The sequence below is a fragment of the Seriola dumerili genome, unplaced genomic scaffold, assembly GCF_002260705.1.
Source record: "Seriola dumerili isolate Sdu_G_001 unplaced genomic scaffold, Sdu_1.0 BDQW01000367.1, whole genome shotgun sequence".
Classification (NCBI taxonomy): Eukaryota; Metazoa; Chordata; class Actinopteri; order Carangiformes; family Carangidae; genus Seriola; species Seriola dumerili.
In genome coordinates, this window is record NW_019174622.1 from 1,556,349 (window position 1) to 1,628,437 (window position 72,089).

The 72,089-nt window shown below is 40.5% G+C and overlaps 3 protein-coding genes across 3 annotated transcripts in view; 1 reads left to right on the forward strand and 2 right to left on the reverse strand.

Annotated features, from left to right (window-relative positions):
- Positions 1 to 10,908: 10,908 nt before the first annotated feature.
- On the reverse strand, positions 10,909 to 57,528 carry grk6 (G protein-coupled receptor kinase 6). Its single transcript, XM_022760823.1, has 16 exons — positions 57,477 to 57,528; positions 48,017 to 48,112; positions 32,979 to 33,091; positions 29,974 to 30,051; positions 28,845 to 28,945; positions 25,033 to 25,125; positions 20,321 to 20,384; positions 18,070 to 18,210; positions 16,430 to 16,620; positions 16,301 to 16,338; positions 14,815 to 14,904; positions 14,208 to 14,416; positions 13,875 to 14,012; positions 13,580 to 13,717; positions 13,069 to 13,203; positions 10,909 to 12,176 (listed from the first exon to the last, which is right to left on the reverse strand). Exons 1-16 carry the CDS (start codon positions 57,526 to 57,528, stop codon positions 12,126 to 12,128), a joined length of 1,728 nt encoding a protein of 575 aa, XP_022616544.1. The 3' UTR covers positions 10,909 to 12,125.
- Positions 57,529 to 60,411: 2,883 nt separating this feature from the next.
- Positions 60,412 to 68,715, forward strand: nop16 (NOP16 nucleolar protein). Its single transcript, XM_022760866.1, has 5 exons — positions 60,412 to 60,602; positions 62,014 to 62,122; positions 63,542 to 63,608; positions 65,382 to 65,488; positions 68,030 to 68,715. Exons 1-5 carry the CDS (start codon positions 60,496 to 60,498, stop codon positions 68,171 to 68,173), a joined length of 534 nt encoding a protein of 177 aa, XP_022616587.1. The 5' UTR covers positions 60,412 to 60,495; the 3' UTR covers positions 68,174 to 68,715.
- Positions 68,716 to 72,029: 3,314 nt separating this feature from the next.
- arl10 (ADP ribosylation factor like GTPase 10) overlaps positions 72,030 to 72,089 on the reverse strand; it is an 18,930-nt gene continuing 18,870 nt past the window's right edge. Inside the window, exon 4 of the mRNA XM_022760867.1 lies at positions 72,030 to 72,089. This exon is cut by the window's right edge and continues 1,249 nt beyond it. The gene's annotated coding sequence lies outside the window, so the exon portion shown is untranslated.

The following is a 72,089-nucleotide window of genomic DNA, read 5'->3' on the forward strand; positions in this document are numbered from 1 at the left end:
GCTTTGTGGGTATGTGTTGAATAAAAAAAGATGATACCTCTGGTTCTGTGTCACTGATTTTGATGCTTTTTAAAAAGAAAAAAACTGTCACTCAAGACCATTTAAACACAGCTGAGGCTAGGATGGAGCGCTAGATTGACAGGAGGACCGGTGTAGCGTCGGCAGCAAAGCAGACGTTGAACCGCGGACCGTTGTGGTGAAGAGGGAGCTGAGCCGGAAGACAAAGCTCTCAATGTACCAGTCGATCTTCGTTTCGACCCTGAGCAGTGACCGAAAGAATAAGATTGCAGATACAGGCGGCTAACCTTTCCGGTCTGAGCTCGGACATCCAGAGGGAGTTCGGTGTAGAGACGCTGCTACTTCACGCCCAAAGAAGCCGGTTGAGGTGTTTTGGGGTATCTTGTTAGGACGCCTTCCTTTGGAGGTTCTCCCGGCATGTTTAACTTGTAAGAGTCCTCGGGGTAGACCCAGAAAACACTGGAGAGACTATATATTTCATCTGGCCTGTGGGAACGCCTCCGGCTCCCCCAGGAGGAGCTGGAAAATGTTGCTGGGGAGACGGACGTCTGGACTACTTTAATTGACCTGCTGCCACTGTGACACGACCTCGGATAAGCAGAAGAAAATGGACATGAACACGTTACTGTGACTGAAGAGATAAAATACTGGACAGAAACAACAATATAACTCGCAAACTTTAATTTTGGTTCATGTTATATTAAATTGGGCTGATAGTCATTTCTGACCACATTTGTTTGGATCACGACGAGGTGATGTAGGAAAAATCACAGCTCTCTCATGGGGCGGAAACACGTGGCTCCAGAGTTTTATTGCTGCTGGTAAGGTTTTAAAATGAGAAGAGAGCTGAACCTAATTAACTTGTCAGCATGAAAGTAAAGCAGAGGCTGATTATTAAAGTTATGACTTGTTGTTTAATAACTTTATCACTAGCAAAAGGCTCATTTCACGATGGTACACTCACACGTTTATGAAATATTTGGTATGGACCGTCAGTTAGCACCAGTTTCCTCACAGCGTACGGTGATGAAAAGTCTTGTTTTAAGAATCCCCTGGAGACATTAGTATTACCGCAGCCCGTCGAAATAATGAGTCACGTTTTTCTCCTGGGTGATCACGACCAAACTGGCTTTTCCGTGTTCCCATGAGGCTTTGCTGTTGCCGCTGGGGGAAGGGTGGAGGCGGTGGATCACGACGTGCCGGTACCAGGGGGAGCGTATGCGTCAAACAAATATCTCTTAAAAACACACACACACATACGCATCACAAGCATATTTATATTTAATGGATTTTTTAAAATTGTCTTTCAGATCTATTCACCAAAGGGACAACAACACTGAGGCACTGACATTAACGCAGCATGAAAACCAACCTCTGCTCCTGAACCTTCGTAACTTCATTTGTGGAATAAATTGAAGCACGTTCGACTGTTTGGTCATTGCAGTGGCGCTGGTGAAATAAACTGCAGCCACGGTGTTGTTGTTTCTTTTCATTAGATTTTAAAAACAATTAGTAAAGTGTCCGTTTTCTATTCCTTTTCTATTCTACGGCCGACCAGCTCAGGTGTTTGGGCTCTGAGTGATGGTTTCCCTCCGACCGAGATGAGAAAACGACGTAGTAACAGTTCGTCTCTGGACTGATGGAGGATCTAAAAATGGAGTCGTTATACCGAGCTGATTGTGGCTCCCAGCAGGTGGAAGGATGGGAACTCCTCTGAAGTGGTTTTCAGCTGACGTGTCCACCCACGCCGAGTGTGAAAGAGTGCGAGTAGTGGATTATTATGTGACGACATGAGATTGTAGAAACTTTGCTGCCTGACTGGAGTTGTTTTTGTTGTGGCGCCTGGCTCAGTCGACTGGTCCGCCACTTTGGTCCAGACTGAAATATCTTTTTATTATATTATCATTATATTATTCTATCAACAGATTTTATCATGTTTTTTTAATGAGATTTATTATTACTATTCCTTTTTTTTATATCATATAAATTATTATTTATTATTATTACTATTATTATTAAATATTTTGGTTGTATTATTTTCATTACATTCTCCCTATGATTATATTTATATATTACTCTATTTACATATATTTAACAATATCATATTAGCATATTTTTGTTGTGAGATTTATTATTACTTTTGCTTTTTAATATCATTTAAATTATTATTATTGTTATATAGTTTTTTATTTTATTATTTTCATTATATTCTCCCTACGATTATATTTATTACATCATTAATGTGTACTACACTTTCCTTTTCACCCTCTCTCAAGACAGATACATACAACTACATCACATATAAACGTGAAAAACACACACACATCATAGTCTTTTCATTTCTATATCTCTAAGTGTTTATTGTCTTTGTTGTCATGTACATGTCCACTATGTGTACCATTCGTGTTACACTTTCATTTATAAAATAATTAATAATTAATAATAATTAATAAAATTTTACATCAATTCATTTGTTGCTGTATTTCAGTCTGGACCAATGTGGTGGACCGACAGACCAACAGTCACGGCTAAAAAAAAAGAAAAGGGCATTGGGGATTTAAGGAGAACACAACAGTGCTTTATATCGTAGCAGTTTAACTCCAACGCCTGAACTGGCCCGGACCCGAGCGGGTGGAGTCGTCCGGTCAAGAGAGAGTGACCCGGCAGAAACATGAAGAAAATAATCAAACAATAGGACGAGGATCAGCCAGAGTGGAAACTGAGCGTGGGATCCGACCCAGAGAGAGAGAGAGAGAGGGAGAAGACAATGAAGTGAAAAGAGAAACTACGTCACTGCTCCGAGTCAGAGAGTGTGTGTTCACTCTGACATCAAGTGACACCCAATGGTGACGAATTTGTGTGTGTCTGTGGGTGAAGCAAAGTGTGACTGCGTGACGTCTGATCAAGAGGTGACACACACACACACACACACACACACACACACACACACACACACACACACACACACACACACACACACACATATACTGTACAAACAGTGGAGGTCTTTGTGCTGGGACATCCCCTCAAAACACCCAGCAGCAAGTCTTGAAATTTCCAAGTCTTTTTTTTCTCTGTGCTGTGTTGGCACAAATACAATTAAAGTACAGTATCACAAAATGTTGTGCAATGTTGTTTCAATGAAAATGTAATAATTCATTAAGTTAAAAAAAAACAAGACACACTTTTGAAACCATACAACAACTAAACGTTTTTTTTTAAAGCCCATGTTTGTTTACATTTTGGAAAAGAATTGGAGGCCTGAATGTGTTCACTTACAATACATTTCATTTCATTTAAATCCTTCTTGAGTTTGCGTTGCCGTGGTAACACAGGGACAATGGTGAACGGGCGCTGTTTGTTTCTGCACTGATTAACATTTTTATGTCAGTCGGCCTGTTAAGTTCTGGATTACTACAAGAGTTTAGAGGAGAGGATTCGTTTAGCCTTCCCATAATAAAAACACACGAACAAAAGCTTGAGGAATGGTTTAAACTCAACTGAGATCTAGTGACTGTGAATACTGTCATGGCGGCACGTGTACATGCAGCGGCACCCCGGCACTCTCAGAGCTACTAAGCATCATAATGGATTGCTGCCAAACTGAATTCCGGCTGTCAGCCAACAGCCAGAGTCTGGCCAGATGTGGGAGTACATGGGCCAAACCCGGGCCGAGGACTCAGGCATATGTTTGGCCAGAAGTTTCATTTTGCTATTATGGTACTTTACTACTTAGAGTAGCAACCTGGCGTCAGCTCCGAAGCCATCAGTTAGCATATTATTAGCGAACTACAGGTTATGCTAGAAAAAGCCCCGGCTAACGTTAGCAGCTATGTCCTCCATGCTAACCAAACATCTTCACTCTCAAAGCCTTTTCTCAAGAAAAAAGTCAGACATGTTGTTAAAAAGTCCAAACAATAAAGCTTAAATCTAACCTCTGTGTTGTTTGTCCAAGTATTTTTTTTTCTAGTAAATGTCTAACCACAGTTATTTTACATGTTTGCGTTAGCATACAGTACTATAGCTAACGGCTAACAAGCTCTGCTCTGCAAAACAAGAACAACGCTGCTCCTTAATTTGCATTTCTTCAACATGGATCATCAACTGGTGAGGATGCTGACATTTTGTGACCTGGTACCTTTGCCTCGATATTATTTACTGTCATTTCGGCAAACTCGACATTCAAGCTGAGACACTGTTTTTGTCTACCTCTTTCTGAAATGTGCTAAAAATGAGGTAAATCTGCGATCACTGTAAACTGCATTATGTGCTGTGCTAGGGGCTCAGCAAAGGGTCACTTACACTGTACCTTATAATCAGCAGCAGGTGGGTGAATTAATGTGACAATACTGACCTTCTTGATGCATGAAAACACGTCCTCTTCTCCTACACGGCGAGCCAAGAGGACCAGGGTCAGAGAAACTGAACTTATAATGAGGTTAAAGCAGAAGTAGTATTGTTTAGGGCTAAAATCACAAAGCGAAGCACTGCACCGTGGCAGTGTTAAAAGCCTCTAATTATTTTGGCTCTAAAATTACACAGCTTTTCAGCGTTGGCGGAGGCTGCCGCACTGACATTAACCGTGACATTTTTGTTGTTTGAAAAGGATGGAAAAAAAAAAAAAGGTGTGAAGAAGAAAAAGAGCGATGAGTCGATCGGAGAGAGAAAACAGCAGACTCTGTTCGATGGGTACATCAGGGAGAGTCTACAGGAGGTCCAGAGAAAATAAATAAGCTAATAACAGATGAGGGAGAAGAACAAAGATAGGGATTAAATAGAAATAAAGGCCTGAAAGCAGCAGCCTCCTTCTACAGCAACAAAAGCTCAGATGAGCTCTTCAGTCACACCGATATCACTAAAAATAAAATGACTCCTTCCCAAGTCACACGTCTACAGAGGCTCACAGTTAATGCAGAGGGTTCTCCATCCATCCCATCAGCTAATACACTTAATTTCATTCACCTGGTGTTGAAACTCTCCCTGATTAGACGGTGAAATGAAACCCGGCACGACTCCTCGTCCCGACCTGAAATCCAGCTCAGCAGCTCGGCTAAAAGGATCCGCAGTCATTATTTCCGGAGGACAAGGTGTTCATGTTTGAACTGGCTGTGCTGTTTGGCAGAGATCAGTGTGTTTTGTAGTTCACATGCGACGTCAAAGAGGCTAAATCGCATCTATAAATCATGAGTTTACAATGATGCTGTCAATCGTCTGACACCTGGGCTGGTATTTATCCATCACCTCAGAGTGAAGAATTCAGCTCTACTTTGAAGAGGAAGAGTGAAAGAATTTAATCAACTTTTCTTACTTAGGAAATGACTTCTATAGCTACGGATATCATCCAGGGAAAAGAACTGCATCCTATCAATTTTATTTCTAAAGGTCTCCTGCAGAAAGTGCCCAGTCACATTTAAAACGACTGATCCCAGGTGTGTTTGCCTTTAATTACCTCTCAGGTAAGTAATGAAGCTTCTGCCACTGTGCACCTGATAAAAAGGGTGTTTGATGCTAATTTGATGCAGATGTTAGCATGCTAAAATGCTAAACGAAGATGGTATACATGGGGAACATTACACCTGCTAAAAATCAACATTTTAGCATAACTGTGGACTCTTGCGCCTCGTTTCCACGCAGCTGTGCGTGTTACGTATTCAAATCAACCGTAAGATTGACAGATTTTGGACAGGTCGTATAAACTGTGTGTCACAGGAAGTTAGCATAAAAACGAGTTAGCTAACGGTTCAGCAGCATATTTAGCTAACATTGGTAGCATGCTAGCTGTGCAACATAAATATGGTTCATACGTCTTTTAACAAATTATTTAACTAAATTGGCTTCACGCCGACTGGTCCTGTTTTTGTGTCGCTAATGCTCCATGCATACTCCACAAGACTGGTCAGCAACATACACAAAAAAATTAGCTTAATGGCTGCGGAGGTGTTTCAAAACAAAACAAACCTGTGTTGATGTGAATGTATTTTTTTTAATTACTACTTTTCTGTAGGAAGATCTCAGAGTGATTACAGAGCATCAGGGTGGATGTTTCCCTGAGAAATGCTTTCTTAAATGTGAGAAAGACGAAAATAAAATCTGTGAACACTGTGAAAATGACAGGAGTAATTCACACTTTGAATTAACTTGGACTTCAAATGAACGTTGGCAGTCTGTTTATTAATAGAGGCCGTTTCCTCAGTGCAAGGCTCTTATGATTAATGAACGGTCTATTAACAAGAGAGGGTGAAAACAAAGCTGTTCTAATGCGGTTAAACAACACTGGCAAGAGAAACACACACACACACACACACACACACACACACACACACACACTCAACAGATCAGGTGACACCGAAGCAGACGCACAAGAAAAGATTTGAATGAACGTGGAAAATAAATTTCTTTCCATCAAATATGAAGATTCAAGATCAACCAAACAACCTGCCAGTTTTTTTTTTACACACATATAAAATCAAGACTTCAGTCCTAAAGGACAAATACACCTGGTTTCTATTTACATTTCTACCAGTTTTCACCTTTAAGGATAATTCTGGTTTGTTACTGTTTGGGTCTTTTATTTTTGTAGGTCTGTCTATCCCATATAACAACGTTGTATTTATACAATGATGGAAGTTAAGAAACACAAGCAGCACTTATATAAAAATATTTCAGGCCTATTTCACATTTGTTCACCAAGCACTCACCTGGAAATGGCCCCAGCCTCCCTGGTCCTGATTAAAAGAAACATTATTTCTCATAATCCTTACTATAATAAACAAGCAGAAATATATAATTAATTACCATAATTACCATAATTACATAAATGAAATAAAGCTCTTTTAAATCTAATACGCTGGATGACGAGAGGAAACTATTAAGCTACTCCTTTATGTATTGATTAAAAATATTATATTAAAAGGGAAATGACTTGAATCTGATTTGGAGTTGTGTCAGTTGAAGAAAGATGTCTGTCTTCTAGTCAGCTTACAACAATTCATACAGCTGTATTGATGTAATTTAACCTAATCTCTGCTGCAGCTGACCATAACATAACTGATTGGTGCGCAGAAGTACAACATCACCTCTAATCCTCGAGGCTGATGAGACCCAATCAGGGAGCGACCATGACGTCATTGTTTTTAAAAAGGTCAGTCCAGACGACAACACAACCAAAACAGGGTCTGCAGCGTTTCCAAAGGTCTCTGTTTTCGGGGCTTGAAAACTCTGGAGTCGTGTGAACGTAGTGTGGATGTAGCCTTAGAAATGAACTTTGTGAACACATTGCTCATAACGTTCACAGGAATGATTGACAAAACTACAAAAATAAGACCCAAGTTGCAATAAACTGGAATGATCCTTTAAGGCTGATGTGAGTACTGGTGAATCCTTAACACACCCTTAAGGAAACAAAGGACTGAGGTTTTCTGACAGAGAGACACAACTCAGCAGTTGAGTCCTGATCCAAACGTCCACGGTGAAGTTCAGCTAGTTCTTCCGACTCCACAGACTCGCCTTCGACCTCTCAGTCTTTATAAAATCACTGCAGAGTCCAGAGGTTCGAGGATGAGAGGGTCGACTACAGTCTTCAGGTGTGGGGATTCTTTCAATCTCATCGTCCTCCTTTTCACAGAGACAATCCACGAACACGCGGAGGTTACCACAGACGGGAAGTGAAGTGAAGCCGATGCAGCGGCAGGCTTCGCGTGAGCACATGTGCGGACGAACACAGCGAGTATAAAAAGAGGCGACTGCCGGCCGGCGGCGTTCCTTCAAACACCAGAAGGCAGCGTGTACGGGAAGGGATTTGTCTTCACCTTTGATCCTGTTTGGAAAAGTGGTTCGGTTTAAATGAAGTGCTCTGATAAAAACCCAGTCGAGAGTTTTGTTACAGACCGAAAGACTTTATACAAAGAAACCTGAACAATGAATCCATCTCTGCACATGCTCATCAAAAGGCCCCTTTTCACAACAGAGCTGATTTTAAAAAAACAACAACAAACAAACAAAAAACAGACAGTTGGTTGATTACTTTTGAAGTGAATGTCTTAAAGGGTAAGTTCTGTTTTTCAACACAGGCTGTGTTAGAGCTGCAACAATGTGTTGATAAATCAATTTATCAACAATTATTTTGATAATCGATTAATCATTTTAGTAAAAATAATTCATTTGCTGGTTCCAGGTTCTCAGATGTGACAACTTGATGTTTGTCTTTATCGTACATAATAACTGAATGTCTTTGGGTTTTGGATCTGTCAGCTGAGGCGTTGACATTTGGTCGTTTTAGCTTCTCAAAGGTGAGAATTTAATTTAATAAATTCAATATTTTTTGCTTTTGGACTGTTGATCGGACAAAATTAGGCATTTTATTTTCTAACCTGGTGCTCGCTATTTTACAATCAAAACAATTAATCGATTAATTGAGAAAATGATCAGTAATGAAAATGATCATTAGTTGCAGCCCTAGACTGTATTAAAAGGTCAGATCACTCAAATTACACAAAAAACAAACAACTTTAGCAGTGTCTAGCCACTTCAGGTTTAAACATTTGGGTTAGCTGCAGCAAAAAGAGCCAGGCTAGCTGTTTTTCAGCTGTTTCCAGTCTTTGTGCTAAGCTAAGCTAACCAGCTGGACATTTGAGAGTGGTATCCATCTTCTCATCGAACTCTCTCTGACATTCAGTGACTTTACCTTCAGACAAACCCATTTGTCAGCGAGACACATTAGATTTGATTAGATACATTAGCACCACTGGTAAATTACCAAATGCTCAGCCTCCATTATCTTCACCTACATTTCCAAAAACTATGGAGTAAATTATCAAGAGGAAAATCTAAATTACAGAAGCAGAGAAAGGCCATACTTGTGATTTTTTTTTTAAAAATCCTGTTATCTCCAGATAACAGAGCTTTGTTTTTTGTTTTGCGAGTATGGCCTTTCTCGGCTTCCATACTAAACGGTGAATTTCTCTCCTTAAACTAAATTTGGCCACTCCCCCATTGCCTATGGCTGATACAAAATGCATGCTGGGATACTTGGCTATCCCAAACCCATATATCTTATGGGGCTGTAATTGTCTAAATGTAGACTTTGAATGGGAGCAGTACTTTTGCTGTGACTAATAATGTTTCACAAGACGACACAGACCGAGAAAGTGTTAACTATGAGCAAATAAAACAAATCTGCATGGGTAGAAACTAGTGTGAAATGTGAAAACATGTTTTCTCTTTGTAAACATGATGAACTGACCCTTTAAAAGTTTGTTTCCCCATCATTTCTCATACGCAGCTTTAATAAACGTCTCTGAAACTTGAGTATTTGGTTAATTTTGGGCGACCAGACGCACAGATATCAGCATTTATTCACTGTGGGACAGTTAAAGGACAATTCCACACTTTCATGAGCTCATGGTTGTTACGTTCAAGATGAATGAGTGTTAAAAATAATAATGAACAAGCAGGAACAAATAGATTTTTACAGCTTCGATGAGACTTTGGTGTCTGGTTTTCTGTTCCCTAAGATCAGTCTACACAAATCACATGACAGCCACTTGTACATTCAGAGGTATTTCATTTTAATAGCTTCAGATATATCAGAGGCCATGTTCTAAGAGGAAGCCATAGACTGCAACAGTACCAGCTGAGGCATTTTTACTGAAGTGATGAACAGAACAGCTTCAGTCTTTGTGTGACGCAGGATTTGACCCAGAGGCTTCAGTTACTCTTGTTGTTTCAGTGACTTCAGATCAGATCTGGATGCACAAAAACTTTAGACTTTTTTGTCTTAAATTGTTGCCACCAAACATTAGAGGTGATCAATCGACAGGACAGATGTAAACCTGCCCTGTCTGTGAATTGTTCAATCAACATCTGGAGGAGGAAGAGGAGCGAATAAAATCGTGAAGAGGAATAAACACTGTCTGTCATAAGTTAAAATTTGAAGTCTTGTTTACTTATTTTCTAATCAGATATTGATTGATTTGAAGTTTGGTCATTTTATTAGGGAAACTTCTTGTACTGATACACCTTCAGGTGGTTGTAGCTCAGTTTATATTAAGGGTTGGGTTAGAAAGTCACTTTTTGTCTGTAAAATATGTTTTTTTTGCTGATGATACCATGTTTTATCTATAAAAAATAACGTTGGCAAAGTAAGGTGAGAAAAGGTTATTGTTTTCTCCTTTAGCAACATTTTTTTTTTCATCTGTTCTTAAAGCCAAAACAGATAATTTTCATCATCAAAAGACAGACAGCTGGTCTTTGAACTGGGCCAGTTGAGTGCCATTACGCAGTGGTCTCATTTATCAATGAATTTAATGTATCTACTCATGATGTAGTTATTCTTATGATGGACAACATACCACATATGAGAACACAACATGATTTCAGGCAGAGCATTGAAGCTGATTCATTCATTGGCTGACTAGCAACATCCAATAGGACGATTGTAATGTGACTCTCTGTTGTTACTATTGATTTAACCAGGATTTAATGTTCATGTGTTTGTTGGAGGAGGATGATTTCTCCTTGTTGCTGCTTAGATCCACTGAATGTAACTGATATGTTTTATTTAAAGCGTCTTAGCCTGAAATAATTTTGATGCTTGGACACTGGTTTTTAAGTCAGTGCACAGCACGTCAGATGAAAATGTAAAGATTCAAATCATATTATTTAATATATATGAGAAAAAAAAAGTTTCCAACAATAAAGAAACCATTAACAGATATTTACTTGGGGTTAAATAGAGCAGTTATTTCAGTACAAGTCATCATGTAAACTTTACACAACTAAAACCAAAACTGTACTGTTTGCAGAAAAGATTTAATTATAAAATGTTTTTACATAATAAATGTTTTTATGAAAACATTAAAAGTGTAGTGACATGATCTTTAAAAACATTAAAGTGTTTAAAACCTCCTTTCATTGTTTTTTTTTTCTCATATTCTATCTGTGATAAGCCAATGATAGGAACTTGTTGAATCGACAAGTGATCTCTGCACATTCAACAAAAAAGAAAACTGAGCTTCTTCTGCTTTCAGTTCAATGTTTGATCGTTATAATTAAAATAAAAAGTGCTCTGAGAAAAGTGGGCCATGATTTGGAAAAAGAGCATTGTGTGTCTTCTCGATAATACGTGCCAAATTACTTTTTTTCCTAAAAAAAAAAAAAGTAAATAAAATAATAATAATAATAATAATAATAAAGTGTTAATATAATTTCAAATACTGCCTTTTTTAAAAAAAAATTTTATTTGAGTTAAACCTCTGCTGTTAGCATCTTTTGTGAAAATGGGGGCAGCTCCAAAATATAACTTTAGGGAAAAAAGTGAAGGTGTAATTTAACTTCACAACATCTGTCACATCTTGAATTGACAAGAGCAACTGAAGCCACTGACACAGCAAGTCGATTGTCTCCATCACGGAAAAGAAAAATACAAATAATATTGTTATAAAAATATCTGCAGATGTAGACGTCACGGCTCTGACATCAAGCGAACGAAAACCTGGAGTTAAATAGAAGAGAAACGCAGCAGTGAGGTCGGTCTCAGCAGAATGGAGGGCAGAGGAAGTAAAGTGGTCATAGTTCAGTAGCTGAATGTCACTAAGTCGATTCCCTGGACAAAGTGGGGCAATGTAACGAGATCGAGGAATGCTCAGTCCTCCCTTGGTAACCACTGTGTCACGGTGCCCTCGAGCAAGGCACTTACAGCAGGCGATAGTTCCAGCGGAGCAGCGGCAGCAGCAGCAGCAGCAGCGGCTCCCAGTTCTTTAAGATTAAGATTTACATGGAAATGTAGAAGTGGACGAGTGTGAAAGCAAAGAGCTTTCCCAGTACACAAAATAAAGAAACTAAAAACAACAACAAAAACAAAAAGTTCATCTTCTGTCTTCGTCCCCGTCTCCTGGTTCGTCCACAACCGATATTCACACCTTTTTAAATAACATTAAACTTTATGGCTATGCTGAAAATATACATTCTGACATTTAGAGAGAGAGTACTGTCTCAAAAATACAAATGTGCAAAAGTTGTAAACAAATGAGATCCTGTGTGTGTGTGTGTGTGTGTGTGTGTGTGTGTGTGTGTGTGTGTGTGTGTGTGTGTGTGTGTGTGTGTGTGTGTCACAGCCTGGTGGGCTCCTCGTCACTGTCACTGCAGTTTCCACAGCAGTCCTGCACACGGAGACAGAAGAGCACAGACTTTCAGCTTCTGTGTTTCATGATTTAAATCATCCGGTTCTCTCTTTCTCTACGTAAAAACCAACTCACTACAACTATAACTGTGAGTTATAAGAATCATATTTAAGTATTATCAGTAACATCTTCTGGTTCTGCAGTAAAATATTCTATAAAACATTATTAGTTACTGAGTGATCGATGCTCCAGCGGCATTTCACTGTTGTAGCTGCTTTTAACTTCTTTATATACAGTTAGATAGTTTAGGCCTGTGGTTCCCAACCTAGGGGTCGGGCCCCTCAAAAGGGTCACCAGATAAGTCTGAGAAGTTTTGAGTAATGGGTAAAAAGTGTATTGTGAGGTCACCGTGACCTTTGACCTTTAGCCACTAAAATCTAAATCAGTTCATCCTTGAGTGCAGGTGGATGTTTGCACCAAATTTGAAGGGATTCCCTTTAAAGGCGTTACGGAGATATCGTAATAAAACACATAAAGTTTGTATTAATTTTAATAAAGTAACAAAAGAAACTTAGTAGGTTTAACGATGATATAATAGATACGTTTGTTAAACTAAATAAAAGTGTTTGTGATGCTGTTTTAAACAATTATAAGAAGCATTAACAGTCTTCAGCATGATATGAGCTGATGAATGTCTAATAATATAATGCTGTTATTAACACTTATGTCGCCTCATTAGATACCATTTATAAACTCCTTATTACCTATTAACTGACGATTATCACAAGGACCTGAAAATAAAGTGTTACCGATTTTTCTTAAATAGATTCTTACATTACATCTGCTAAAATTCAGACTCTTGATATGATGCTGGATTGTAAAAAGGATGATGATGATGATGATGATGATGATGATGAGAGAGTGCACCCACCTGTCGGCCAAACAGCCGCTGCAGGAGTCCCTGTTTGGGGGGAGGGGACGGCTGTCCTCTCCAGTCCAGGTCTGGAGGAACCGTCCCGTCCTGGTAGAAAACATTCAGCTCTGTGAAACACTCGGTCTCGATCATCTGCGGGAGAGAAGACGAATTCGTTAAATCTGTGACCACACTGGAGCTCCTTTAATCACGTCCTGTCGTCGCTCTTCTTCTGCAGTGATTTAACGTAACTCTAGTGATCGGAAACTCAATTTTCTGGTCATTTGTGCGCACTGACGTGATTATACAAACAAAGACTCGTTCTCCCGGCTTGTAAATACTTTGTAGGCTGTTATCAGATCAAGTTTTTTTTTTATGGTGCAAGGAAAAAAAAAATTCCCATAAATGGCATGATTGTTGTTTATTAACTTGGTCATGGTGGAACAAGTAGAATAAATAGAACTTACAGTGTGTGTGTGTGTGTGTGTGTGTGTGTGTGTGTGTGTGTGTGTGTGACCACGTCTCTCACCTCATTTTGCCAGGGAATAGAAACGCTGCCCGTGGACACTTTGCTGTAGAACGACTCGTCTTTTGGCTCCAGCTCGACGCCCTTCACCGTGGAGAACTGCTCGATGTCCAGCACGTCTTTACAGTAGATGGCCTGCGGCTGCAGAACACAATCATTTAGGTGTTACTTACAGTTTCACCTGTGCTATTATTAAAGCTTCTAGTTCTACCTGTGATACACCTGGAGCACCGGTGACGTCATCAGCTACACCTGAGCTCGGTCACGTATTTACTGAGATTACGTTCTGCAGACTTACGTCGGGGGTGAAGGGCACCTGCAGCATGCCGGCCTCCAGCCGTTTGAAGTTGATGGAGCGGAAGATGGGATGGCCTTTGACCTCAGAGGCTCCGCCCCCCTGGCAGCCCAGCCTCTCCGTGGGATCTTTGGCCAGCAGCTGGCAGGTTCAGAGAAGAAGAAGAAGAAGAAGAAGAAGAAGAAAAACAACATCGTTAAAACACCAGAGTAGAGTGAAAGCTTGAGGAGGAGGAGCTTCTGCTGTGGGTCATAGATATTAGTCTATGAAATGAATTTCCAAGATGGAGAAGAATCTGATGAGGAGCTGAGAAACGCCGCTCGTGCATCCACCCACCATTTTGCAGAGGGACGTGGCGTCCTCGGAGAACTTGCTGGAATACTCCTCCTCCACCTCCCTCACCAGCCGCTCCACCTCCTCCCTCTTGATCTTCTTCTTCCTCTGCTGGAAGGGCGACTGGCCTTCGATCATCTCGTACAGCAGGCAGCCCAGCGCCCACCAGTCGGGGCTGAAGGTGTAGCGTTCGTTCTTCACCACCTCCGGAGCTGGGAAGGAGACGGAGGCGAGGGTTTTTGTTTGAACAGAAGATGATTGTAAAAAACGTTTAAAACCACAGCGACAGAGTGCGACTGACTGTGTCCCAATTCAGTGGCCGTAAACCTTCGAAGGCGGCGCGACTAGATTGTCCCGTTTCCCCTATCCCAAGATTCATTGCGCTCCAGTAATGAAAATAACATGGCAGGTAACAGTGCAGGTGGTGACGCAAAGCAGGAAAATCCCACGTAGAACCAGACCGTCTTCTTTCGGTCCGGCCTTCGCGGTCTACGAACTGCCACACCTCACGCAGACCGCCTCCTCCGAAAGATGCAACCCCCTGAATTGGGACACAGCTACTGTTTTTCAGTTCTTACTGGTCGGTCAGTAAAGGTCAGAGGTCACTTACCCATGTATCCTACTGTTCCCACCCGTCCCTTGATGCTCTGCCCCTCAGGCACATGAACCGCCAGACCCAGATCCGATATCCTGATGTGGCCTAAACACTCAAACACATTATGAGAGGAAATCTCATAAGATGAAATGAAATCCAAGAAATATCTGAGATTCTTTCATGAGATTCAGGCTGCAGTAAAAAGTCATTTTAAAGTTTTAAATGAGAAGATATTTTCTGATACTGAAGAAAAAATATAAACGTTCTTCATTTTCACTTGAATAAATATCGTAAAAGTTCATTTTCTTTTGTGTTTTTGAACCTGTTTTGAGTGATGACTGTAGTTTATATGATATTAACAATAGTAAACACTGATGTTCTTATATATAAAGCATTTCAAAAACAAACAGGTCTGAGTAGAGGTGAACAACAAATCATTAGCTGTTGATTCTTCTGATAATTTGCTCATTAAAATTAAGAAAAATTACTTTATTTTGAAAGTCATGAGTTTTCTTTTCCTGTGTTTTATCTGCTCTTAAAGCACTTTGTCACCTTATTTTGAAAAGTTCTATATTGATTAAAGGTGTTTGTAGTTATTTTGGGTTATTAGCAAACAAATCACAAAAGAAAGTCGTCTTTATTTTCTACTTTTTGTTGGATTAAAAGCAACAAACAACGCACCATCACCAGGTTCCTTTATATTTCACTTAAAGTTAAAAACCGTCATATAAACTGCAGCGAACGCGGTGGATGGTGAATGTGATGTGATCACAGACGTGTCTAAACTCCTGCAGAAGCCTCCAGGTTAAAGTTAAAACCACTTCCATCAAGTTTTCTGTGTTTTTCTTTTGATCCGATCGAACCAGGAGATGAGTTTAAAACACAGACACGTTACTGGATCTGGATCTTTACTATGATTAGTCGCAGTCTGAATATTTGTACTTTAAGAGCTCTTCACATTGTTTAACCACCAACAATCTTTTTGGGATTGTGCTTGTTTTATTAATGAGGTGTGTTTGCTGTGTGTGATTAAACTCGGATCAGACTGTTCTGCTGCAGTCAGAGTCAGAGCGCCCTCTGGTGACAGAAGGAAACCATCATCACCAGATTTCCAGCCTGAAGCAGTGACATCCAGTTCTACAGGATGAATAACAGTTTTCTAATCTTTAATAAATGTTGATCTTGTGCCCGCAGTGTTTTTCAGACAGACGCCGGATGACATATCCTCTGAAGGTACAGTGAGTCATCTGAGCCACAGAAATAATCACAGACTTTTCACTGACTAATTATTAACGCAGAGCTACATTTAATTATGTATTCATCAATTCATTAAATTTGTTACAAAATAATATAATATTATGTTTGATAATTGTATCATTTCAGGAATATTTTTGAAATTTGAATTTTAAGTGCAGAATTACTTTAAACGCTGAGTCTATTTTTGATGTGAGAAACAGCAGGAACACTGCACCTGTCTTTCCAGAGCATTAATGCGACTCACCGTGGTCGTCCAGCAGGATGTTCTCTGGTTTGAGGTCCCTGCGTGACGGAGGAGGAGAGGGAGAGTGAGAAAACAGAGCGAAGAGGACAGGAAGAAGAACATGTCCGTCTTTGAGGTTTACACGCTGACCTGTAGACGATACGTTCCCGGTGCAGGTCCTCCAGCCCACAGCAGATCTCCGCCGAGTAGAAGACGGCCCTCCTCTCGTCGAAACCCGCCTCGCCCATGTGGTAGATGTGAAACTTCAGGTCTCCTCCGTTCATGAGGGTGAGCACCAGGCACAGGGCGTCCTTCGTCTCGTAGGCGTACGCTAAACTCACCTGCAGACAGAGGAGGAGTCTGTGCTTCAGGTGTGGACAACTTCCTCTGGAAACAACATCTGACGTGTGAAGATGTCGCCTCACGCTCGGGAAGACGCGACGGACATTTTTATCATTTTAATAATTATTAAAAAACAGAAGGTGAGAGGGCGGATTTTTCCTTTAATCTGAGATGATTTCAGTAAGTTGAAGACAGCACGTCCCCGCAGCTAAAAAAAAAAAAATCTCTGCCTGCTGCCAAAACCTCTTTAAAATGACTTTCTGTTAATAAAGTCGTCCAGTTGTGTATTTTCACAATCGAAGCAGCGCTGAACCCTCCGGGACTCCTCAGGCCTGGGAGCCCCGGACAAACCGACTCACTGCCGTCCAAATCAAACAAGCTGAGCGCAGGTCATCTGGCACAGAATCAAACCAAACCAGAGACAGAACAAACCACAGTGTTGTCTTTTAATTACTGCAGTTGTCAATGTTGCAGACATCATGTCCGACTGACGCACACAGAGAACAAACCCGGGAGGAAATACGTGAAGTGCTTCGTGATTTAAATGTTTACTTTTGGAAGAAAGAAAAAGGAACTGTTTTTTTTTACCATAATCCTCTGAGTGCTTTTAAAAAAATGAAACTATTTATTTGTGAGCTGTTGTTTTAGAGATTCACATTTTCAGGAGGAACCAATGAGCTGAGAGTCGCAGACAGAGTGGGGGAAGTGTTAGAGTGATGGACATCGTTGGTTTTTGGTCTTTTCACGGTTTGTTTGTTGAGGAGGAAATAAACAGAATGAAGTCGGATCTATAATCTTCCTCTCTGACGTGAACTTTCTCATCAGCTGAAGTTTGAATAAATTCTTTCAGACGAGATAGAAAAAGAAGATGTAACTGCTCACACCTGAGGCAGGTGAGTCTCAAAGATGAAAGATGAGGCAGAAAAAGACCAGTGTTCTCTGTATCTGTAGTAAAGATGCAAATACTAGTATATGACTGGGGCCACGTATTTGCATTCTGCTCTTTATCTGTTTGCTTCCCTCCTTCTCTGTGCTCACATATACAGTATTTTAACACAACTGAATTCACAACAAAGCTCTTCTCATTTACATGTTTTCACGTTTCTGTTGTCACGACAATGGGACAAGTCAAATAAAGAGAGTGAAACGTGGCCCATTAAGACGACATCTTAACTTCCAAGTCGCTTCCAAGCTGCTGCTATAATCCTGATAAAGTTAAAGACGAAGACTGAGCTGTGATTTACTTATAAAATGATCATGAACATATATAACTTGTAAATTTAGGAAATAGGTTTCCCTTTGCATTAGCTTATTGATAATGAACCTCTGACTCCACATCGCCCCCGTCCTCGCGAGTGTTTCGTGGTTGTTTTATAACAGTCGGCAGCCGGAAGTAAAAGCAAACAAAACATTTCTAATTGTTAAAAATCGTCAGTGGACAGACTTACTACAAATCTACTGTTGACTTTCTCCAGGATCTGTTTCTCATTGAGCGCCATGGACTCTCCTTTCCTCTTCTTTATCCTCTTCTTCTCCAGCTTCTTACAGGCGTACATCTTCCCTGTGGCCCGTACCTGACACGCACACACCTGCAGGGTAGAAGAAGAGGAGGAGGAGGAAGAGGAGGAAGAGGAAGAGAAAACCAAGATGCAGGAGGAGAGAGAGAGAAATTAGTTCATGAAAAGGGAATTTTATTTCCTTTTATAAATGTAAGAAACGGCACTAATAAAAGATACAATACGCTCTCTTAACGAAACAGAGAGCGTTTCATCGCGGTTACACATGTGACTTCACAGCATCAGGAAGACAAACAAAACCATGATTGTAAATGATTTAATGATAAGGCGACAGACTGCAGACATAAAAATAAAAAAATCCCCTCATTATTTTATACTGTTGTATAATCAGACTGTTGAAAATGAGCCGTTCCGCTCTGTGAACTGAAGCTCGCAAGATGTAAAGGGAGGGAGGGTGATGACGATGAAGAATGTGAGAGAAACACGTGAGTCCGACTCAGACGGCGACTTTAAACTACAGTCCAGCTGAACTCACCTGACGCTCCATCACTGGTTTAAAGAAATATTCTGGGACTGATCCTGGACTAATCCTAAAACTGATCCTGGACTGATCCTGGACTGATCCTAAAACTGATCCTGGACTAATCTTTTGACTAATCCTGGACTAATCCTGACTTTATAATCTTTATCTTACATCTAATTACATCATCCACTATTCGTTTGCATTACAGTGATCAGTTATTACGTCATTTAATAAAATCAATTGCTTAAATTAAGTTTCTAATAACCAGTTTTTAGTTACACATGAGCCTATTTTTCGTCACCTTAACTTTGCATGTATGTGGCTCTTGTAAATCCTGAATCACACACAGTGATCGGCCTCTGTCAACACGTCTCCACCTGACTGAAATACAATCACCTCACGTCAGAACGAAGCCACAGCGTTAACGCTTCAACATACAAGTGTACACACAAGCATGAGTCAGCCAACGTGATCCATACGATCAAAGAGACAGGAACCTCATGTCGTCCATTATCTCGTGACCCGATTGCTCGTCCATTAGGTCAGTTATCACCATGAGATCAGGACAGAATCAAGACTCTTCCCATCAGACGGACATGTAACACAGAGACACCATTCAGTGGCGTGTAATGGGATTTAGACACCACGGATGATGGAGCCAAGGACGAGATTCAGTTAGAGCTCTTTGCATAACACTGTTGTTTTTTTTTGTCTTTCTTTGAACCAGAATAAAACAGAAGCAATTTTAAAAAATAAAATAAAATGTAAATGTGTCATTTCTCTGCCAGGCGTGATGCGCTATACATCCAGCTGTACTTATACTCTCTCCTTCTATTTAAAGGTCAGGATTCGAAGGACTTAAAAGGACTTAATGAATCTAATTTGAACAAAATGGAGGAACGATGCAACTGGTTACTGACTGGTGCGGCGGGCGCCTGCGGCATTAACTGAGGATGAAAGGTTCATTTATTTTCTTTCAAAAGTGTAACGTAAAAAACTGACAACAGGAGGTCGAAATGAAGTGTTTCAAGACTCTTCTTCTTCTGTTTGATTGTAAAGATTCATCCGACTCATGCTGGACGGGTTTCATCCCCACATCATAACCTTTCGGTCCCCTCGTTCGACAGCTCGCGTTTTCCCCTTTGACTGTTCACTTCAAAACATTTACTACAGGTAAGGATCCCATTAAATATGACACCATAAATAAAACTGTCTGCACGTGTGATCTGAAAAGTTCAGGGGCAGAGAAATGAAATCTAATAACAAACCAGAGGAATAACATGAAAAATGTGATTTAGCCTCTTTGACCAAAGTTATTCAACCGTAAACAAAGACAGCTGCTGTTTATCGTCTGTGGTTAAACTGTCAATAAGATCTATTAGTATTAGTTAGTGTTAACCTTAACCCTCTGCACACATTAAATTAAGTGTTACGAATCTTAAATCAATCATAATGCTAAAAAACAACCGGCCTGTGGTTGAAGCTAACCGCTGACCTCTGTCCTACAGTTTTGACTAAATGTTCAACAAGAAATGAAGCTGATCTGGATTTAGACATAACGTGATCATTTAATTTATCTGTTAAGTAACGAGTTCTAATTTAGAAGAAAGAAACTGTTTACTGAAATGAAAATAAAGTAATAAAATTAAATGTACTCACCTCTCCGAAGCCTCCTTTCCCTAAAACTCTGTACTGTCGGAATGTGTTTTTCGTCACCGGTTGCCTGTTGGACGAAACCATTAACTATTAATAAACCTGGTCAATAAGACGGGTTCATGTGTGCAACAGCAACAACTCTTTGTGTGACTGTTGCCATGAGAACCTTGCGTTTCAACAGAGACACTGACGAGGACCACAGACTGAGCTGGTAACCAACACCAGCACCAGTGAACCGGTCCCTCCTGGTGTCAGCACTCATCTCCCTTCGGACGGTTTTGGTCAATCGGGCGTGTGAACTGAACGGACCCTGGGGCACGGACTCATTAAACCAGACTGTGTCATTTGCTGCTTAATAAGCCCAGTGATGGTGCTGCTCCTGCTTGTTTTTATAACACAGTGTTTTCCCATGAATTAGTATTAGCTTGTGTTTGGCTGCGTTGAGCCCTGTAATCACCAAGAGGGCTGACATCCTCAGAGGTCAACAAATACTGTGATGTTGGAAGGCCGAACGCTCTTGAAGCGAATAAGAAAACTGAGAAAACATGGTTTTATTATTCCAATACTTGGTTCTATTGATGCATTTTGATGGTTAAAAGTACCGAGGTTCAATTCCCAGCTGTTCACTTGCTTTCTTTTTTTTTTTTTTTAGCTAAGTTGTGTTTACTCATCTCTAATCTAACCCTGGAGTCGCAGTGAGCACTGAGATTGTACTGAATAGACCATCCATTTCACAGATGTATGACGTTGAAGAAAGTTAATGTGAAACTGTGTTTGGCACAGTAACGATAGCCATCAAGAAACAGACCGTTGTTTCTCCATGGAAAATGAAACTATTGGCCCAACATTCGCCACGGTGCTCGGCCCAAGTCTGGCCCATATACTTCCACATTTGCGCAGATCCTGGCTGTTAATTGGCTGGGAGCCAGATGACTTTCTGTGTGTGCGCCAGAACTGGTCCAGATGTGGAGGTCGCATCTGATAATACTGCTGTATATGGACCAGATTCGGGTCGTACACTGGGCCAGAACAAAGACGCACGCAGCCCAAGTATGGGCCGGATTTATTTTGCCATCTGAAACCATGAAGTTAGAAGGATAAGACAGTGAAAATGTCTTGTTTGACTGCTGTCACATCCATGGATGAGTCTCTAGGTCCCGTCCTCTGGATGTTCCCCTGTATGTTCAGCCTTGTTCCCTGAGTCATTCGTCTGTGGGTAGTCGCAGTCTCTGAGTAATGTAGCTGTTTTCAGTTCCTCTCTGCAAGAAGCTTTCAGTAAAGACCTGACTAGTACTAACTATCCCTGCATCTTGTTTTCATTCTCTTCTCACATCATCACGAGTTTTCTAATGAAGGTTTATTCATGTTTTCGTAAATGATAAAAAAAAAAAAGGAACCACATCCTTCCGGCTCCAGCACTAAGCAGCATTAACAATCTCCTCTAGTCAGGGCGATTTATCCAATAATGTTAACAGAGCAACACGACCATAACATAGTTGTACTTGGTGACTCTGAGGTACCATTTGACAGTCAAGTGACTAAAGTTGGACAATCCGTCTTTGTCCAACTGAGATATTTCACCAAGATTATGTTACTCCGTCCTCTGAAGACGTAAAAAAGGTCATCCAAGCTTTTAACGCCTCCAGACTGGACTGCTTCAACTGCGACGCCCTTTATTCTGGTTTCAGCAGGCGAAACATCCAAAGACTACGGAGGAGAAGTGACCACGTCCCTCCGACCCTCACTGCCCTTCAGTGGTTACCTGTGAGTTCTGAATTGATTAATTGATTGATTTTTAATGCTCGTTTTCTTTTTTTTTTTTTTGTAAAGCGGTGTGGTTTGACTCCTGCTTATACAGCATCTGAGATCTGCTAACTCCCTACGAACCTGAGGTCCTCCAACAGGGCGCTACTAACCGGTCCAAAGTCTCCACTTCTTACTAAAGTGACCGGCCCCTTTGCTTTTTCCGATCAAATGATCAAATGCAGTATCTCCTTTTAAATCTATTTTATCGTTTTGTAATTTGTTTTTACTTCCACCAAGGAGGTTTTATGTTTTCACCTAGATATTGGTTTGTCAGCAGGATTACACAGAAACTGCTGAACCAATTTGCACCAAACATGGTGGAGGGATCGGGAATGGCTTATTGACGAATCCATTCTATTTTGGTGCCGATCTGAATTTTCTATGACTTTCCTTGGCATTGCAAGAACTTTTTTTTTTTTTTTTACATTTTCATCAATTTCTTGGGAAAATAATCCTGATGTTAAAAAAACAAAACAAAAACAACATCAAGCTTCTTTTCTAGAGAATGACTGGAGTCAAAATAATGACCTGGTATTTTGAGGAATACTGGCATCGGGAGCCTAAACAGACACACACCCATTAATTAGAATCTACTCCCTCTCTGTGAAAAGGCAGTTGGCCTCAGACCAGAGGCAGGATGGGACATGTTTGTTTCATGTTTTATGATGTTCTGCTCAGACCAAACGGCAGGGAGACACTGGCCCAGATTTACACTTTAAGCTATTTTAAAGTGTTGCATGTCAGGATAATTTATTAGACTTATAACTGTGTCAGTCAACAAGTTTGATTCACTGAGGTTGAGGTTTCTCAGCTACGAGAAAATCAGGGTTGTTTTTACTCCAGGGGGAGGTGCTAACACACCTGAAGTTGTTTGGTAACTGCCATAAAATGCAAAAAGAAGAAGAATGAAAAAGAGAACTTATGTATAAAGGTCTGTGTCCATGTGTAGTGTGATTATAGATCAGGTATTTGTTCTATATTAATACTGTGAAAGTATCAAAGCCTCAGTCCACAGAGAAATGCACACAGCCTGTATTCAGAAACTGAGCCTTAAAACCAGCCGTCAGGACTTCTGGAACTTTGTGATGTCACAACAAAGCAGACACGGCTCACTCACTAGAGCTCCAGAGAGAAGCCCGAGAGAGGAGATGTAAAACTACATTAAGATTAAGAAGTTTTTGGTTTTTAAAACCACAAATATATCTTCTTATGGATCGACACTTCAAAATAAAACTAAGAGTAATAGAAAGTGCTCATTATGCAGAATGCCCCCTGACAGAATCAAATAAATGATACCGTTGGAGTCAAGCTATGAATGAATTGCTGGATTCTGCTTAATTCATAATTATAAATCAGAATTAATCAGTTTATTATATTCTGTATTGATCATTTGAATCAGCAAAGTAGCTAGAGACTGTAGCTGTCAGATAAATGTAGTGGAGCAAGTATAAAGTGGCAGAGAGGAGCTGTTGTTTCTGTTGTTGTTCTTGTTTGTTTGTTTGTTTCTGATTCCTCTGTGACCACATGTCTTGTCTTCTTCTTTGTTCCTCCCTCCCAGCAGCTGGAGGGTAACACAGGTTCCTAAGCCTTCTCTCTCTCTCTCTCTCTCTCACTGCTGCAAGAAAACCTTTTAACTCCGGTTACGGTGGTTGGTGGTAGTTTTCACCGCACTTGAATAATTGTCCTCTGTTGGTGAAAACGTTTTTAAACCCGACTGGATGAACTGCGAAACTGCGCGGTTCCTTGGAAGCTGACTCACTGGCTTCTTCCTTCTGCCGTCACTCCGTCTCATGTTCCTCTGTCATCACATCCTGGATTCATGGAGTCGACTTGTGTATTTGCGTCACTACAGAGGGATTCCTCGGGGCTTGATTGTCTCAGCTGATCCTTGAAGTTTAACCATAAAGCCTGAACAAGCCACTCCACGATGTAGACTTTGCTTACAGCATCACTGAGGTGGAGTCTGGGAAACCATCAGAGTCGTCCAGACAAACTTCATCTGTCTGTAAACAAAACCTGATGAAGCTCATTAAGACGATGTTAACACTTCAAACCTGCTGCCTCCTGGGAATTTTCACCAGAATCTGCTCCTCACTTCTAAGGAACCTACTTTCCGGAACTCCGGGACATTTTTTACAACAACAATCTCCCGTCTTTCCGTGTGTCAACGTTTTGGCAGAAGCCGTTACTTTTCTGATGCCAAATTTTTCAGTCCAACTTCCACAAAATGTTTTTGGAATGTGGATTCGACAGAAATGTAATGCGACTGTGCCTTTAGCTGGAATTTTGATTCATAGTTATCACAGATTCGTAGTTCATTCACAGCATCAGATTTCACCCACTGATATCACCACGGCAACACTAGATGCATGTATTACACACGGCTGAGCGTAGAGTTTATATTAGCCAGGTTTTAGCCAGTGTCACTTGAAATGTCCGGTGGAGAATATGGCAAATAAATAAATAGATTAATCCATTAATTTTTTTTATTTTTTTGAGTGAGGCTTTAAAGGTTAAAATGAATAAATGAAATTGTGTGTCACTGAAGAGGAAACATTTCGGTCAGGGATCATCCGTAACACACTTTAACGTCTAACCTCCAGCCTCACAGCGCCAGCCTGTTAGGAAAGTGCGGTTGTGCAATTTCATGCCCCAATCTTGAAATACGCAACGGTGACATCAGAATCAAGCGACTGCGTTGTTCCCTGTAACCCCCCAGGACGTGAGGACAGCGGGAAGAGGAAGGAGTGAGGCAACTCTCGCCGAGCGCGTTGTTACTGGTGTGTAAGGCGAGTGCAGCCTCTGGATGAGCCTCAGTGAGCTTTTAAGTGGTGTGTGTGTGTGCGTGTGTGTGTGTGTGTAAAGAGATTACACATTGTACTGACGTGCATAATAGAAAAGAACTTTACCTCTCTAGCCACTTCCACTGGAGGAACCTGTTGTAGTACATGCTGTCGAGGTAGTCTGCGAAGGGCGCCACGCTCAGGTAGTCGTGGATCAATCTGGGAACGACACGGTGAAGAGAAGCTGCAGGTCAAACACAGTCCACAACGCTGCTGCAAACACCAACCTACAGCTTTTGCTACACAGTGGAAATTACAGCATTAAAGGTCCCTTATTTTACATTATTTTCTTTCACATTTTTATATATTTTTTTGTTTTATTTTGAAGTGTTGCTCCATAAGAAGATATAAAAACCGTCTCAGTGTAGTTTTACATCTCCTCTCTCAGGCTTCTCTCTGGAGCTGTAGTCAGAACAGGTCGGTGATTAATCATTACAGCTTCTCCTGTCTGAGGATTTGCTGCTTTTCTCTTGTTTTATTTATTGTACAGTGAATATCTTTTGGTCCTGGGCTGTTGTCATGTCTGACATTTGACTGACTTCACAACAAACTTTCTTCTTTTTGAGCTGCACTTTAAATTTCACTGATCAGCTCTGAGTTAGGATCTTTGGTAGAAAAAGAAATTGATATGTAAATGTTTCTACATGATGAAAACAGATAACACATAACCGAGCGGACAGAGGTCTGTGGTCAGTCAGGTGTGCAGCAGCCGTTTCTAGAAAGATTCATTTCACCAAATGAAATCAAGCATGTGGATTAAACCCAAATGTAATAATCATCTGAGAGAGGAGCTCCACTGCCTTTAGGAATCAACTCACTGCAGTGAACGAACACAGGAAGGATTTACTCATGTTTTTTAGACCACGCACGAATAAAAACATCTTGATCAAGAGTTGAACTTGATTTCATGGGAATTGTAGATAAAAAGAAATCTGCAGAAGGCCACCGGACGTATCTTTCAGCCTTTTATCAGACAGATAAAGACAGAGTTCAGGGTTTGTGGTGTTAATACTTGACACTAGTAAATTACTCACGTCTTGTACTTGATGCGGCTTGAAAAACAAACTGGCCTCTGTGCTGCCTCACGCCTACGCAACAAGCACCAACAGAGCCATTAGAGGATGTTACTCAATGAGTGTTTTTTTTTTTTAATGGGATGGACACACACACTCTTCCTCATCAGAAACAAATGAACAATATTTTTATTAGAATATTTTCCATCCTGCGTTTGTTTATCTCCCTTTTGTCTTTATTTCCTTTTTTTTTTTTTTTTCCGTACTCATATCAATCCTGACAGTTATTCAAATATCCTCCTGACTGTTAGAGGACCAGTGTTTTGTTCTGAATCACCATTTTATTTTCTGACCCCGATAAAACAACAGATACGGTCAGAAACTGCAGCGCGCTCTCTGCTGTGATGAACCGAACTTCCTCATTTGCTACCTCATTGCGAACAACTGGAGAATATTTTCAGATACAAACCCAAAGACCTGAAGCTACAGACCTGAAGCTGCAGACCTGAAGCTACAGAGCTTCTCTGCTGGTTTCTGTGCGTTTTGTGCAAATGTAAATACAAGCGTGCACAAAGGCAGTGAGTGAAACACATTACAGAGGAATTTAATCCACTTTTTGAGTCGGTCCTTTATAGCTACAGTCATTTTATTGTGTTGTGATCACACTTCATCACTGAAACAGCAGCTGTTTTTACTTTACGTAGCTAAAAGTACAAACACAACAATGTTAAAATCTTCTATTAAAAGTAAAAGTGAAGTACTATCAGTAAAATATACGCTCTCTCTACTCTTTCTCTTTTTGTTATGAAATATTTGATCATTTGACCTCGTCGCGCCTCAAACAATAAACGGCATGAAAAACTTTCTTTGGAAACCGTTGGTCTAATCTTTTAACAATGCAGTGCATTTTATGAACTTACCACATGTTCAAATGTAAAACAGTGATACGAAGAGGAACTGAATCCATCAGATAAATGTGGTGAAGTAAAAATTTCAGTCTTTTATTTAGTGGAGTAGAAGTATGAAGTGGCAGAAAAAGAAAACAGGATCTGAAAAGTGAACAGAACTAGTTACTGATATAACTACAGTTCTATGAAATTCAGGATGCTTAGCTTGATGGATTAGCTTAGCATTAACACGTCTGGTATAGAAGACAGAGGGAATGTCAAACAATACATTTTGAATTGTGTTTGTGTTTATTGATTATGTGTGAGGGCATGTTAGGACACGATTCCCATGATCCCGTAGCTCGTGCTAATACGTAGCTTAATCTGTACATAATTAATTTCCACAGAGTAAAACAATTAATAGAGCGATTAAGTGTGTAATCAATGAAATGATATGGTCTATCTTATTTATCTCATTATCCATCTAATCAAGAATAAACATGTGTTTGGTTTGAAGAGATAACAACTCCTGGTGGTTGCAGTTAATTACTGTGTGAATTCTTGAGTTATGGTCAGAGTAACCTTTGACCTTCGACCACCAGAATCTAATCAGTTCATCCTCGAGTCCAAGTGGACGTTTGTGTCAGATGTAATGAAATTCCTGACGTATCGCACTCACGTGTACATGATGTCACCGTGGCCTTGACCTTTAACCTTTCACTACCAAAATAAAATCAGCTCATGTTTGAGTCCAAGTGCACGCTTGGAGCAAATTTTAAGAAATTCCCTCCAGGTGTTCTGGAGATATCACGTTCGCGAGAACGGGACGGACGACCCGAAGAACATCACGCCTGCGGCCGCGACTATTGCTGACGTGGAGGCATAAAAAAAAAAAACTCCTGGAAATTCACTGACTTTAACACCAGAGACGGCGACTCGTGACTTCACTTGGACTTGAGCCTTGTGACTTGAAAGACTTGAGACTCTGCCAAACCCCGAGCGGCAGACAGAGCCGACATTCAGGTCAGCGCGGGCCCTGTGCGGGGGCCAGCAGCACTTGTTTTGATGTGTGTTTCAGAGCATGATTGTAGCAGCACCGCAGGATTCCTTCTAAAGTGTCCCGAGAACAGAAACCTCACAGAGACAGAGAGACGAGGGCTGGGAACACTGACACCCTTTCTATAAAGAGATGATTTATTTCATGGCGGATGAATCAAATCCTGTATGTGTTCACCATCTGATATGTTACGGTTTAAATTCAGCGGAACTTGCTTTGGTGCTAACATTTCATATCGTGTAATTTACTGCGATCTGACCGACTTTGAGCGTTAACAGGTGAGACTTTTTTTTGTACTAATTTTCAATTTCTCACATATATTGAAATAGGCCTTTAAAGCTTGTGAAAAAGTGGAAACTGTCTCCGACATATGAACGAACAAAAAATTAAAAAAAAAGAGTAAGATGCCAAGACTCTCCCAGCAGAACCCCCCCAACCAAACTGTGTTAAAGAAAATCACTTTACTTTATCATTTTGATTTTATAATGTGTTCAAATAAATTTAAATAAAATTCATAATTATAATTTACAAAATTTATAATTTTAGGGTAAAATTTAGGGTTAGTTAATTTATAATTTTATAATTTATACATTTTATGATTATTTTTATTATACATTTAATTACATAATCTGTGTTTAAATTAAATGTATAATTTTAAAAATTTTTTAATATAATTTCATTTTTATTTTATTTTAATGTTTTCTGATGAATGACCTCTGTGTATAATAATGTGCTATACAAATAAATTTGCCTCGCCTTAATTAGATTATTTTAGTCTAAAAACATTAGAAATCTAAAAACCCAAATTTCCATAAATGTGACATGGTGATCAAACAACATCAGAGTTTTACAATGTGAAAGGCTCTTAAAAAATAATGGACCAGTAAATAAACCAGCACAGATGGGACACTGCGATCTTACTTGGTACAGTCCTTGAAGAGCTCTTTGCAGGCCTCCTGCTGCAGCCTCTCGGTGCACTGAGCCATCATGACGTCCTCCACCTCAGGCACGTGGTCCTCCGACTGTATCAAAAACACATGAAGCCCAGGTAAACAGCGTGACTCAACTGTGACAGTAAACTCACAGAGGAAAGCCGGATGAACTGGGTTTTAGGAAAGTGATTATCCTCTGTAGACTTCTGCATGTTCAGACCTGCACACACACACACACACACACGCAGAAACAAGGTTTGAGGTAGAGACCGAATTATCAGGAAAAACAAAAATGTCAACCTGTAGATATGAAGCTGCAATCTGGCACTTTTACATCATAATGATAACTGATGGGGTTTTATCTCTTTTTTTATCCTGACAGGATCATTCCAGTGGTTTCACATCAGTGGATTACATTTCTAATTTCCCATCAGCTTTCCTGGCGAGGTGGTAATGAGCCAGTCAGGAGAGTTTTCTCTCCTGAGTGCTGCATTCACTGACACTCTGACAGAACCAATCTGCTGTAACGTGCTGTACAGTTAAACTCATGTCAGAAAATAAAATTGAGGTAATCCAAAGTTTGATTTGATTTTGGATTTTAAATTGTACAGTTTATCATCTCTATATTTATTTTTTAGTTCATTATTTTTGTCATTTTTTTGGGGGAGAAAATATATTTTGTCTTTACTTTTGCTTGAATTTTACAACTGAACAAACTGTCTAATAAAGTGCTTTGAAATAAAAACAGGTGTCAAATTAAAGCAGATTTTTATGCTACTTCTTTCATTGACATATACTTTTCAGATGCTTATGTAAGAAAATAAAGGGTTTTTTTTACAGTGTAGTTCTGCACAAAAGGTTGACAAGAATCTAAAAGTGAGTGGTGTGATTTGGTGAATAGTCTCCGGTGATTTAAAGTGGTGGTTGAATGACTAAAAGATCCTTAGAAACTGCATTAGGGAAAGCGGATAAGCACATCTGCTGCTCACTCTGGACTCCCTCCTATCTGTGAAGTGATGACCTGCAACACTCTGACATCACTCTGACATCACTCTGACATCACATGAGCAGCATTTTCTCTGCAGGGAAACAGAAAGTGACAGAAAAGCAGAAGCCACCTTTGGATCGAAGTACTTGTCGACAAGTTCCTGACCGCTCTCCTTCCTCCTCTCGTCCGGAGTCACCTCGTACTCCGCCTGCAGACACACGAACACATGAAGGACACGATGAGCTGTCAGCTGCTGCAGGAGCTCCGTCTTAATGAACCAATGAGTTACCAGAAACAGGAAGTTTCAGAAACACCTGTGGATGCAGTTTTCTGCAGGTTGAATGTGTAAACGACATAATCACAAAAAAAATTGATAATTAATAAATACACAACATACACATTTCTGTCTACAGATTTATATTTTAGTATAATGTAGTATAATAACTGCAATTTTTTTTATATTAGACACCTTGGGACTGACGTTAAACTGCTGTTTGCTGTTTGCTGTTGCGTAGCCGGTGACTGCAGCGTGGGCTCCTAATGGACACACTGAACAGTGAGAACGATAAATGTACTAAAGATATCGACCCAAAGCAGAGATGAATCGATTAGTCAATCAAAAGAAAAATTAACTAGTAATTATTTTGATAACTGATTAATCGTTTGTCATTTTCAATTCGATCAAAATCTAATCGGTTCATCCTTGAGTCCAAGTGAATGTTTTATATATATACAGATTATACTGACACCTAATTTAAAGTGTTCAATATTAAATAAATATAAATGTATAAATAAGAAATTGTATTGTAATTTGTATTTCATCCTGTCAGTTTTTATTTCAAATTTACCTTTTTTCCAAATTCTTGTTTTATTTCATCACAGTTTCATTTTTATAAAAACCACTTTCCATCAAGCAAACAGGGCAGAGCCATGAGTCGTGTGATTGGTCTGAATAAGCCGACAGCCAATCACAAACTGACTTGGTTCATCACATCACGTCAAATTCATCACACTTACAAAACAAAAACTTCCATGCCTCGTTAGTTTTTAATTAGCTCATTTAGATCGCTTGGCGTTTTGTACAATGATGAAACAATCTGATTAAATCATGGTGATGATATGATGACTGCACTCAGTCAATAATAACTGTAATACTGAATTACTGCCATGTGTGTGTGTGTGTGTGTGTGTGTGTGTGTCCACTGATGACCTCTCTGCCCTCGACTTCAGAAAACACAATTTAAGATTTAATTGAGTAGTTTTCTGAGGCCTGCTCCACACCCAGCAGAACATGAACTGACTGCAGCGACTCCTCCTCACATCACGCAGCCCTCTGAATGACTTGCAGTAAACCGAGCCTGACTGGAAAACTCCAAAGTGCTTCCTCTCCCCCTCTCGCAAGCCAGAGCCTGTAAACTAATGCTAAGTGACAGCGGAGACGGTTCAAATCTCATTTTCCCCTCTCCATCTCGTCCTCTCGCAGAGCTCTCAGAGAAAGAGACGGGAAGTGGTTGCGGGGTAAAAGAGAACATAATTGCCTCGTGTGCGAGTCGTATCCGCTGGACGACTGAAAGCTGAAAAGCAGTTTGGCTGAGCTGGTCAGTCAGTGTGGAGCCTCGCCGCCGTCACGAGGATGAGCGGAGAGGTGGACGAGGTCTTCGCCGCCCGCTCCACTTGCACTCATCAGATTCGACCGCAAGGAATTACTGGTCCACTCAAAGACACGTACATGACAAACGAGAGACAGGAAGTACAAGATACTGTCTGCAGTGCTGCAGTTCAAGTGGAAGTCAGAGTTCGAGAAGAGTCAGAGTTCAGTCCAGATCGAGTCTCGAGTCTCCGGTGTTCGAGTGTCGCCAAAGAAGAGTCAGGGTCCGAGTCGTCAAGGTCGAGTCTGAGTCGAGCACTAACTTTCTCAGAGGAAAGACTTTTGTAGAAGAGGTAAGCTTTGGTCGAGGGAACCAGGTGGATGCTAACATCGCCCCTGCAGAAGTGTACGAGGAGCAGGACTGATGAGTAACCTGACGACTCCCTCAGGAAGAACACAGAGTGTTAACCAACCAGTGCGATGAGGGAAGAGGTCTGTGCTACAGACAGACCAGAAACAGGAAGTGGAGTGTGTGAGCGATTGTGAAGACTGAAGGAGGAAACCGCGGTATCATTTATCTACTGTGCACCCGGAAAAAAAAAAAAAAAAAAAAAAAAAGAAGAACAACAGAATTAATGAGGGCGCACACACCACACACACACACACACACACACACACACACACACACACACACACACACACACACACACACACACACACACACACACACGCACACACGCACACACACACTGGGAATAAAGCAACAGTGTGACTGAAACATTCCTCAAGTGAGTAGAGCGAGAAGTGAAGTGAAACGTTCACTGTCACGGATGAGGTCAGGAGAAAGTGTGTGTGTGTGTGTGTGTGTGTGTGTGTGTGTGTGTGTGTGTTGTTATAAAACCTGGGAGGTAGAGGAGAGTGACACACTGACGTAGTTTGCTCTCCTTTGCTCCCAGAAGTCAAGAGTTCCTGTATTTCATTAAACAGATATTAAACTCTACTTCCTCCTCTTCCTCCTCCTCTTCCTCCTCCTTTACAAACTTCAAGTGTTTCAGAATAATTAAACTTCCTGCATCCGAGGCTCAACATGAGAAGCAGCTCCACAGTTCTGCCTTCTCACCGGTGATTAAAGACATTTCGTTAGTTAAGGAGGTCGCGGTGGTTGGTTAACCCCACATGTGACTTTGACAGTGCACCAGTTCACATCCTGTCCCCAACCAACACCCAACGCTGGTTTCTTTTCAGCATGACAGCAGGTGTCTCTTACTGTAGTTGTGCTGTAGTTGTTCTACTTACAGTTTCACCAGCCCACATGACGTTTCATGACTTCTTTAAATTATAAACGATACGTTTCTGTGAGAGAAAAATGCTGCTGCAGTGGAACGTTTGACAAATAACAAATCCTCTCAGAAACAATATGTCAGAACGTCTCACACACACACACACTTCACTCCTTTTGTTTTTCTGCTTATTTTTTCACACATACACACACACACACACACACACACACACACACACACACACACACACTCTCCGTTTCTTCTTACCACAGCATCCAGGAACTTGACGCAGCGTCTCAGTTCAGGTCGCGTCTCACAGAACTGTCTGAACAGTAACCGTCCGATGGGCTGCCGCTCACACAGGCTGCTGTAGTCCTTCTCTGCAGAGACAGAGACACAGAGACGGGGCTCGGTTTGTCAGACTGTAACACTCGAGTCATGTTTCCATTAAAAAGTTTGCTCAAGTGTCAGAGCGTCTTCTCCCATCAGCAGCGTTTCCCATGGAGATTTATATACAACTTAAATAAAGAGGACGCCATGAACATCGGAGGAAATCATTACATTTGTCTGAAATATAACATTACGTTTATTAAGCTTCAGGGAAAATTAGCAGTGGTGCTGCATCAGACTGCAAAGGATGCAATGAATGAATGAATGAATGAATGACTGAATGAAGCTCTACCAAAGTTCACATCAGAGTAATAATTTACCCAACAGCCAGTTTAGTCAAGTTTACTTTGTATTGACCATCTGGACTTTTATTAATGACTATGATCAAACATGATTAGATGCAGAATTAGTGGCTGCAGAACCCGACATCAAACCTTCCTCACATTATTTCAGATTTTCCACTTTATTTATTTATTTTTCTTTTTACGTGCAACACTGAAAATGTTCCTAAAAAAACAATTAACTGGAACGATAACTTTATATCAACAGGTAAGATTATCAGAGTGTTTCAGATCAAACTTTAAGTGACACCAGGAGCACAACCTGAACTTTAGAGACACCTTGACTTCACGTCTTTGTATTTCTCGCATTTCATCCACTCGGTTCGTGCTGTACATCTCCAGTTGTCTTGAAATGATCTTGTTGTTTTCTTTCTCCCTGAACACTGTTCACAAACACTTTGGACTCAGCTGTGTTCTTCTGTTTAAAGATCTGTGTCAGTAAAGTTAAGTTGAGAATCCTGCAGCTGATTCCAGCTCCCTCTGGATCCTCGTGTTTATCACAGCTCTGACATTGTTTTGTTTTGCTTTGTGTCTGTTGTGTAATTTTCCATGTTGCAATGTGATTTGTTTGACCAATCAGGATGCAGATGAAAGTACCTGCGACATGGACACATTATCTGATATTTCTCCCTAAACGACAGATAAAAGCAGAACCTGTGACAATGGCTTCATGTTAAATCATGTCTAAACACTGTAAGTTCCTGTGGTGGGAAACACCGGCATCACACATGAGTCATTATCTGACACAGTTTTATCAGCCTTTAAAAAGTCTCTGAGCATCAGGCCCAGACTCTAACAGTCTAATGAGTCAGCTGGAAACAAGCTGAGAGGAAAGGAAGGAAGGAAGGAAGGAAGGAAGGAAAGAAGGAAACCCTTTTCCAGTGCAACAGGGAACGATACGTCAAATCAAATATCAGCTGCTGCTGTTAACACCCACTCTAATGTTTGCATAAATCTGTAGGGACATTTTCAATAAGGACACTGATATTTATCGCTGGTCACACTGTAAAAAGAAGCCAATGACGAGACGCTGATGGTTCTAGTTGTAAGATATGAATCTACTCATGTTTTGCAAGTTTGAGAATGTTTATGTCTACCAGTGATGCACCGATTGGCATGTAATTTAATTATAATAATAATAATAATAATAATTATTGTTTTCCACAATTTAGAGACCCACACCCGATCGTACGTTACCATTAATTTTAGTCGGCTGTTTTTTATTAAACAAACATTGATTTAAAGTAAATAAAAATGGCAAAAGATATCTCCACAGCCTGAATGCAGCCTGACATTTAAATTCTGAGTGTCTCTGCAACTTCCTGAACACAAACAGTTTTAAAAGCTCATAATAACGTTTGGCCGCTGCCCAAAATAAATAATTAATCATGACGAGTTCAGCAGTCCCAACACAGAGTCTAATTCGTGCCTGATGAAAAATGAGGCTGAGAATATGTTCACATTTCAGCGAAGGTAAATAACATTTTCCTCATACATTATATATTATTTCAGCCACCTGCAACCCATCAGCTGTTTATCAATATGTTGGTTTTTATGACCTGGCTGATCCGCCGGATTCTCCGCAGCGCCCTCGGATACAACATCGCTAACGTCTACCTTAAAACTGGCCGACATTTGGTTGAAAGTAGAACGTTTCTTTTTTTGTTTAGATTTGTAGGTCAGTGATTCCCAAAGTGGAGGCTACGGCACCCTGGGGTGCCTTCAGGACGAACTAAGGGTACGGTAAGACTCATTTATTTCTTTTCCTTGTAAAACATGCAGGTGCACAGGAATCACAAAGAGCATGGACATATTTGAGTTGTGTTATAAAGATGATATAAAAGAAATGAAATGATCATGTGGAGCTATCGTGTGCATCGCACAGGTTGTGAGTTGGTGCTGGTTGTTGTGCGTCGCAGTGGTTGTGTTACGTATTGAGAGTCTTATTTAGAGGTACTGTTTAAAAGCCTGTGTGAAAAATAATATTACACTTTTAGATGTAAGTGTTGGGTTTCAGTTCAGTTCAACAGCTAACGGTACGACTGTTAAAACCAAGGGCCTCGGTTGGACTCGGTCTCCAACAGCTACGAAGGGCAACACCTTCGCCGTCCAACGCGTCCTCCGAAGGATGAAGCTGAATTGGGACACAGCTTAAATCCTTCAACAATTCATCATTTTTTTAAGCATAAACGACAAACTTATTCTGCTACCAGCTTCTCCCGTGTGAATATTCTCTGGTTTTCTTACAGTTTACTGAAGGTCTTTGAGTTCTGGACGATTGGTCGGACAAAGAAAGACATTTACAGTCGTCATCTTGACCATTTTTCACCGGTTGCCGTGAACACAACAGTGAATCAAGAAATGAAAAAGGTAGATTAATCTAAAATAATCCTTTGGTGCAGCCATAACTATCTCTGTCACAGTAAACAGAAATGCAGGAAGCAACTGACTTGATGGCTGAGATCCAAAATAAAAAGTTTGGTTACACAAAGTTTTGTTTGAACAGATAATATTACATCAGATCCCACACAGATCCCAGTCATTTTAATGCTGTGACACAACAGTTATATATCATCTAGACATGCAAAAACCAAAACCATAAAGTTCTGTTTGTGAAGGTTTTTGGGTGTACAGTGAAATGACAGTTGAGTTCACCTGTGCTTCAGCATGTAAAAGCAACAGCAAGGGAACGTGGATTTGCATCTGTGACTCATGTGGATGCAAAGCAGCTCAGGAAGTTCACGAACAAACAAATGTGATTCGGGGTGGAACGGCGAGGTCAGAGCGATTGTTCTGAGAGGACGAGGAAGAAAAGAGCGAAACCACCTGCAGAACATTTCAATCAGACCAGTGTGACTCCAGTCAAACACATTTTTATCAGAATCACATACAATAGAGAATCTCAGGGGGTTTTACAGTGATTCAAGACACAACAGCAGGAGTGATAATCACATCCCTGTGTTACATGCTGCGGAAAGGAAAAACAACAGACACGGTGGAGTTTTTAAAAAACCTAAAAAGGATATTTAAAGATATTCAAAGTTCAGTGTTTCACACCAGAACACACTGCATGTGTTCAAAGTTCATTTCCTTTCTCAGGAAACATTTGCAAACCTGATTCTCTGAATTCTTTCAAAACAGTTTGACAGTTGTTTTCATGCAACGATGCTGCGACGTCTCCTCTCAAATCAAGTCAATTATCGAGATAATATATGATATATATATATAATATAGAGCAGATTTAAAACAACAAACACTGACCAAAAAATAAAAATAAAAATCAGTGATTTCAGATAAAATAAGAACAAGAGCAAACAACAAATTTAAAAAAACAGGATCTTCAATGACAACCATGTCTTCTAGAAATCCTACTACAACTAAACTGTTTTTACAATTATGCTGTCATGGTCAGTGAGCCAATCAGAAGAGAGGAGGCTCTGAGCCTCTCTTCTGATTGGCTGACTGTTTTCTGAGTGATCCAATAAAAATAAAGCAGATTTCAGGTAAAAACACTCAGAGAAACCAAATCCTGCAAGGTTTGGATGGTGGGTCCAGGTGGGCGGGACTTGGTGATGGCTTTGTTGTGACATCACAAAGTTCCAGAAGTCCTGACGGCTGGTTTTAAGGCTCAGTTTCTGAATACAGGCTGTGTGCATTTCTCTGTGGACTGAGGCTTTGATGCTTTCACAGTATTAATATAGAAGCTAGAGCTGATCTATAATCACACTACACATGGACACAGACCTTTAGACTATATGGACCTTTAATTGAAAATCAAAAAATGAAGGAGCAGAAGAGAGAGAGAGATTCTACTCTATATACCTAACTCCAAAAATACTGCATGCTGAATTTCCCATAATGCAACCAGCAGCATCTTTTGGTCAGACACTCCCTGCCTGGCACAGTAAATAATGGGTGGAGTGTCCCTTTAATTGCTTCAGGATGAATGGCGCTCGTGTCTTATCGCTGTGCTGAGCCATTTCCTATCGATGACACAGTGACTGATAGTAACTGATGCCTCCTTCTGTCAGGTTCTGCTCTGGTTTCTGCCACTGTGAGTTGTTTCTGCTCTACTTATCTCTCCGCGGCTGCGTCCTCTTTGTTCTCCGCTCTGCTACACTAATGATCACGTCTCTCCCCAACATTGCTTTCATGCGCGTCTGCTGCAGAGCAGGACGGCAAAAACCACAAGGAAGAAATGCATGGAGGAAAAAGAGAGGAGTGGGACATCTGAGAGGCGACAATAGACAAAAATCACCAGGTTGACTTTAAGGCACTTTAATCAAGAGTGCATAGCCCCTGTTAATAGAAATTCCTGAAACATTATTCTCAGAAAAGAAACACCAAAAAATTAGCTTCATTACAGTTCATGAAGCCACTTGTTGGATCCCACACCAGCTGCTCATGCGTGAAATGCAACATCCCCCAGTTCTGGGAACTTTTCATCATCTGGTCGTGGATCAGTGGACTTTGTCAATAGACTGTACAGAACAGCCTGTACATCATCACACAGAAAACTTACACAAACAGGCCTCTGTCAGGCCTCCTGCTGGCTCCAGGTCCCCACAGTGACATTATGATACCACAGGTTTGAAATTGGACAAAGGTCTCGGTCTCGGTGTGAAAGTTTTCGATCCTGTACGCTAACCCTAACCGATCCCAACGTGCCTTTGTTTACAGCCTACTGGACGACTGTAATTCCCTATTTGGTGACTGGCCCCGGAAATCCACTGAACGACCTGAGTTCTCACAAGAACTAGAAAAGTAATGATCATATTTTTCCTCTATTGGTTAATCTTTTTTAACAGCGAGGACGTGCCCCGCCTACACCCTATAGTCCGGCTCGTAGTCTGAGATCTGATGAACTCTGTCCACTGGAAACTGTGGTGTTCACAGCAGCTTCAAACAGAGTGGGTATAAACCTGGTTCAGGTCTGGACTGTGTATGGATGCCAACCTACACCTATTGTTACAGGCAGCCTGCCAAGTCTAGTCAAGTCTAGTCTACTGCAGTTCCCGACTGCTCTGGAACTGCAGGGAAGAGGCGGAGCACTTCCAATACACTGAGCCTCACCTCCATTACAGCAAATAAGCCACTTCCATTACATGTATCATTATTACTAAAGGAGGCAGAGGAATAACTAAACATAAGACACACGAGCAGAGAGAACAGGAGAGAGGGAGGGAGAGAGAGATGTCATCGCTAAGCTAAAGAAGCTAGCAGATCTTAATAGCATGTAAACAGAAACACCAGCAACTTTAACACGACAGACAGCAGTGACTCGAAACGACTTTAACTGTCCAAGTAAAGCTGAGTGGAACGAAGTTGCCACGCAGCAATTTCAGATCCGCCCAGCGGAGCTCAGACCAAAAGTGAAAGTTTCATATTTTTCTGTATATTTTAAGATATTTATCAGACTGATGAGTCAGCATATTTCCTCAACACAAACAGAGAAACATATTTCTATAAGGATCCGTGTAAACTTAAGTTTTGTGCTGCAGCAGAACTTTGAAACCATCATTGAGATCCAGTTTCTCTAATGGCCTGAAGACAGAGGAGGAAGAGGAGAGGAGCCTCTCAGGAGCATCTATCAGGACTCAAGATGCTTTATTTGCTATTTGTGCAGAGCACCAGCACATGTGCACTGAAATTTCCTGCGCCTGTTTCTCTCTCACAATTTCGAATGCATTCCCATAGATTTTGATGATTTCTCGATTTCTGGTTCCCTTCACTTTTCACCCAACAAAAAAAAGTTGCAGATGATTAAACACAAGACGCTGAGAGCAGGTTTCAGAGGAGCAGAGTCACATGTTTTCCAGGGGAAAAATCAAGTCGACTCCTGTTTCATGAGTCATATCTCTACTTTTTTTTTGTTCAGCTACATCACTGAACGTACACAGAGCAACGCAGGATAAGACGTTCACTTTCACAAACCTAATCTAGTCTCAGAATTACTTCACTATAAAACTAATAGAAAAGGGTGATGGCGACACTGTTCTGTGCACAATGTTAACAAAGTCAACTAAACCATATTTGGACCAGACACTGGTACAAAACTCCTCAGCCAATCAGGGGAGAGGATTTTATAACTGCACCATGACCTGAACAACTTTTTATCTCTTTACCTGTGTGGAAATCTGATTTTTTTTTTATATCAAAGGTGTTTACATCATCAGACTTTTAACTTAAAATAAATGTCCAAGTTTCCAGCTTCTCTAATGTGAGACTTTGCTCTAAAGTCTCTCTGTTTTCCTACATGTTATAAACCAAACCATTCATCAATTAATCAAGAAAACTTGTTGAATGTTTCCCAAACTGTGTGTACAGAACCAGAGGTGACTCATGCTTTTGCAGTTTTGCAATGCATCTGATCAATGGATCACCAAATCACCAAAAGATTGCAGTGAAAAACATCATTGTGTAAGACAGAAAAGTTGAATATTGCTCGTGGTATGATATGTAATAATCCTGCAGATGTCAGGAGGGAAGAGGGGACAGAAAAATAAAAAAGTGGAGAACAACAACCTGTTCATGACAAACGAGGAAGTTGACAGCTTCCTGAATGTTTCTCAAGACTCACTCCCACTCATTTCATAAAAAACTGTCAAACTGAGTCAAGATTTTCAGAACTGAATCATTACTGAACTCTTCCCTCTGTTCATCTTATCTCCAATCTGTTTTTATTTTAACCTCAAACCTTCTAATCCTCATATTTTACTTTCCTTTCCCTCACATTAATCAGTATTTCTCCTCGAACCCTCGACTTTTCTAAATGTGTTTTAGCGCAGCGGCGTGCTCGAGCTTCCTGCTACACTGTCTGTCGACAGCAGCATGTTTGACTGAACTCAGTCAAATCAGAGTTTATTTGCATGGCACCTTCCAGGAAAGAAGCAGCTCTGTTGTGAAGGTTTCCTGAAGAAAAGCATGTGCTGCTGATCACATACTGTTCGCGCCCGCTGTTTCAGCCGGACTTCATTTTACATGCAGAATATTTTAACGTCAGCAGGATGCTTTGAAAAAAAAAAAATCTAAAAAAATCAGGAACTGAATCAGGATGTAAAAGTCCCTTTTCCACACTCTTTATTCATGTTTCAATTGCATCTGAAGAGCTGTGAATATTAGGAAAATTAGGCGACGGATTAAAACATAATTTTTAGCTCAGAGTCACCGTGTTGTTTTGTAGAGACGTAGAGAAGACACCTGTCTGCAAAGTATTAGCACTAGTTATAACTGCTTTAGTACATAATCTCATTTAAACAATTATCAAATAACGTTAAGTTTTGTTCCTCTTGGCTGCTCTTCTCTTCACCTGACTCTCATTTTCTCTCTTTTTTTAGACAAAGGTGTTTCATAACACGATCGCATAACTTCGTTTACATGCTAATAATGTTAACAAGAAGTTCCCCGTCCCCCGGCCATTAACAATGATCCGGGCTCAAAGGTCTGTGACTGAATGATGCTGTGTGTGGTGGCAGTCAGATGCTCAGCGCTGCAAAGCCAGAGGTCTCGGGGTCAGGGGCCAGATCCGGCCCATGTGAAATCTTCAAAGTGCCTCTTATATCTTTATAATTTACTGTTCTGTTTGTAAATTATGAGCTTTAAATTTATGCCTTTACATTTGTCTGTTGTCTTTATTTCTAGCAGTGCTGTAAAGTTGGAAGTCCTGAGAGAAACATGTGGACTCTTTCGCTGCTAAATGCTTTTTTCACCAGCCGCTCTCTGTGTCCGTAGGTAGTGGACTGGCTGAAAAAAGATAATTCTCTGTAGGTTCATCACTGCGAGAGACACCTTTCACATCGTCATTGATGAACTCTTATTAAAACTATTGAACAATTAGTAAAGTTTGAGTAAGCAATTTCCTGGGACAACAAACCAGAAACATGTACTGTGCATAAATTGATCTTTGTGTCAGGATCAAAATCTTTCTCCTGGTTTTGATCCCGACCAGCCTTGCAGTCGCCACGCTGCGCCTCAGGGCAGGATGAGCCTAAGTTTTATTGTAGGTCATCATCAGCCGGGCCTCCGTGCTCCTCCTCCTCCTTCTTCTTCTTTAATGGACTAACAATGTGGCCTGTGTGTTTACTCTGCCCAGCCTGAGTGCCATGTATGGATGTACATTATCAACAGGCTCTCTGCCATGGCAGTGCCTTTTTACATAAACAGTCCGCAAGTGGAGCTCTGCTGTAAACATCTAGATGGTGGTAATATTTCACATCACACTGACATCACATGTTAATATGGTTAACCTTGTGTATTGAGTGGGGGTCAAACCACTTGACTGTTTTACAACAGTGTAAGATAAACACGAGCATTATTGGCTGCAGGGATTCAGCCACAAGAACATCCTTGACGTACAGCGCTGATGTTAGGTGATAAGGTCTGGTTCACAGTCGGTGTTCCAGTACATCAGAGGTCAGGCCAGTCAAGTTCTTCCACGTCAAACTGAGGAAACCAGTTCATTGTGCATGGGGGCATCCGTCATGTTAAACCACAGCTGCTGACACAAAGTTCAAAGAACGAGAAGAGAACTTGGAAAAACAGACCAAAACCAAGTGTTAACATATTTATGGCCATGTAACGTATGTTATTCTACATAATAAGGTCAGAGATAAACTGATGCAGTCGCTTGTTGTTGAGATCCTTCCAGGATTCATTTTTCAAAACAGTCCAATTTAAAATAAACCTGGGTGGTTTCCTCAAGCTCACATTGAGATATTACATTAGTATATTTGATGATATTCAGTACTTTTATAAAGTAATTATGACTTTCAATGGTTAATGAAAGTCAGCTGCTATTATTTCATTTCTAACAACATAATTAGCTCAAGAATTCTTGGTATCTGATGAAAGAGACCTGGCGACCTTGACAAATCTGCATCTTAGCTGCTGTGAGTTAACGTTAGCGTCACAAGCCCAGATCCTGAAGGTCCCAACACAGTACTTAAAACAATGTGATGTGGTGACATTGCATTTTTTTCTTGTCAACAATTCCTGCTGAAAAAATGACGGTCTGCCACTGCTAAGTAATCTATGTGATTCCAAAAGGCTGATTCCTCTGAGCCATAGATCTCCATTGTCGTCCAGAAATGATTAAAAACATCGTCAGTGAGGCCACACTGTTTCTTCATTACCATGAACACACACACTCCGTCCTGCTGCCCCAAATACTCACTAGAGCACTACATGTCCCTGCAGCCACGCAGCTGGACACCAACATCCACCAGAAAATTTAACGTCTGTCCAATGTTAGAGTTGCTGGAGTCCAACGTCTTTCTGACATTACACCGACATCCTGCACCAGCTAGGGTGGATTAATCCACTGCTGAAAGTAGTCCCCAACTAATGCACTATTTGCTCCTGTTTGCTTGCTTCGAACTACAGTGGGCAGCTGTACCTACTAAAACATTGTTGCTTTTGGTCTTTCCGTGGGATTTGTTCACATGAAAATTGAGCAATCGACCAATGCCAGCTTTATCCTATAAATGGGAGAATTTGGCATGGTAGCCAGACGCAGAGTATGACAGTAGCATACATCCAGGAGTACCTAAAGGATTATGGGTGATGTTATTTGTGGCATCATGTTTGAATCACTAATCAAGGCCTTGTTAATATCTTTTTTGATCTGCCTTAAAGCTGCTGTTTGATTTGTCCTGCTAGGAGAGGACATCATGGCTGACAGTAATAAAGGAGTTAATAAAAGAGTTAATCAGTCTAAGTAGCCAATCAGAGTCAACTTAGTCCACTTCTGCCCAGCAACTGCTGAGTAACTGGTTACTATGATGACTGGTCCCCCCAGGGACAGGGGGAAAAACACAGGCAACAGGCACAGACAACAGTTTGTGAGCCAAAACATCTAACCGGAAATGTCCTCATAGCTTGAAAAGTGCAAGTTCTGTCAAAAACGTTTCTTCACTCTGAGCGTCACAAGGCTTTAATGAAGACACTGATGCATTATATGTGTACCTACTGTTTACGGTTTTGGAGCTGTCGCAGTTTTAAAACCGGCATCATCTCTGTTTTTGACAAGAACTTCAGAGTTCAGTTTAACATGGTCGTCTATGGCGGTTTTCGCCAGCGCTCTCTGCACTTCCGGGCAATTTATTAAAATAACGTGAGTGATGTCACAATGAGAGCAAGTCTGGGCGAGAGAGGACAGATTTCTCTACGTTTTGATATAGAAATTGTTCACCAAGATTGGAAATTGTGGGATTTAGAAGAAGTTGAAAGAGTTTTTTTGTTTGTTTTTTTATTTTTTAGGATTTTCGCTTTGCCCTGTTGTCGCTAAGTGTGGCCTCTGTCGCCTAGCAACCTTGACAACATGTAACTTTTTTCCCCTCAAAATCCTGAGGTTTTAAAAGGCCCTTGGTTTTAACAGTTGTACCGCTGAAACCCAATATTTACATTTAAAAGTGTAATCCCTCAGGCTCTCTATCTGTGCTGTTTGCTGCCATATCTTTTTCATTATCAGAGTGCAATTAATCTTGGGATAGGTGCTCAGGAAAAGAAGGGACGCATTTTCTCAGCCGCATTTGAAGGGGCCTTCGAAATGGGACAGCGTAGTTGCACCACTGAAGGATGCGGCCCTTGAACTGGAACACAGCTAAAAGCTACAGTCTAAAAATGGCAAAAAAAAAAACAAAACATAAACTGCAAAGTCTTTTGACCTGTTTAAAGTTTCAACCATGTCTCTACGTTCTACTATGTCTCTACATCTCAGGGAACGAGACATGTGCCCTCTGTGCGGTGCACGGCAGGCACATAACAAGCAACAAAAGAGTTGTTGTGCGTAGGTCCCGAGGCCATCAGCAGAACTGTTCTCAGCGCTTCGGGCGAGGTACGGGAGATTTTAGATACGTGTGAAATGCAGCAGAAGCAGAAAAACAAATGACCTCAACGATGTTTATCATTTCAAAACTCAGCCTGACTTAACCAACTTATCTAAAAGCATACATTGAAGCTGCCTGCAGAGATATCCTGACACTCACTCTACATCTCATGATCTCATACACCCTGGTCATCTCGTTGACTCCTCTGGGCACGATCCCTCACTGGCTTCCCAACAACAATCTCTCGTTTTCTTTTTCCTCTCTCTGATGCACAATCGCTCTGAAGCATCGTATTCACTTCCCCGGACATCCTGCCCTCGTTGCAGCCTCATCAGTGGACAACATTGTCACAGCTGCATACTATACATTAAAATACTGATCTGCAGGACGCCATGGTAGAGAGCCTACCATGAAGGCTTAGTCTTAATCGCAGGAGCCTTTCCTGTCTCTCTCTCACTGCAACTATCAGAGTAAAAGCCAAAAAAAAAAAATGCCCCAAAAATAACTTTAAAAACATTTTGACATATTAGGACATTCTCTCAGTCAGCAGCTGCTGGAGTTGTGGATGTGATTTTTATTCTCCAACACACTTAACAAAGTTATAAAGTTGTATCACTATATTTATTGCAGTAAAACTACATGCAATCATTGCTCAACTTTATTTTGCCTTCATTTGATGGTGCAGATTGGATGAAGATCAATGAATTTAACTCTTCCACTTTCACTCCTGTCCTCTCCTCACTCTATCGGAGTTCTTCTGTCTGGTCTAGGATCATTAAATCTGGTTTCCACCTCCAACCTGTTAAAATGAAACTAACCGTACCACTGGTTGAAACAGCAAAAACACCACTCTGCTTCCTCTTTCTGTACCGGCCACGGTTTCCTCTGTGGTACCACTTGAGCAAGTTTTTTTTTCCGAGCCCGAATGCATTCAGTGTTGTCCTGCTCTTTATTTTTTAGAACTGGGACAATGATGTTCCTGGTATAAAGGGAGTCAAGTTAGGACAGATTTGAGCTGCGTTTCTTTGAAAGTAGTGTGTCAACGGCAGAGAGTTTTATCTGATCAGCAGTCTGAGTGCGCTCATGACAAATCGTTAAGATGATTTAGGGAAGGTTTCTGCAGGTTCCAACAAGTTAAATTTAAGGCATTTTTAAGACCACAATCACCATGAACATTGACTACACAGAACTGTGTGTGTGTTTGCTGGTGGCTTTATGTTCTTCTGACTTCCCATGTGACTCAACTGTTTTTATACCAAAATTTCCTAAACTGAGCGTTTTCTTGCACAAGATGCAGCAGGTCTCAAATTTGTTATTTTAACTTCATCTAAACACCACGCAGATTAAATGAAAGTTATGATAACAGAAATAGTTTTTACTTATTATAGAAGCTGCTATTTTTTTTTTTTTTTTCTGATGAGAGGGAACACAAGTAGAACATGCTAACACGCACACAGAACCTTCCAGCTTTGAGGCAACAGTGCTAACCACTGCAACACCAGTATAGCCTGTATGTAATCTGTTAAAAAAAATATGCTTCTTCTTTTTGACTGTGACACAGGAAGATCGACTCTCACACCTGTATGTTGAATATAAAGCTACAACCAGCAGCCAGTTAGCTTAGCTTAGCATAAAGACTGGAAACAGGGGGAAACAGCTCGCCTGGCGCTGTCCAGAGTTAAATCCTATCAAGTTCACTAATTAATACATTATACTAATACGTTATACTACTAATTTTAATCCAAACACAAACAGAAATAAATTTGTGGTTTCAGACGAAGTTGGAACTATTTCTTGACTCACAACAGTGTGTGTGTCCATCCGCCCAGTACTACTGTGTAGAATCTGCAGCGTGCGTTGGCAGATACGATCGCTGAGTCAAGGTTTTGCTTTTAGTCCCTGTAGAAACACTGATAGAGCCGAGAGTGCGGAGGCCCATTTTATACCTTTGATTGACGTCTGAGAGTATTGATATCTAGCATATGAATGAATGGATGTCTATTTTCGTACAGTCTTACAGGCCGCCACTGCTACACAGAGGAAATGAAAAATCAACATTGATCATTTTGTCTAATACATTAATAATAGTGAGATATTACAGTATGGTTAGATCATGTTTCAGTGGATCTGTGTGTCCTGAAGAAGCCAACTGATGTGATTTGTTCCTGATTTTTTTGTTTTGTGTTTGGAACTTCAGGGCCACCATACCAACATCCACAGCTTAAATCAAGACACTTACTGCTGACATTTACTGCTGTGTATGTGGGGACATCATTTTCTGCAAGTGTGGCTGAAACAATCACTCAATTAGAGCTTTCGATATGCTACAGAACAGAGCTATACATGGAGCTGCAGTGTGTTGTAACTCATGCATTAATATCCCAGTCTGAAGGTCCCCTAGCGGGGGACTTTCCCACTATAAAGAAGACGACGAGGAGTCAGCTGCTGCCACTTATAAAGAAAATCCTTAAAATATAATTCATGTCATTCCTATAATATTGTCCAGATTTTATTAGTGAACATTAACTTGTCATGTGCTATTAAGTCAATAAAAGAAAAATGCAGGAGATACTTGGCCTGAGTGACGTTTGGATATAATTTTTAATCCGTGATGTGTGACAGTGACGTACCTACAACGTTTAGCCACGACTCTGGTTCAGACTGAAATCAACACGCAATGAAACTGGGGACACAAATTTATGTCGCATCCCCCAGGATAAATTTTAAGTGATGCAGTGAATGAAGCAATTTTTTTTTAATCATTTATAAAATCTTTAAGATGATATAGATTTCTCTCAAATATACTCTCAAAAACATATCATAGTAATTAATTGTCCAAATAATTAGAAAGATATTTAAAGGTCCCATATTGTATAAAGGTAGATATGTGCTCATTGATTATAGATCAGGTCTAGGTTCTATATTAATACTGTGAAAGTATTAAAGCCTCAGTCCACAGAGAAATGCACACAGCCTGTATTCAGAAACTGAGCTTTAAAATAAATCAGGACTTCCTGTAACTTTGTGATGTCACAACAAAGCAGTCAGTCGTCCTGTGCCCCGCCCACCTGGACCCGCCACCCAGCCTTGCAGGATTTGGTTTCTCTGAGTTGTTTTACCTGAAATCTGCTGTATTTTATTTGTTAATTTATTCATTCAACAGTCAGCCAATCAGAAGAGAGGCTCAGAGCCTCCTCTCTTCTGATTGGCTCACCGACCTGTTGTTACTAGAGCTCCAGAGAGAAGCCTGAGAGAGGAGATGTAAAACTACACTGAGATGGTTTTTAGTTCTTAAAACCACAAATATATCTTCTTATGGATCAACACTTCAAAATAAAACACTGAAAAAGTTTAACTTTAAACATGGAAATAACAGTTGCAGCTTCAAATTCAAATACGCTAAGAAAAACACTGCCAATATGACACCATCATTTACAGTTACGATGGTCTGATTTGCAGCTTACGGAGCCGGTTGACTGTAGGAAAAGCCTTTATACAGCGGTTAAATCAATAACTTAGAGTTGTCTTTTCTTTACCAACCACCAAACAGCCCAGATGCCAAAAGGAGGAAGTCTCATTAACCCCCTCCCTCCAGCCTTGACACAAAGAGCTTGATGATATGGAGGTTGGGCGATGGCTAGACAAGATGTGTTTTTATCTGAAGGGGTGAACACCACGACTTTCATGTGAAATGAAAAAAGAAAAAGCTCTCCTCTGTAAAAGTGGGGTAAAGACACCTTTATCCTACCTGTGGTTTGTCGCAGCTCTTCACACAGACTTATGTGGGGGAACTGCAGCATCTGCTTCCATTTCTTGCTTTTTCCTTTTCTGTTTCCACCTCCTCCTGTAAAACAAACAGGTTTGGGTTAAACCGGGTGGGAAGACGACGTGATGTCCACTTTTTAACCAATAAACAAAGACAGAAGTTTGCTTTTGGTGACAAAAATAAGATCATCTGAACAGATGAGGATGTTGAAAAGACATCTGGTGGTTAATGCTGTCCCTTCACAATAAGACACTCGGGTCTGATTTCTATCTGTTCTGTGAAGAGCTTGTACTTTCACAAGTCAATGAGAACATGAACACTTCAGCTTCCTGAATGAGTCATATGACCGTATGCGAGGTGACATTAACTGTCCAGGGGAGGAAGCTGGTCGGCCGACAACACAACCACAGAAAGGTCAGATTCTCTTTGTGTTCGTCAATGTGCATTTTTGACTGTTGCTTGGTCGTTTTAAGGCCAGACGCAGTATTTAAATAAAGTGAATACAACATAAATTAAAAATACTGGGGGCCATCTGCGCCTCTGCAGAGTTGATCAAGTGTTTGATGTTTAAAGTTTTCGGTCGAGTCAGAAAACTTCCTGCAGACGTTCTTTGCAAAATCTGCCTGACAAACCCTTCCTCGTTTTCAACACAAGATCAGCTGCTTCCTAATCAGAGATCTGGGACTGTAGTGGCACGTGAAGGTCTGAAAGAGCTTTTATTTTGAAAAGTGAATCGATCACTGGTCAGTTTCATTGTCACCAAAGGGCCGAGCGAGAGTCGGAGTCCTTACAGACCGGACACAGGTACGCGACATCCCTCACAGAGTTGTCCGCATCCTGTATGGAGTCAAGGAGCATCACGCGTTACTGTTCTCTAATTTTATTAGTTGACAACCCTATTAAATACACCTCACAATTTAACATTGTTAAAGAATTTGCTGTTTTAGTTTTAAGAATTAAGATTTAAGAATTTCTCTTTCTTATTTCTGTAAAACCAGACAAAAATCACAAACTCAGTGTTGTCAGAAGTCGCATCAGGTGACCTGAAACAATCAGGATTAAAGTAATATACACCTGTCAGTGACGAGCCATCACAGAAAAAACAAACAACAAACTGTACGTAGAAAGACAGGGCTGCGACGCACACGCCTCCTCACCTACGTCACACATGCAAGAGTTTGTACGTCTGTGAGATGCAGAAAAAGATAAAAGAGAGAGAGAACTTCATGCCGGTGTCATAAGTGATAATTTATACTGTTTTATATCTCAGGTGGAACAAGCCGCGATACATCGAGTGTATTCGATACATCGCCCACCCCTCGTCCCAACAAGGTTCTAAGTTTAGGATCAGAATATAAATGATTGTAAGGCGCCACAGAATGAATGTCCTCATAAGTATACGACTGCAGGTCTGTGTGTCTTCAGAAAATGCAACAGAAAGAGCGAGCGTCAGACGAGAAATCAGACCAAAGCACAAAGAGAAACCAGAGGAAGTTCCTGTTCTCGATGCTCTCAGGAGCTTGTGCAGCTTGTGACACACATGCACACACACCCCACACACAGACACACACACACACACAGACACACATGCACACACACCCCACACACAGACACAGACACACACACACACACACACACACACACAGCTGCAGGTTCAAGTGCATTCTAGTTAATTCATTCACCACACAGCTCTAAAAAATCTTAAGTGAGTTTCAAGTCCCTGCAAGTTGATTTTCTTCTTGAGAAATGAACAGAAAGCAGCGTTGATGGTGAGGAACAAAACAAAAATAAAATTTAAAAGAAAAAAAAAAAAACCCTTGACATTCTGATAGAGGAGTAATCATATTCATACTTTATCATGTAAACATCTGTTTCCTGCCACAGATGTGAGGATTACTGCTTTTCTCAGTTTTATATTGTTGTAAATTAAATATCTTTGGTTTTTAAAGACATTAGATTGGACACACACACACACACACACACACACACACCACCCCCATCACTAACAATTTCTATCATGAATAAGAACTCTAGTGTATATTTTTTCTATTAACCTTTTATTCAATAAAACGTCAGAAAATAGTGAAAAATGTAAATTCCCGAAGAGTCGAAAATGACGTCTGCAGATGTCGTGTTGTGTTCAGGAACAGTCCAAAGTCCAACGATTAAATTGTAAATTGTAAATAAACAGTAAATTGTTAAATTTCAGATGATAATGATGGTGGGGGGGGGGGCTTTCCGCCATTTTCCGCACTAGCGCACTAGCTACAAAGACAGAAAACATCACTATTCTTTATAACCCTGTCTCCTGAGCTCTGATTGGTCAGTTGTATCTCTCACCGGGGGGGGGGAAACACCTGAGATGTGGACGGTGATTCAGAGGTAACGAGGCAAAGAACTGAGCAACCGAACAACCACCTACTATTTGTTACCAGTATGTTTGCAACTGGTACGTTCAGACTCTGGGAAACAGCCGTAGTCCAACGTGACGCTCTCAGCTTTCGCTTTCTCCCGCCTGCCAGCCACTTAAATGAAAGCATATACAGCCTTACACAGTGTTAAAAAGTCACTTGAGTACAGTGTGATAAAGTTTAGCTTTCAGCGGTGCAGGTGACGACACGTTTTCCCCGCCCGTTCACCGAGGAGACCAGCTGGGAGTCAGACAGTAGATTCGACGCCTGTTGGCCCGTGGATATTACTCCTGATCCCTGCTGCCTGGAGCCTTTACAGAGACTTTGGTTAAGTTACAAAACTTTTAGTGTCTGTTAGTGTTGACTTTTAGCATCTCTTTATTTCTGCTACTGATACAACAGAGATATGAGCTGGTAGTTAGTTTGTAAATCTAAAAATACACATGTAGCTTCAACACAATTATCTGAGCTTTCTGTTGCCTGCAGCTTAGTTATTCGGGAGGATAATCTAACTGAAACTATAAAAGTTGGGGGAACAACATTAGTATTATAAGAAGTGAGGAGGTCATCCTGTGAGCATCTTGCTGGGAGATGACCAGAGGCATCATCAGCTGTAGAGGATTAAACAGGGCGATGCTTATTTTCTGCAGGACTGACTGCTCTTAGTGATGCTCCGGGATCAGAGACACAGTGTGGAAGTATTTACTGATAACGGAGGGTTGTTGTTGACCGCAGCGGCAGCCACGAGGCGCCCTGCCTTCAGCATCACAGAACGCCAATGACTAGCTTCAGGATTTGCTATTCAAATTCTCCACGGGGAGCTGCTACTCAAACATGAGAAAAGACCATTATTGATGCAGATACAATGCAAACAAGATGTTTCGTTTGTGTCCAGGAAACAGGAAGATACTATCAAGAGCAGAATTACGGCTAAGTTCATTGATGCCAGAGGAGACGAGAGGGCTGATGTCCGTCCGGAGCATTAGTGGAAATGTAAATCAAGACAAACAACATGAGAATACGACGTGTCAGCGAAGCTCCACAAAATGATGAACACGCGTAATTACGTTCAGCCAGGCATGAGATAGCTGTAGTAATTAAAGCCTTAAAGTCAGGTGGCGACTTCTGATTTTCACTATGAACTGAATATTTCTTCCCGTAGGAGATCAACTGTTTGTCATTTTATTGATTGTAAAATTTTATTGATGCAAAAAAAAAAAAAAAAAAGAATAACCATCACAAGTTCCCCAAAGTAAAAGCATTCCAAGGAATAAAATGACTTTTATTTTGAAGTAGGACATTTTATGTAGTTTTACGCAATAATAAGAGAGGTGACGTTTCTAGATTATACAAGGAGCTCAGAGTGACAACACAGTGTTTTAAAGTAGATAAAAATTTTGACGTCTTCAAATATCTTGTTTTATCTGATCAACAAAAACTACAAATACAAAAATTTACAATGACAGAAAAAATAGAAATCCTCGCATGTAGAAGCTGGAACCAATGAGAGTTTGGCATTTTTAGCTGATAAATAATGGAAACAATTTGTCATTTAACTCTATCTCTATGAATTACTTGATTACGTTTCTGAAACCATGCAGATTTTCCTGTAGATCAACCGATCGATTAATTAGCTAACCTGATGTCTTTCGGGGACATCTTCAACATCTCCACCTCCTTTACTCTAATAAAGCTCAGGATGAGAGCTTAAACACCCTCCGCCCTGCTGCAATCAGCTCTGTTTGTCATTAAGTCCTTCCAGCACCCGGTCACGACGTCCATTAACGAATCTGTTTCTGCCGCTGCACCGGACCCCCAATCACTTCACCCCACCGGAGGTCTTCCCTCTCCCCTGCACGGTGTCCCCTGATCGTGTAAGTTAAAGGCCCGAGGATGAATTCAGCTCCTAAAACTACACTGAGAAACTCTTCCTGCAGCTGCCTTTCATGTTAAAAGCATTCCAGGGAAGACAGTGTCTTTTATTGTGACGTAGGACATTTTCTGAAGCTTTACATAATAATATTTTTCCTAGATTATACGAGAAGGTCAGTGCGAATACACAGTGTTTTGAAGTAGATAAAATTTAAAAAAAAACAGCGGACAAGATACGTCAAAGTTTCAAGCTGCTGACGTCTAAATGGAAATGACAACATAACAAACATTTACTCAACAAGATAACGTTGGAAATTATGACAAACCAGAAAAGGAAAACCCACCGAATAACAAATGTGGTCATTGTCAAACTTCCTGACAAGATAAACGATGACTATAACATTGTTATCAGTCATGCTGCGTTCAAAGAATTTCCAATATTTACAATTTGCAATCACTGCCTATAAGAACAAGGGGCTTTCCAAGGAGAACAATGACTTTTATTGTGAAGTAGCCACAGGAAATCTTGATGGTTCTAGATCTAAAAAATGATCATCAAAATCAGACGTGTTTTTTTTTTTTCTGTGAGCTTCTATATTCTCAAATAATCTAAAATATCTACTCAACTATCAGAACCGACTAACAAAGACTTTTACTCAACTTTTTATCACATATTTTGAAAACAATGACAAACCTGAAAATAAATATATTCATAGAACTACACCAGTAACAAATTTCGTAAACTTGAAATATCCCGTCATTTCCAAAAAGAGACAAGACGATGATTATTGTGTTTGCATCACTGAGAACATCCTGTGTGTCACGCTGCGTTCAGGTTCGTGTAGGATGGACGGAAACAACGGGAAAGATTCCCATGTTTACAACCTGCGAGTGCTCCAACACTGTGTTCTAGGAACAACTAAACTGCACCAGCAAATACGTTTCAAAGGAAATATAACTGTGATTATGGTTCCTACTAATGTAACGAAGATGTTGTTAATTTACATATTTGGCAAATTGTAAATACAAATATACTAAATGTACCAATTAATTCATTAAAACCTGTAATTCAATTCAATTTAATTTGAACTTAATGTGATTTCTATATCAGGGTGCGTTCATCATCATCATCATCATCTGAAGAGTTGGTGAATTGAGGGTTAGAAATACAACACAGTGCAACGACATGGTCACTGTATCATTTGCATCTAATCACTTTGAATAACGGACTCTGGCTCATGTTCATTTGGTTTTCCAGACACTTCTGTATTATTTGGTGCCAAAATAATGTATATAAAGTATATTTACACAATGGAAACGGCAAATAAATAAAACAGGGAATATTTGCTTTAAAAGGTGCATATTTTACCGTGACTTTGTTGTGACATCACAAAGTTACAGGAAGTCCTGACGGCTGGTTTTAAGGCTCAGTTTCTGAATACAGGCTGTGTGCATTTCTCTGTGGACTGAGGCTTTGATACTTTCACAGTATTAATATAGAAGCTAGAGCTGATCTATAATCACACTACACATGGACATCTACCTTCAGACTGGATGGCGCTTTAAAAATTTACTTTAACTTTTCAGAACTTTGGCTTCTTTTGTAAATAAAACAAAAAGGTTTTGCAGAAAAATGTTTAAATTTCTTACAGTAAAATAACCAAAATTTCAGTATCAGCACCTAAACTTTGATTTTGATTTCAAACCCAGCTCCATCAATGAGACCAAACAGAACTACAGCTCAATAAAAGTCTGATAAAAATCTAATAAAAACACCAAGAACTAGAGTTCTGTGGTTCAACCCTCCTTGTCTATAATCAACCGCTTGTTCTGAAAACTCTCCCTAACATTTTATGAATGAACGCAGCAAGTCCACCTCGTCCGACACAAGAAACACGAGTCTGCAGCTGCACATCTGCTCACACAAATAGAATTAGTCAAGAGGTAAAGTGAGTAAACTATTGAAAGTAAAAGAGAAGGTTATCTGGGTTCAACCTTTTATTGAAATGAACGGTAAAAAGAAATACGTCAAGAGAAAATGACACACTAATAGGTTTAACAGCTGGTATGTATAGCTCTTCATTGATGTCAGCTGAAAGCAGCTCTTTGAACCTACATGTGCGGTAAGAGTTGATATTTTTAAACGGAACAATCACACACGAACTTCATTAACCCTGCTGGAGAACGTCTCACACATCTCTGCCCGTAGGAACAGACGCAAAAAGCCTTAAATGCAGCAGCAGAGTGGGCGCTCTGTCCAAACGAAGAGCTCCACAATGACACCTGTTGCCTTTCTCATCCTTCACTACAGCTGAGCATCACTGGTGTATAAACAACTCATGGGTTTTGGTCACTGAAGTTCAGACTGTTTCCTCTTTCCCTGCAGACATCCACAGCTTTAAAGGGAAACTCCACCCTAAAATTTTAAAACACCATCTATTAATGACCTTTATTCCTATTCTATTCCTATTTCCCTTCCTGCAGACATCCTTTTCTTCCTTCTTCTTTTAAGTCACGACTATTTCCACCAACAAACCAGAGGTGAAAGTTCACCGTCCACTGCCTCGACTCATTAGTTGTGGCACAAGTTCAGTTAATTGTGACTAATCACACCGAGAGAATCGTGACAACCATCTTCTCGTGTCTCACTGCAGATGGCTTTCAAACAACTTTCACGACTCACGACAATTTGATTTTTAAATTAACGGCCACTAATTGCTTCCTAGAAGGTCGGAAATCGGAGAGCAAAGGGCACGCTGCGGAAAACGGTCAGCGGTAATGTGAAGTATAAGCAAATTGTGATCCAGCACATTTTACTGCTGCAGATTCATCATGTTGGCGGACTCACAACAACTGAAGCAACAGGAGCTGAGATATTTAACCAAGTATTAAATGCTGAAGCAAAAGCAGTTGAACAAGAGCTTCACCAAAATAACATACAAGATCAAATTTCATTTATGGAAAACTAACCAAACTATGAGAAATACAAGCCTGACTCCTCGCTAAACACTGTTCTACTGTATAACTTTACTGTTAAAGGGCTTTTTTAAATCAGTGTTTTACTGAATCATATGAGGTCAAATTCAAATTCGAGGTCTGAGAACATGTAGCTGCTAACATTAGCTATACTGTCGGCACGTCACCACCTGACAAACCTTTGACTTTATTCCACGATGACCCTCATGGAGGTACAGCTGCAACGATTAGTCGATTAATGGATTAAAGAATTATCTGCAACTCAAGCAAAATGAAAAATATTCTCAGGATTCAGCTCTTCACATGTGAGATTTTCATATTTTTGTTATATGTAATAGTAATTTGAATATCTTTAGGTTTTGGACTGTAGATCAAATTAACATTTACCATTTTATAGACAAAACAACTAATAGATTAATAGAGAAAATGATCTGCAGATCAATCAATAATGGAAACAATCATTAGTTGCAGCATTAACACGGATATTACATATAAAAAAACAAGGGACTTTTAGTTCGTACTGTGCATCGAGCTAATAAAACGCCCCATGATTTTCATTATGGAAATGAATAAAGCTTTTTATCGGAGCCTCCCTGCCTCCTCATGTCCAGCTTCTGTAACGAATTTTAACGACGCCAGGACAGCTATGATGATAAAATCAGCTTTTTCACAGATTGAGGAGAAACACTCGTGACGAGCAGACTGAACTTTGTGTGTAAAATCTGGGGAATTCTCCTTTAACAGGCTTAAAAAGAGAAAATGAGAAATGCCCAGAATTTCATTTAAACTGAGGCTCTGAGGTGTGTGTGTGTGTGTTTACACCTGATCCACTTGCATAAAAGAGAGTATTTTCGAGGCTCCGGAGAGGTCAGAGGTCAATGCCTGTCTGGCACTGCCTTGCTCAGTGGCACTTGAGCTGGGCAGATGGGTGCCAACACAGACAGGCTCGAGTAGCGCAGCAGATAAACTGAATTGAGCAGATAAGCTCACAGTGAGGGATCATGACAACTCATCTTCTCGTGTTCCTCTGCAGACGGCTTTAGGATTATGTTGGCACTGAGTCACCACAACCTTTGTCTCCTGATCTCACAACAATAACAAAGGGCTCTGATGATGTATGCATCCTTCACAATAAGATGTCTGTTTATAGTTTAACCATGCAAGTTCTATCAAGTGTTGCTGTGATGTTACTTAAAGTGCTGGAAATGTGAATTTGTTGTGTATTTTGTATCTTTCACATGTATCTGACCTATTAACCTTTGAGTGACTTAACGACCCCGCAGGTGTCAGGGCAGAAGTTCCAGGAAATCGTGACTGCTTGTCACATAAAAGCCATTTTAAAAAAGACAGTAAAATCATCAAGTGCAATCCTGTGCAAGTACAAATCTTCAGTACAACACAGCTGCTCTGCCTCAACATCCTGTTTCGCAAACGCACAGGACGATGCTGCAACATCAGCAAAGGGAAACCCGATGTGTCGCTGCAGCCACATTTCACAGTTGAAACCCCCTTCCGGACCTCGTACTTCGCGTTTCGCGTGCCACGCCAAACTCGTTTTGAAAATGTGTGAATTTTACGCGCCCTTTCGTTTCAACCGCGTGCGTTCACAGCACACAACAATACGGATAACGTTTTACAGGTCTCCGGGACCCATTCTTTAATTCGGCATACATTAGTAAACAGAAGTTCATTTCAGTTAATATTAAAAGTACGACAAACTGCTAGCTTGGCGTCACCGCTGCCTTCTCTCAGCGGGACTCCCTGTGGAGGCGGTTAGCGTATTCTAACAGTTACTGACAGTTTACCGTGAACAAGGAAAGCTGATATTTTGTGTAATTAAGGTATAAAGTAAAACCAGTTCCACGCCGAATTGACCTCTATTTGTTAAGGAGTTGGGCATGAGTGTCGGCTCGTTAATAACATCTACGTAAACCCGCGAAAAAGCCAGAAAACTTCGAATCGCTCAAGTTGTTAATGGAGTCCGGCGCATATTTTATTTTAGGGTAGCGTCCTGTTCGTATCGAGCCGCAGCATCAAAAGATTTGATCACCGGCCAACAGGAAGTGCAGTAACAGTTTCTATCACTCGTTGTCCGGGGCATCCCTCCTGCCGTTGGACCGCCGCCGTGTCGTAGGTACGGTACCGGGGGAGAGGAGCTGTCAAACCGCCATCTCCATCCTTACCTTCCCGTGCTTTCAGCAGCACCGTGTTGGCCACGATGTTCTCCAGCTCCATGTCGATGCCGTCTGGGGTTACAGTAGCAGCAGCAGACCGAGCTCCTGGTCCCCCGCGGCGGCTTCAATCTCAGTTTATCCTCCCTAAACACCGTCCACCGCCTCCTCCCACCGCCCAGCCAAGGAGGACAAATTCAACTCCCCGTTTGTGCTTCTCGTTCAGTGCTGTCCGGTGACAGTCCGCACCCCTCCTCTCCGCTGTCTCCTCCTCCTCCCTTCATCTCTCCGCCCTGGAGCTGCTGTCAGAGAGGAGGGGAGAAACACAGACGTCACACTCTGTTCGAAATTTAACACGTAAACACAACACGAGGCAGACACCACAGGCAGACCTCTCACTCTGCTCACATTTTCAAGATACCCTCTGTTCCACCAGCCTTGGTTACACAGTGTATTTTATCTGTTAAAACATAATAGTACTGGGATTTTCTGTCCACATTTTTCTAATGTAAATGAACATTTTCTTGGCTGCTCTGCTGGACATTAATTATGTACATTTTGAAAGATTAAATGAAAAAAAACTACAGCTCTAATGAAGTTGTTGTTTCATGAGTAACCTCGGAGCATGTTTTATTTATAGTAAAATAGTAATGTAACTTTATTAAATTCATTATATTTATTTATAACATTTATAAAACATATGTCATTATTTATTATCAATAATGACAATACACTTTATGTGTATAACATCCTGTTAATCAAGAAATGCAGCTAGAAGTGATTTACAATGAAGAAATTACATGCATTACATTTTTGTTTTTCATATTTTTTGATCTTAATGTTTGAAGATTTACCAAACGGTTCCATAGTAATGAGGTTGACTCCATGTACTGTGTTTTCTCTGACTTCCCTATAATTGATTGATGTGCTAATTATGTAGCTATTAAAAAAATATTCCCATCAGCTTCATTTGTGATTCACAATGACGTAGGTCACAATATTTAAATCAATACACTACGACTGAAATACAACTCCTCTTATTGGTCAAAAAGGGTTTGGTGTCCGTGGATGTATCAATCAGATGCATCAGATTGATGCACTGTTACAAATACAAAAATCAATGGATTACTGACTCCAGAGCTGCAGCTCTTTGTGGCTCATCTTTCCCTGCATGGATCAATGAAAGCACCACGGTGCATTAAAGCTACATTAAGAAAGACTTTTACTGTTTTGTCATGCACACTGACGACAGCAGCTCATATCAAGCAGGAGGGGGGTTGATAGAGTTATTGATCAGTACTTGTCACTCACTGATTGCTTCCCCTGGATGTGGCTTTCAGAACTCACTTTCTGGACCAAACTTCCATTTGGAAACAATCCTCATCTTCCCTTGAATCCCCTGGACGTCAAAGACTAAAAGGTGTCTTATGCAAACATAAACAACTGAAGAACATTATCTAACATCAAGTAAACCTGTACTCGCTGGCAGTGATTAAGTAATCCAACATGTTACTTTCCATATCCAGCAGTCACAGAGCAACATGACGATTCATGTGTTGTGGTGTTCGTGTCACCTGGTGAATCTCAGTCCAGTATTTTCTCTCCTTTAGCTCTGCATTTGGTGTCCACCAACTCCTGGGGGAAATATCTGCCTCTGAACAGGTAGAGGACTATGGAGGACCAGGGGTGTCACAGGAAAAGTAATAAAGTATTTCCTTAATTTCATATTTTAATAAACATTAAAAACAGGAATTGTAAAAAGAATTTATAAATGAATGATTAATCCATAAATAAATACTTAAGATTTAAAAATGGATTTACAAAAACAGCAATAAAATATACCACTGAGAAATACCTTTATCAATTCATGAATAAGAATTTGAGAATAGAATTTGAATTTGAAATTGGCTGAAAAAGAGACAGAAAGAAGAGAGAGAAAGAGAAAGAAAAGTAAATGTTGCTGCTGTTGTTCAAACATTCAATATGCAGAAAAAGACCTAAACAGGCTTCAGAGACCTGTGGAGCTCTAATGCAGTCTGGAGCTTTTAAAGTCAAAAGAAATTTGATGAACAGCTCTTATTTTGAAGGTTAAGTGTAGGTTAAAAAAAAAAGAGATTTTATCTTTCACTTAACTCCAAAATTTGAAAATCTGCAGCTTTTGACATACTTTTTTTTTTTTACACAGTCTGACATCTAGAGGATAAAAGCAGCAGTTGCAGCTGTTTCCAACCCTTGACTCAGCAGCCCCATTAAATCAAAGCTGTCACTGAAACTCAAAGTAACGATAAAAGGGGAAAAAAGCATATCAAAAACTCTGATGCTAACCTATATAAAGACTTTAGAGGTTTTCCTTTTAGTGTTTTTATCATTCAATATCTTTTTAGTGTGTCTGTTTTTGTTACTGTTTTTAATTTGTTCAGAACATCTGATTAACAAGACTTAGTAAGATAGAAGTGAAATGGTAGATAAGATAAAAACTGAATAAAACAGAATAAATAGGAGAATACGTTACAACACAGAACAAAATATGAATAAACAGTCCCAAATTTAATTTAATTAGAGGTCAGTGGCAAACACAAAAGTTTTCAGCTTGGATATATGTAAAAAGATTTTTTGTTCAAACACTAAAATACAGTTTTAATGAAGCACACTTCTCATCTATACATCAAATAACTATTTTTTTTCAGCCAACATTTAAACATCTTGTTTTTTTTTGTTTGTTTTGTTCTTGACCAACGGTCCAAAACCAAAACCCTCAAATTTTCATGTAATAACAAATGTCATTACTAATATGTAGCAACATACTTTTCTATTATATGTGTGTAAATAAAATAAAAACGTAAACTTAAAACAAAACGATTAAAGAAAAGAAAAGCCCGAAAGGTCAAAGGTGGTCTGTAGCGGGGCGTGGTCTGCAATCACATGACCGGAACAAAACAAACACGTGCTTCCTGGTGCTGCTGCTGCACGTTGCGTCCTTCTCAGACCAACAAACCTCCGCTGTGACGAGAAAACAGAGAAAAATACAAACATGCCGAAAACCAAGCAGTCGAGTAAGAGGAAGAAGTTCGACTACAACAAAGACCGGAAGAAGATGAAGAAGAAGTTCATCAAGAAATATAAGCCGAGGATAGAAGAGTAAGTGGAGGACGGAACGGTTCGCTAGCATGTTAGCTAATGTTGGCTAACGCTGGGCATGTTGGAACCATGAGAAACACAAGGCTGGTTTCAGTTTAACAGTTAGGACGAGTTTATACCTGTGGGTCAAAGTCACGTGATCACTTAAACCCCACCCCGCTGGGTCCTCGAGAGGTCACCGTTTCTGAGGTTTAACTAAACCTGCTTTAGACCTGGTTTACCTGAGGTTGACCTAAACGTGTCTCACACCTGGTTTAACAGAGGTTTAACTTAAACCTGCTTCAGACTTGGTTTAACTGAGGTTTAACTTAAACCTCCTTCAGACCTGGGTTAACTGAGGTTTAACTTAATAAACACAAGATAAATAAGTCACAGAAACAAGTATTGTCCTACCACCGTTTCACCGTGAGCTAATAATCTATATTGGACTGGTTATTGATGAGACACAGAGGAATCAAAGCGACTAATATGAAATGAAGTTGTTGAAATATTTTGATCAGTGTTATTCAGTGTTGGTGAACATCAGGCATTAGGTTCAGGTCATTATCTCGACCACCATCCTAGCTGAAGTAAGGTGTGGGTGAAGCTGCTGCTCCATCATCTTCGAGATGATGGATTCTGTAAAAAGATAAAACAAAGATAACAAAGTAGTTAAATTCATCTGAATGTGTATCATGGGTTCATGCGTCAAACTGTGGCGGTCTACAGGCTGGAGGACAAGTGGATGCCATGCTTTCCTGTTGTAGTGGTCTGCAGGGTCGTCTGGGGGGGGGGGGGGGGGGGGGGGGGGGGGGGGGGGGTCAGTAGTCGTCGGGATGTGTGTGCTCACTGCGGATATCCACGTCGCTTAAATCCTTCAATTGTTTCATTGAGTCGCTGCCCACCTGGAGCGGAAATGAAACCAAGGCCTTGACTCAAGTCCAGCTGCGAATACACAAGAAACTGTGCGGGTGCAGATCGCCACCACAACACAATCGTCTATTACTGAGAGGAGGAGATTTATTTTCTTTCTTAGTTAATCATCAGGCTTCTTTTGAAATGTGGCAAAATATTAAGTTTTGAAAATGTGAATATCTCTGATGTACAGGGCTGAATGTTTGTCTCTGGGACCGAGCTGCAAAACATTAATCAAGGCAGTAAATACTGTATGCATATTAGCATTTTGTACAACACAGTCCCTGAGCCACAGATGACTAAGATATATGTTTTTTACACATAACAGGTATAAACAAAACAGCTATAAATGTTAGTGTGACTTTAATAACAGGAGTGTAAAGTGTTAAATTCAGGAGGTGTTTGTTTTTTTATCTTGAAAGAAACATTAATAACTAACACAAGGTGTAATTTTTAGGCGCATTTTTATTTTAGATGTAATTTTGACAGTTTGTTCCTGCCTCTCTTCCTCTCTCAGTTCACAGATTCGAAATGCGTGGGACGACAACAAGTCCATGGCCAGGAACCTGCAGGAGATGGGTCTGGCGTTCGATCCAAACCGGACTCTGCCAATAAAGAAACAGAGAGTAAGTGACCGCTCTGGGTTTGGCTCAGATTCTAGATACACACATGAATTGGTCCATTTATTAAATAATTCCAGACTGTCATAATTCAGATCCAGCAGTTAATGACACTGTTGTTGAGTTACATTTATCACATGTCCCTGAACATGTCTGATTTTACCTCTGGGCAGTTTGTTTTACATTTTCATTTAGTTATTTAAAGAATATTTTTGTGGCATTTTTTTTTACCTCTTTATTGATGGTGTAGATATAAACAGGACAGTTGCAACAAATGTCCTGGCGTGGAATCAAACTGAAAGACGTTGCAGTCATCGGTTCAGATATTTGCGACTCAGTTTTCAGAACACCACATATTTTTGTCTCATAAATAAATGTCCCAGCCTTTGCCTCAGGCTAATCTTTTTCTGTCACAGTCTATTCTCTAAGTTAAGCTCTTTATTTGGAATTATGTTTTTCCAGTATTTTTCCATGCATGCCTTTTAAACAGAAAAAATAGAAAATACAAATCTGGATCACCCAGGATGTATTTTTCTGTCTGTCTGTGCTGATTGATGCATCAGATCAGCAGCTGAATGATTGTGTTGTCTCTCTGCTGTAGCCTCCAACTTCCACTCCAGAGAATTTGTGGAAATTGTTAAATTAAAACTCTTGTTATTTTAAGTAATAAATGTATCCATCTGATTAGGATTTTAAAACGCTTGTGTTCATATCCTGTAGTTGTTGGTTTGTGCCAGAAGGGGGCAACAGAGCGTTGACGATGAAACCACTTCGGTTAAAGAACCATTAAATGTCTACAACTGGTTTTCAAAACAAATATGTATAAGACTGACTCTTTATGAAATCAAACTATTTCTGGATTGAACAGTAATAAATGAAATTTAAATGAATGTATTTGCAGCCTCAGGAGCAAATGTCCCACAATGATGGTAATTCCTGAGTGTAGACACTTCACAGCTTTTATTCGATATTTAATTTGCTGATGCATTGTAACTCATACAGATGTTTTTTATTTTTATTTTTAATGCTGAATTCGTTTTTTTGTTGTTCTTCAATGACGCGCTCTGTTTGCTCACTTTCTCCCTGGGGTTAATTAAAGTTAATCTTGTCTTGTGGGCTGCAGCTTGTTTTCCAGCAGCTTCACACAAGGTTTCACTTCATCAACATACAACAATGAGCGACCCGTAAATGATGAATTTTTTTCGCCGCCTCTGGGCTCAGGAAGTTCCATCAGTGCTGGAAAACCACACACACACACACACACACACACTTCATCCCCGTCATGTCACGTTAGAGAAGAAGATGGACAGTCGGTGTTAAACAAACATGTTTAAAATCCTCTGACCTGACGGATTAACCCAGAAACACACCGGCTGACGACCTGACCTCCATTGTTGCTCATTATGTGTTTTTGTTTACGTGCAGCTCCTCGGAGAAGACAAAGTGACGAAAGCTCCCGTCAACATCGTCACCAAGCCCTACGTTCTCAGCCGTAAGTCATTTCTTTTCTCCTTCACTCGACTTTCTTTTGTTCTTTGTTTTGCACTAGAAGTCTGCGCCTAGGTCGGATCGGGCGAGAGCCTGATTGAACAGGGCAGAGTCGGGCTAAGCCCGGTCACACCAGAATGTTTCACATCAAAATATATTTACACACCCTGGATAAGATAAGTGGTGATTTAGTGACTGTATGCACTTCACCTGAACTCTATGTAAACACTGTCACTGCTACAAGTGTTTTAATCCGCAATATTAAAATATGACATGTGGCTCGTTGCTGTGGGCGTGTTGTTTCAGTTACAGATGAATCGGTTAAATATGATTCAGCACCTAGCTACAAATTGAGTGTTTGGACAAACCTTTGTGACTCTCCGTAGACGACAGTCACCAGCAGAGCCCCGTGAACCCGACACCATGCTTTCCCTCCTCAGACTCACATCTCTGCTGACGTGAATGAGCCTCTACCTTTTCTCTCTGACTCATGGTTTTAAATATAGTAAAAAGGGCTGAAATCCCCAAACAAACAAGCAGGAGGAAACGGAGCATGTGTCGGGGACTATTTTCAGCTGCAGATTAATCCACGTTGGATGCTCTAGTATTTCTGGCAGCAGGACGGTGTGTGTGGGACTGAGTCAAAATGTGTGTGTTCACAGTAATGAAGGCACTTCCCATTACCATTAATGTGTTTTTAACATTATTATTATTTATATTATCATTAACGTCACAAAGTTGCATGTCAGAGTTAAAGTGCAAGTCTGTCCTCGCGTTGAGTGATTCCACTGAAGCGAAGTGAAGGTGAAGTCTGTGCTGCTCCTGCTCCTTTTGCTTTCATTTAAAGTCAAGACTCTTGTTGGTCTCCTTTTTTTATTTTTTATTTTTTTACTAAACCACTTCCATNTCATTTAAAGTCAAGACTCTTGTTGGTCTCCTTTTTTTATACTAAACCACTTCCACGGCTCTTCTCTCTTCATTCATGTGGACACCTCGGAGTGATTGCAGCTTAATTACACAAATATGAATGAGAGCAGAGTGTTTTTGTTACTGTGCACAGAAGCTCATAGGAGTCGGCCTTCAGCAGCAGTTTCTCTGGATAATGGCGCTGAATGACGATGTGAAAGCTCAGAAAGACTTTCACATTACAAAGATCTGTCTGTAAAAATGAAAGAATACAAAAATGACCTCCTCATGGTTGCCCACTCAGGGGAGTTTCAGGTCACATCCCTGTTTATCCAGAGTCATATAAAATATGAACCATTTGTGTGGAAAAAAATTGCTGTGTTGACGTCTTGAGTAATGGCTAAAAGTCTTTAATGAGGTCACCACGACCTTGACCTTTGACCACCAGAAACTTATCAGTTCATCCTTGAGTCCAAGCGAACGTTTGTGCCAAATTTGAAGGGATTCCCTTGAGGAGTTCTGGAGATATTCGGTTTATGAGGCCAGAATCATGTTTTGTGAGGTCACAGTGACCTTGACCTTTGACCTTTAGCCATCAAAATGTAACCAGTTCATCCTTGAGTCCTAGTGAATGTTTGTGCCAAATTTAAATAAGGTCCTTTAAGGCATTTCTGAGATATCGTGTCCATCAGAATGTGACGTACGTACGAACAAGCCAAAAACAACAAGGCTGTCGCCGACGCGGAGGAATAAAAAGTCCAGTTAATCATTAAAAGCCACCAAGACAGAAATATAATTAATCTTTCTGTGTCTTGAATTGAAGGATTTGGTTAATGTCCTGTTTTGTTTTCCTTTGTGTGGTTCTGAGCAGAGCTGGAGGAGACGGCCAGTCGACCTGAGAAAGACACCAAGACGTTATCGTCCGACCTGATCGAGTACGTTCAGTACATGATCCGAGAACACAGCGACGACTACAAGGTAAGAGCTCCGACCCAAGCTTGGATGTGTCCTGAGTGATGTTTCTACGGTAACACAGCTGGGAGATAATGTGACCATGTTCATTATTTAGCCAAGTATTTATTGAGCGCAGTTGAGTAAGTGTCAGACAGATTTCTTCCCTTAAGTGAATCCATTGGTTTCCATTCATTTCTTTATATTCTGACACTCGAGCTACAGAGACTTTTTTTGGGATGGATGATTAATGCCAGTGAGTTAATGATCAGATTAATACTTTTTTATGAAATGTAACCACTAGAGAAAGAGCTGGTTTGTTGGTTTACTCAAAGCAAAGGCCACATAAATAAGAGAAGCTCTCCAATAGTGCATTTTTGAGGCTTATGTGGATTTTGATATTTTGGCAGAAACACAAGGATCCGTTTAATATTTGAAATGTGATGTGAAATCTCGGGATACAGAAAAGGTATGAGCGAATAAAAAGAAACCAAACCGCAACTTGAAAACCAGGTGAAATAATGTGGAGCTGAACGGGAAGCGTCAGGTATTATGGTGTTTCGCAGCGTGATCGTTGAATCGGTTGAAGCAGAGTTGTTAAAAGGAGCCAAAATGTTGTTGTTTTTCTCTGGATTAAACTGAAAAGATGTAACATGTAATCAGTGATATTCAGAGATGCTGGTCGGTGGATGTATTTCCCTTCGAGCAGAGGCTAAGCCAGCTGTTCCCCCCCTTTTCTAGTCTTTATGCTAAGCTAAGCTAAGCTAGGTAACTTGATATTATCGCAGACATGACAGAGGTATCGATCGCCTCGTCTCTCACTTCCTGCAAGAAAGTGAATTAACATATTTCCCAAAATGTTGAATTATGCCTTTAAGACTGAGGTGAGTGAGTGATCCATGCTAAAATTCATTCATTCATTCATTCATTCATTCATTCATTCATTCATTCATTCATTCTTTCATTTAAAACAACACATCAAAATGTTGGTAAAAAAACAGATAATGCTTGTGTGGAGCCAGTCGAGTGAATTAATTCACATTCAGCTGAGGAGGTCCACATGGGAGAGCATCATTAGCATCATTGGCATCATTAACGCCATTAGCACCATTAGCAGGCTGAAGTGAGTTTGAAGCTCTGTTATCACCTGCTGCAGTTTACATACAGCATCAAGCTGAACAAAGTCCGATGTTAGATATTCACCTGCGGGACAGTGCTGGAGAACTGTTTAGGAAAAGTTTCCCTGTTGGTGCGTTCAAGGACACTCTGACATCTGAGATATGAAGGCCGGCTGCCAAGGTCTAAGAGTTTCTCTCTCCTGGACGTGCTCAGTAGCTGTGGAGGAAACTTAATTTGTCAGTTGAATATTTTTATCTGTGGTGCAGCCGATGATAACAACGTCCTCTGTTTGGTTGCCTCTAAGTTTCAGCTCCGTGATATTCTGCCGTAGCTGGTGATTAGCATTTCTCTCATGACTTTAGATTGAAGGGACACACTGTCTTTTTCTTTCTTTTTCTTTTTTTACTAGAATTTTAAATGACCAGATCTTTTATCAGAAAAGTGCCTCATTCAAATGGATTTTCAACAGTTGGTTTAAATGGGAGTCATCACTGGGAATACCGCCAAGTCCGAATCAGTCAATAAGTGAGGAGAGTGTGTTAGAGAGTGTGTGTGTGTGTGTGTGTGTGTGCGCGTGCGTGCGTGCACTTTTAAATGCCATTATATAACCGCCCTCCAAAATGCATCTTTGCAGCGTTTTGTGATCAACACAGCATCACGCTCAAAGTGGAGTCAGTTTTTATTCTCAAACAGCAGATTTAAGGTTTTTTTTTCATTTACAGAAGTTCAGAGCAGAAAATGGGACACGTGCTCCCACCTAGATAACTTTTGACCTTTGACCACTAAAATCTAATCAGTTCATGCTTGAGTCCAAATGAACGTTTGTGCCAAATTTGAAGAAGTTCCATCAAGATGTTACTGAGATCTCGTGTCTAAGAGAACGGGACTGACAGAGGTACAACCTGAAAACAATATGTCTCCGGCTCTGACTGTCGTCGGCACGGAGGCATAAAAATATCCACATACCTGTGGGCGGGGCCTCAGATGTCCCAAAAGGCCACTGTAGAACAGTGTAGCCCTGGCGCCACCCTCGGGACAAACTGGTGTAGTTCATTCATTTGAACAGGGTGGTGTCGTCTTATATCCGGCACTGCTGCTGTGCACTCACCGGGAATGACGACACAACACGTGACTGCGATTGTTGTTTGAAAATATGTTGGTGGCCCCTCCCCTTCTGCTACGTAGCCAAGATGGCGACCGGTTACACTCAGAATAAACAATGTGAGCAGTAACACACCTCACTTCTTTTCTCACGTGTGGTTTTCTGGTATTTAATGAGAATTACAGCCACACGGGGGCGCTAGCATTTTTTTAATCAATTATCAGTCTTGGTTGAAAATGGTTTCTGGATTTTGCACATTTAATTTTTGTCACAAGGACGCAGGCACCTGTCTCAGCCGGTAGCGAGCGTCCAACATCTGGTTCTAACCGACCCTCCTGTCGTTTCAGGCGATGGCCAGAGACGAGAAGAACTACTACCAGGACACCCCCAAACAGATCAAGAGGAAGATCAACGAGTACAAGCGCTGCCACCAGCAGCACTACAACGCCTTCATCAGCTCGTTAGCTGTCCCGCAGCCGATGGACCAGTAGAGGGATTTTTAGACCCTGTTCTGGACTCGATATCGTTCTCTGCATCAGGACGAGACGGATCTCGTTCTGGAGAGACGAGGCGACGGGACGTTCAGACGGAAATCACAGAGCAGGACGATAGAATAATAAAGAGACACTTTTCTGTTGTTCCTGTCAAAATCTTTTGTTTTTAGTTTTTCTGCTTCTTTACAGGAAAATTGTCCCGATCTCGCCGCCAACTGTGTGTTTTTTTTCTGTGTTTTGACCAAGATGTTTTTGTTTTTTTTTAAATGTATCATCAGCAGAAATGTTTCCCAGCTTCATTAAACCCTTGAAATGTGTTTAATGAGAGGGATGCCGCCACCGCCGCCGCCGCAGCTGCAGCATCATGTTTCCCACTGCAGCTGAGATGAAAACATGTTTCTACATATGTTAATAAGCATAGAAAATCCAGTTAAACAGCTGACCCAGTTAGTGTCAGTGGAACAGCTGGGTCAGAATAATACAATCTGAGTACAAGAAATATCATTTACTCCCATATTAAACATGTTTATTACAGAATGGAAATGTTGTATTTTCACTTTTTTAACCTTTTGTTTAAACCAACTACATTATGTACATTACGGTGTCTAAATCACATCAGATACAAATTAGACTTTATTACTTTTTAATTTATACCTATATGGAACAATATGAGGTAAAAAAATTAGTTGCAACTCTTTGTGAAAGAGTTTGGTATCCAGAGCAAATATATTGAGTCATCATAAAATCTTTTATGGAGGAATGTGCTCAGCTGGTTTGTTCTTCAGCAGATATGGAGTCTTGCAAAAGAAGCAGCTTCAGTGTCTTTGTGAAAGAGTCGTGAGTGAAGGTCGATGTAATCAGTGCAGACAGAAGTGAAGATAAACAAGACGACGCCGTGAGAAGGAGAAAATTGACCGTGAACAGGTCCTGACAAGTCGACAGCTGAGCGTTCTACTTTTAGAAAATGACAAATAATCACCGTGATGCCGTTTCGAAGTCAACAAGAGATGATGTCAGCTCGAGGATCTCTGAAGAGAGGCTGTTAAGACAGATTGTCTCTTCCTCCAGAGAGGACATGAAGCTTTTAGAGGATCAGTTTGTGTTGTGTTTAAATGTTTTTTCTCATTGTTCAAAAAGACCAAAACCAACATGATCCTGGTTGTGGTTTCTCTTAAGAGCTATATGAAGGCGGTAGCGGTGTCTGCGCTCGCCATACTCTGCTCTTTAGCTTAGCTCATTAGCCTTCAAGCAAGTCACCCAGCTGTGCTAACGATGCTAATGGGAGCGTACGGTTGCCAGGTATAACACCGGCGTTCACCGAAGTCTCGGCTCCGCACACGCCCCTCCTCTTTGCTCATGTTTGGATTGGAGCCGAGAGTGAGGGGTGGAGTCAGGTGCAGCCAAGATGGCAACAGCAGAGCAAGCTGCTCAAAACCGCTCTTCAGAAGCGTATGGGTGACGTCACAGAGGCTACGTCCATTTTTATTTACAGTTTATGATTTGAACACATGAATACGTCAAACTGTTTCCTCAGAAAGTCGTGCAGAAACTTGACGTCACTGCAATCATGGCGTCCTCCATCGTGTAACATTACAAACGCTCTTTAATTACGTTTAACAAGCCATTTACTATTGTATGTGATATATTTACATTCTTAATATATAAATGAAGTTGCCAACATCAAAAGTTTTTGCAAAGATGTTTGTAATAACTGATACTAACATGATTGATTATTGATGTGATGATTTTACTGCAGGCGGCCATATTGTTTTCTGTTGTCTTGAATGCAGCATTACTCTGTGTAGTTTGTTCTTTAATTGTACCTTCAACGTTGTTTTTGTCAGTAGAACATGTATGAAAGTGACATCCAGCTTTACGGATTTACTCATGTGACCCTGTTGAGATTGTTGCCATGGCTGCAGGTTATCAGTATGGAAACACAAAGCAGGGAATACGAGACATAAGTGAGAACACATTTTTCTTTTTTACACAACAACCTTCAAACAAGACTTAATATACACCACAGCGCCTGCAGCACCAACTGTCTCGAGTCAAAGTGATGTGTTTCCCTTAAGGATGTTCAATTCAGCTCGACAGAATGTTTTATTTTGACAAAGGATCCGGTTAAAATGACATTTTAGCGCTGACACCTGCACTGGAGCCACAGCTGGGGACAAAACTGGGACAGTTAGGAAACCAAACGCAGCTGCAGCGTTGGATCTCAGATGAAAATCAGTAAATGTGAGGATGCAGAACTGAAGCTGTGTTGTTGTGATGAGCGGCTCTGGTGGAGAACGTCCATTGAAGAAACCTCCAGTGTACATATCTGATAAACAAGCTGAAAAACATTGATCTAAAAATGAAATGACTTGGCTTGTTTGGGTTATTAACTGAGTAATGAATCAACACTCCTGTTGTTTATTCACTCAAATATCTATGTGATTTATTACATGTTGGCACCTCAAAACGAATCTGACGCATCTGAACACTTTAATTTGTGAACACAGATGTTGCGTTAGGCTCATGAGGTCTTCTCTAGCTGAACATGTCAGTGCTTATAATGATAATCTTTAATTTCACCTTCAAATGAAGGTGACGAGCTGTGAGTTGTCAGGCTGCCTCGTGAAAACTTCCTGTTCGACCAGTTGTGGTACTTTGCCCGACAAAACAAGGTCAGGCAGCTACAGAGGCCTATAGATTTTATCTTTGTGTTTGCATTGACGTGCTCAGTCGGCGGACGCAGGAGGGGAAGACTCAACTTGTTGTACAACGCTGATCGAGGAAGCTTGTGTTTAGAGGACACTGTATAGATCCCTCCCGTGTTGTTTCTCAGTGGCTCGAGATAATTTTGTGTACATAGGTTGAGTACACAGCTGTGTTTATTGGCAGGTTTTCTTTCTCCACTCTTACTTTGGTTTTTTTCTGTTGTTTTAAGAAGAAAAAACACATCGAGACTTAATCCAAAATTGCAGCTCAAGTTTTAAAAGAGAACATAAAAACATGAAGACATGCTTGAATTCACATCCAGCAGTTCCCTTTACACAACACAAGAAAGAAAGAAAAACATACAGCAGTCAACTAAAATCTTACTTGCTGTGAAAACATTTCTGCAGAGCCACGCCACATCAAAAGGAATAAAACTTCACATTCATTACAAGATTGTGCGTCAAAAGCAAACATGGCTGCACACAGACGGCGATAAAATAATCAAGAGTCTAGCCAATTGCAGTTTATCTTTACAAGTAGCTTCAGAGTCAAACACTCAGTAGTCACATCTGCACTGAGACATTCAAGGATGTGTGTTTTTCTGGATACTGGTACATTCTGCACAGCTGTGGAGCAAACAGGACTGGGAGCGTGTGGGCTTAAAAAGGATGTGAAATCCAAATTGTGCGCAAATCCTTAAGCAAACAGAGATGGAGTGATGAATTTGGCTGATCTCATCTTCGCTTAATGCTTTTTTTCTGACTGAATAATGAGTAAAAACATTAAAGGATGAAGCTGATGATAGTCTGTATTTTTCTCATTGTCAACATGTCCCACGAAAAAGACCAAAACCAACAATTAATTGATCCTACGAACGAGTATTATCTGTGTAGCTCCATTGTCGTCCAAAAAACAATCAGTGAGTCACACTGTCACACTGGGTGACATGTTGCTTCATTATTATAAACACACACACACACACACACACACACTGTAGTTTATTTTGAATCAGTCCCACACACACACGCACATCCTGCTGCCCCAAATACTCACTAGAGCATTTAATGTGTATTAATCCACTGCTGAAAATAGTCCCCAAAAATGCACAAGTAAAAACTTAAAAAATAAAATAAAATGATATATTTGTCAGTTGTTTTTTTGGTTTTGGTCTTTTTGTGGGATTTGCTGATGAGAAGAAAAACAGAAT

Bases quoted from the DNA above. Each gene is read 5' to 3' on its own strand.
- nop16 (XM_022760866.1), top strand. From the start codon at position 60,496: ATGCCGAAAACCAAGCAGTCGAGTAAGAGGAAGAAGTTCGACTACAAC. The intron at 60,603-62,013 runs GTAAGTGGAGGA...TTCCTCTCTCAG, and splicing joins TATAAGCCGAGGATAGAAGA to TTCACAGATTCGAAATGCGT. The intron at 65,489-68,029 runs GTAAGAGCTCCG...CTGTCGTTTCAG, and splicing joins AACACAGCGACGACTACAAG to GCGATGGCCAGAGACGAGAA.
- grk6 (XM_022760823.1), bottom strand. From the start codon at position 57,528: ATGGAGCTGGAGAACATCGTGGCCAACACGGTGCTGCTGAAAGCACGG. The intron at 25,126-28,844 runs GTAAGATCGCAG...TGTCGTTCCCAG, and splicing joins CTCTTCAAGGACTGTACCAA to ATTGATCCACGACTACCTGA. The intron at 14,417-14,814 runs GTAAGTGACCTC...TCTCCTTCCCAG, and splicing joins GGGAACAGTAGGATACATGG to CTCCGGAGGTGGTGAAGAAC.